At 39.0% G+C, this 72,089-nt stretch overlaps 1 protein-coding gene and 1 pseudogene across 3 annotated transcripts; one reads left to right on the top strand and one right to left on the bottom strand.

The window, feature by feature from the left end:
* Positions 1 to 10,654: 10,654 nt before the first annotated feature.
* On the bottom strand, positions 10,655 to 13,661 carry LOC136209209 (uncharacterized). 3 transcript variants are annotated; one of them, XM_066000618.1, is made up of 10 exons: positions 13,451 to 13,659; positions 12,334 to 12,394; positions 12,131 to 12,246; positions 12,014 to 12,062; positions 11,841 to 11,904; positions 11,580 to 11,752; positions 11,387 to 11,494; positions 11,248 to 11,320; positions 11,068 to 11,166; positions 10,655 to 10,969 (listed from the first exon to the last, which is right to left on the bottom strand). In XM_066000618.1, the coding sequence occupies exons 2-7, from the start codon at positions 12,365 to 12,367 to the stop codon at positions 11,391 to 11,393; spliced, it is 540 nt and encodes a 179-aa protein (XP_065856690.1). In that variant the 5' UTR covers positions 12,368 to 12,394; positions 13,451 to 13,659; the 3' UTR covers positions 10,655 to 10,969; positions 11,068 to 11,166; positions 11,248 to 11,320; positions 11,387 to 11,390. The 3 variants fall into 3 exon arrangements, with proteins under 3 accessions (XP_065856690.1, XP_065856689.1, XP_065856688.1); XM_066000617.1 differs by having other exon boundaries at positions 11,841 to 11,901; positions 12,131 to 12,394; positions 13,451 to 13,661; XM_066000616.1 differs by having other exon boundaries at positions 12,131 to 12,394; positions 13,451 to 13,660.
* Positions 13,662 to 36,144: 22,483 nt separating this feature from the next.
* Positions 36,145 to 47,903, top strand: LOC136208134 (heavy metal-associated isoprenylated plant protein 5-like; annotated as a pseudogene).
* Positions 47,904 to 72,089: the final 24,186 nt, after the last annotated feature.

Here is a 72,089-nt window from a genome sequence, read left to right as displayed (position 1 = left end):
ATTTTCAAATTCTAGTACAATTTTCCTTTCTCAAATCCAAGTAGTAGTACTAAAAACCAGTGAAACATAAATTCAAATTAGCAGTTCCGAAACTTCCCCAGCATCTAAAGATTAAGCAGAACTCAAAATAACATCTGATGAAAGTTATAAAATCAAATCACTAAAATATATAGAAACCTGAGGAAAATGAAATGATATATATATACCTGTTTAAGAACAAAGCTTCTTCAAGGGCACACCTGAGGTTGGATTCTTGGTGACCCAAACCCTCACAAGACTCGCAATGCTTGCCTGCCAGGACAGTCAATTCTGTTGCCCCAATACAAGTACTTGTCGTGGAGAAAGAAAACCCAATAGTGAGAAATGTAGACCTGAGTTTAAGCTTGGTGTAACAACTTGTTTGGATGCGGGTATTTTAAAGTAAGTGAGGGTAGCTAATCTTGTTTGTTTTGAGGTGTAATTGAATGTCATAGTAAATAAGGGTAGGTGAGGTGTAATTGAATGTAATAGTAAACTGAAGTTCAGAGATAATAATGTTAAAATGAATAAAATTCAGTGGTCATGAATGTAATTTATCGGGCTAAAATACATTGGTTTAATGTGTTGGTAAAACTACACTAGCTAATATATCTTTTGATAAATTATCAACATGTAATATGCAATTCTCTCTTTCGACATGGTATTAGAGAGCACATCAAATATGGAAAATTGAGCAATTTCACTAGCTTCCTTTTTCCCAATTTATCCTTCGGCGCCCATACCATTTGGAGATTCTTCGTCACCCGTAAACATCCGTGCAAGCGTTAAAAAATTCTTGAACTTTATTTGAAAATTTTCCAAAACCACCCTCAAAAATATTGAGGGCGATGCATCGATCACTGCCTTGCTCCGTTGCCACCCCTAATTTATACTAGTAATGGAGTCAGGGAAGAGGGTTTTCGGATACAATTGCAACATTTTTAAACTTTTCTTCAAGTGGAGGCTGAAACTGCAACCATTTTTCCAAGGTAGATTCAGTAGCTGAGGGTGCAACAAAACTTCCGTGCATCTCTCTTTTTCCGCCAGTGAAAAATCCAAGGGATGCTTAGTGGAGGGTGGGGGTGAGCTTACACACACCGTGGAAAGACTCAATGAAAATTATGTGTAGAGCACCCATATATTACAAGAGAATATCCAAACACCTCTTAATGTCAGTGGATCATGAATCAGTCACTATCTTTTGCTGTTATTTATACCTAATTTTTATTTTTCGCATCAATATATATATGAGATAAGGTACAAAAACATTCTATTATCGACTAAAAGCGATTTTATCTTCTAATACTCTAAATGGTACAATTAAGGACCTAACTTTGACAAATTGGACCAATTTCCAACTATATTAACGAAGTCTCTCCTCAATCACAAATCTTGTTATCTTTACTCTACTTGTGTACGTGTCATGTTATCACTATTAACATATCAATTATGGTAAAAGTCTAAAACAACTTAGTGCTTTCACGTTTTGTCAAACAGATACCTGTGAATTTTTTTTTTTTGTCCAAACGGGGACTGAGGTTTTTTTTTACGACCAAGAAATGACTAAGGTCTTCCGCTTTATTAAAAATAAAGACCTCAAAATTAAAATGAGCATTGATGACATCAAAACAAAGACTTGATGATATTACAAATAACTTTAATTCTTTAAATTTTTAATTTTGAGATTATTTAGGTGTTGTTTTGTGAGGAGAGAGAAATTGAACGTTTAGAGAGAGAAACCTGCGAAAATGATGATTTCGAAAAATAAAAAATTTGGTTCCATACTCAATTTGGTACTAACCAACTTTAATTCTTGAAAATTTCCATTTTAAGATCGCCAACGGACATTTTTTCGATATCAAACTTAAAGATCTTCGGTTTTAGCAAAACGAAAACTTCAGTCTTCGGTTGAATAAAAAAAACTCCGCAAATACAAATTTGACAAAACATGAAAACACAAATTTTTCTTTTACTATCAAAGATGCGTATATACATATGGTATTGTGTTTATCTATGTAGAAAACTTTTGAATTTTAATTATATCTTTTTTTTACCTTTTAAAAATAGTAGTTATTATGATTTCCTTTTATTTCTCCGAAAAAAATTATTTTTCAAAACAAAATTTTTTCGTATTCAATATTTTTTAACAAATAAACGGTATATTAGTATATATAACAAACTTTAACAAAAGTTGTATATATATATATATATAATTGATTTTGGTCCAAATTAGTATTATATCAAATTTACTCTTTACTAACAGTCTAGATTTTAAAAAAAAAAATTACGCACACCTAAATGCCAATTAAGATTTTTTTCTTTAAACAACCATTTTCTAAATAAATAACACTTAAATGATGTCTAAACTAAAAGTTCAAAAATTAAAATTGTTTAAAATATCATTTTCACCAAGTTTATAACGGAGGATTAACTATTATTATTGGAGTGCACATATTAATCAACGGTAAATGATATAATTATGTTAATATAGTGCAAAGTTGAAAGTTCAATAATCACAATGTTCATCTTTAAAGTTCAGATATCACAATGAAAACAAGTAAAAAGTTAAAAGATCATAGGTGTAAATTACCTAAAAATATCATTTTTGTAGAATTTTTATTCTTAGTATTAAAAACACAATTATTTGGAATATTGACAAAATTTACCTCAAGATTATGAAAAATATATATTTTATTCTTATTTTATAAAACATCTCAATTTTATTCAACTCATTTTTATGTTTATGTTAGAAAGTTTAGTTAAATTTGGTGCTTTTAAAAGTAAGTGACATTTCCTAAAAAGAATAGTATAATTGAGTTAGGATGCCTACTATTGACTTGAGACAAAATTGATTTGTTTGATATGATGGAAGTAAAATTAAACTTCTTTTAATAACCTTAAAACTAAATTAGCCTTTATTTTGTGCTTGTTTGTTTCCATTTTTCGGAACTGATTCTTACCTTTTAATACTAAATATGAAATAGAAAGTTTTGGTAAATTCTCTTGATTGTCATCAGAACTTAACAGTGTAATTTTAAATACTTTGTTTTGTAAAAAAAACATACCATATACCTTTATTTTACTATAAAATTGTGTTATTTCTGTTTTTTTATCCTCATTCAAAGTTTTCAATTTTATATTTTTGTGAATTATAGCAAGGCTAAAATATGATAAATTTCATACATTACTACTGAACTTTCTCCATTTTAACATTGTGGCTATTAAACTTTTATTCTTAACGGTATGATCACTGAACTTTACACCTTTTAACACCGGTGACCATTCAATTCTAATTAACTCCTTAAAATAACCGTTAACGATCTCGAAATAAAAATATTCAAGAATTAAAGTTGTTCAGAACGACATTTACCATGAAACCACATTCTTTATTTTCCAAAATCACATTTATTTGGAGCTTTCTCTCTCTAAAAATTCACTATCTCCTAACCAAACAACACCTAAATGACCTCAAAATGAAAATTTTCAAGAATTAAAGTTCCTTAGAATATCATTAACTTTTTGAATTTTTTATTTTGAGCCCATCAACGGTCATTTTGGGGCGTTGAGTAACCACCGGTGTTGAAAAATGTCAAGTTTAATGGCCATATTGTTAAAAACTAAAGTTTAGTGATAATAATGTTGAAATGGATAAAATTCAGTGACCATGGATGTAATTTATCGGGCTAAAATAAATTGGTTTAATGTGTTGGTAAAACTACCCTAATATATCTTTTGATAAATTATCAAACATATAATATGCAATTTTCTCTTTCGACATGGTATCAAATATGGAAAATTGAGCAATTTGAGTAGCTTTCTTTTCCCCAGTTTATCCTTCAGTGCCCATATCATTTAGGGATTCTTCGTCACGCGTAGACATCTCTGCAGGTGTTAAAAAATTCTTAAATTTTATTTTAAAATTTTCCAAAACCACCCTAAAAAATATTGAGGGCGATGCATCGATCTCTACCTGGCTCCGTTGCCACCCCTAATTTATACTAGTGGTGGAGTCAAAGAAGAGGATTTTCCGATACAATTGCAATATTTTAAACTTTTCTTCAAGTGGAGGGTGAAATTGCAACCATTTTTTCAAGGTAGATTCAGTAGCTGAGGGTACAACAAAACATCTGTGCATCTCTCTTCTTCCGCCAGTGAAAAATCCAAGTGATGCTTAGAGGGAGGGTGGGGGTGAGCTTACACAGAATGTCGAAAAACGAATTTAAAAAGACGTTTGTTCAATCTGTGAATAGATTTTTCGAGAAACACGCATCTCAAGGCTGATTCTGACCTTGAACAATTTTGAAAAATATGAATTCATTTTGAGTTTCAATCGTTTATAGAAGATCAAAAACATATTTTTGACAAAATTTTCTTAATCGGGTCAAAAACTTATTTTAGATTTGTCACACCCGACCCTAAACGGCATCGGATATGAATGGAAAATAGGATAACGAACGCCTATCGGTCTGAAACACGAATCTATTTTCTAATAGATAAAAATTTATTTAGACTACCTAAAGTTTTATTAATTATTTGGCTTGGACTTGATAGTTCTATCAAGCTTCCTACGTATCCCGAACATCTTTTAATCTTTTAAATCGGGAATCAAAGCCACGTAGTTCTACCTATTTAGGTAGTTCTCTTAATTAGGTAGTTCTCTGAACTTATGAACTCATTTTAACTTATTGACACGTTGATTGATTCGCTAATAACTTAATTGTATATTTCACTTTATTACTATATAATTTAATATATATAAATCACTTTATCAAAACGAATTAAATCGAATAAACCGCTTTAACAAATCAACTCATAATCAAATAAATTGCTTACAAACCAACTCGTAATCAAATAAATCGCTTTAATAAATCAACTCGTCATCAAACAAACGTAAAACATTATAATTCAAATCATCAAACATTATCAAAACGTAATACAAAATTTGCGTGTGTGTCCATCCTCGAATTCCACCCGTGTAGCTTATCATAACATCAATCATATCAATAATCGAGATATCTCATTCATATCTCGCCTTGCCTAACGTTAGGACTACCAGCCGTGCACTCTGGCCATACCGCCCTTAGGTATGGTCTTACAATTCATACAACTCCTACCTCGGGCAATCCTAGATGGACAAAACCATTTTACCTATCCTTCAAAATATCACAGCATAAAATCATATTGGATTTCAATCCAAATCTCATAAATATTAACAATAACCGAAATAGTTTCCTCAATCCAAAAACAATTCACATAAGATTGTCAAATTCATTTCTTTCAACCAAATTTCCGAAATACTACGATAATGAATAATTATTCTTTAAATAATGAAAATCAAAAGTGTACGAATATTTTAAACAATATATTTTAAACAATTTAATAAAACATATTCAAAACCACTTAAATAGTTTAAGACTAAAACTTATTTTTATTTGTCATATGAATAGTTACGTATAACATTAAACTAATATAATTAATTTAGACCGAGTACACCATTAGACTCGTTATATTGTCATAAGTTTATTTGAACTAGTTTTAAATTCAATTTCTTGTACTAATTTTATATTCGACTTTATACCGACTCTACTGGATAAATATTAGTATTAGTCCTTCTATTTTCAAGGTATTTTAATTCGATAAATTAACGTCACTTTTTTTTATTAGAATGCTGGGACGATACTATCTCAGCCTCGGACATCCCAACTAGGTCGGCACCCCTGGGAACTGAGATAGAAAACCCGAAAAAATTACAAATGAAAAAATTACAAAGGGGGGAGAGAGCTAAGAAAAACGTAAATGCGATCTGTTACATGGGTCATTGAAAATGAAAGGGTGATAAAAATTTGGTGCCGAAGGCCACCAAGTCAGCTCCGAGGAGTATACGGCGGAGCGAGCCAGAGCATCCGCGGTTCTGTTTCCTTCACGAAAAATGTGAGTGAAAATTGTCTGCATTTTAGAGCATCTGTATAGACAGCGAAGCCAGTCCTACCGACAAGTCCAAGGAACATTAGCAGATCGGGATTTGAGGAGTTGAACGACCCAGGTGGAGTCTGATTCAATCCAGAGTAGGCGCCAATTTTTCTCCCAAGCCATGTCTACTGCGAAGATCACCGCCCGTAGTTCTGCAATATGAGCAAAGGTGGACTGAATTGGCAAAGCAAAGCAGCCAGTTGGGAACCCCCTGTGATTTTTAAATATTCCTCCAGCTCCAGCGGCGCCTGGCGAACCATTACCCGATCCATTGGTGTTTACTTTGATCCAATTCGCTGGTGGGGGGAGCCACCGTACTCGAATGATATTAGGTGCAGGAGGAGGGCGGGCAGCCGAAATGCTATTGACCATGAAATTTGATTCACGCAGATAACCTCTGAGCCTGAAAATTGCCTTTTGGATTGAAGGGAGTTCGCCGTCGAAAATAACTTTGTTGCGGACAGACCAGATCAGCCATGTGCAGGTAATAACAGCCACACTCCAAAGCTTTTGCACCGATTTTGAAAATCTCGAGTTCTGCAGGTTAGCGAAAAAATAGCAAACGGAGCAACAGGCACAATATTCATATCAAATGCTTTCCCCAATTCAAACCAAAGGCTGTAAGCAAAGGGGCAGGGAGAGAATAGGTGATCAATGGATTCCGAAGCTTTCTTACATAATTCACATCGTGAAGCTAGGTGGAATCCCCGAATTTGCAGCGCGTCGTGCGTTGTGATCCGTTTGTGCAAAAGCTTCCAGCATAAAAATGATCTGCTAGGGGGAATATGCGGCTGCCATATAAAGCTTCCCCAGGTATTAACAGTGCTTAGAGGGGTCTAGCTCTCGTAGAAACGGCGGACCGTGAAACGCCCTGATTCCACCGGAGTTCAAGCACAAAAATCGTCTACCTCATAGCCTTTGTCAATCTGCAGAATCCGACTCTGGACCATGTCTGGGAGGCTGTCTAAATGTGCCCAAGAACCACGATCCCTGAATTCCTGCACACGATTAAATAAAGTAGCCTGTAGCTTTGACGGAATCTGAAGCTGATCAGCGATGGTGGGTGTAATCCATTGATCAGTCCAGAAGTTTAGGCTTGAGTTTTCCCCCAACCACCATCTTGTTTGGCTTCTGATAGCTGTGAAGCAAATTCTGCAGGAAACCCAAATTGAGGAGTTAATGATGTACCTCTTAGGCAGCCCGGAGATGTATAGGAATTGAGTCCTTAGCAAATCAATGATAAAATAATTGCCTTGGATGATTTCCCAAGTAGAGCAGTGTTCATGATTCTAAAATTTTTAATGCCAAGACCCCCTCTGTCAAAACCGGTGCAACAAACATCCCAAGAGACAGTAACTAGTTTTTTCGAGTCAATGCTTCCCGTCCAGATGAAGTTCCTCACTGCCTTGTTTAGCTTACATAGGAGGGCGGATGGCCATTTATATACCATAAACGAGTGGGACAGCGCCCCTGTCAGAGAGGATTTGACAAGAGTTACCCGTCCAGCTGCCGATAAAGTTTTACCCTTCTAAGAAGCGGTCCGCAAGAGGGCGCAAATGGCAACTTCGTGGAGCCCCTTGAAACAAAGGGATGCCGAGATACGTGAAAGGAAGGGAAGCCCTCCGGATACCCAGAGCTGAAGCTAGACGACACGAACGACGAGCTGAAATCCCCTTTCCGAAGCTGATTTATCCCAGCTAATAGATTGCCCAGAAATCCCCTCATATTGTTGGAAAAGCTCCCTGATTGTGGCAATATTGCGCTGAGTGGCTTTGACAAATAAGAGCATATCGTCCGCATACAGCAGATGGGACGGGAATGAGGCTGAGGATGTGTAAGCCATAGGAAGAAAATGGCCTTCTTGCTCCAGCTGAGCAAGCCTTCGGTTGAAAAAATCCTCCGCAATTCCAAAAAGGATTGGGGAGAGAGGGTCCCCTTGCCGGACGCCTCTAGAACAACCAAAATAGCCATGACTCGACCCCTCAATAATCACGGAGATGCAAGCAGATGCCAGTATGTTCAGAATCCAGTCTCTGAATTTTAGAGAGAAGCCGAAAGCTTCCATGACAGCCAGCAGAAAGTTCCAATCCAGAGAATCAAAGGCTTTGTGTATGTCTATTTTGAGCACCATGTTTCCTCCAAAACATCTCTTCCCAAGAATGTTTACCCCTTCCAAAGCAGTAGCAATACAATGGTGAAATTGCTCATCACAATAGGTCTAAACTGCGTGATACGATTTGCCCCTTCAATTTTAGGTAACAGTGCCATGAGATTGGAATTCATTCCTGGGAGAATGTAACCAGTTTCAAAGAAGTGAATTACCATCGAGCAGACGTCTGCGCCTACAATATCCCAAAAAAATTGGTAACATAATCCACTGAACCCAACCGGACCCGACGAACTGTCCCTGTTCAGACTAAAGACTGCATTTCTGATTTCGGATATCTCCGGCTTCCTTGTCAGAATCTCGTTTTCCTCATTTGAAACCATAAGAGGGATCACATTAGCAATGTTATTTGAGTGAGCCGATACCGATGTGCTGGAAAAGAGAGATGCATAGTAATCAATGACATGATTCGAGATCGCATTAATGTCCATGATAACATTCCCTTCAATCTGGAGGCCAGACAGGCCACTGTACAGTTTTCGTACCTGAGCCGACTTGTGGAAGAAGGAAGAATTCCTATCTCCTGCCGCAAGCCATTGAACACGGCTCCGCTCCCGGAGAAAGAGCTCTTGCCGATATAGCTCCATGTCAAGGGTTTCCTGTGCACTGAGCTCACTAGCATGCCTGTCTGGGTTTAACCCGTTTTTTGAAATTTCACGCTGAATAAGTTCTAGATTGATTTTAGCCGCGGCGATATTGCTCTCAATTCGACTAAAAGTGGTTCGGTTCCAGTCCCGCAGCACATGCCGTAAGGTTCTGAGCTTGTGATAAAGAAGCTGTGCCGGGGGCAATGACAGATGAGAGGACTCCCAGTGATTTTGGACAACAGTCTTTATCGAAGGGTGCGTAGTCCACATGGACATGAAGCGGAAACAAGCCTTCCTAGCATAACCATTTTCACAGCTCAGGAGAATCGGGCAATGGTCCGATCGATGCCTAGGGAGTGCCGAACACGTGATCCTATCCCATGAATCAAGAAAGTGTGTATTTAAAAGCGCCCGGTCAAGCCGGCATTCCACATGGTGGGGGGCCTATCGTCCATTAGACCAAGTGAAGAAGAAACCAGAAGATTCCACCTCCAACAGCTCTGCTCTCTCAATAAAGCCCCTGAACTCAGCACTAGCCCCAGCAGAAGGGCATCTCCCTGTTTTTTCATGGGCACCGGTAACACTGTTAAAATCCCCCAGAACAAGCCATCTAGAATCCCTGTTATCCCCCGGTAACACTGTTAAAATCCCCGATAAATTAACGTCACTTAATTATCATATAAAATTAAATTTTAAACCGAACGTTTCTATTAGACTATTTATGTTCGTCACTGAAATTGTAATCTATAATACTAAACTTGTACCGTTAATTCTGACCGAAGGTTCAGTTAGACTCGTAACACAGCTAGAAGTTTATCCGTATAGATTTTTATATTCGAAGTATTGTACTAACCTTTATATTACGACTCTATATTACGACTCTGATTGGCAAATATCAGTATGAGTCATTTTTAATTTATAACTCATTTGAACTCTAAAAATTAAAATGCTTAACATATTTATTATAGAATTTAAAATAATTAAAATATTCTTATTGGATTATTTTTTTATCGCTGAGATATTAATTCTAAACCGACTTAATTATTTTGGACCAATTATACTTTTAAACTCGTTACACGGCTAAAAGTCTTAATACGGAGTTTCACTTTGATAAATCTAAAGGACAACTAGCCTAAAATTTATATTCTATTAGTAATTTATAGACGCTAAATCATTAATCGTAAATCTATTAAAATTTACCAAAACTATCGAAATAATTTGGGTATAAAATTTCGTTACCGAAATGTCGTCGTTGGTCACCGAAAATTCGTCGATGTGATCCATTGATAGTCGTTGATTCACACCGATGTCAGAAGTTTGGTTCCGTATACTATTTCTTCATGGTTCGATTGAATCGAGAAAAACACAATTTATTTATCTCCTCTCCAAACTTTCTTTAAATATCAAGACCAATATAATGATTATGTATATATATATTTTTTTTGCTTTTAATAATTTACTCACCCCAACATTCACTAGTACAGAAATGCTCACTTGTGTCGCACTTTTTCAGGTTGTTGTGTCGCTCTTTTATGCGACACAACAAGGGTGCGACACAAGAACTTTGCATCGCTCTTGAGAGCGACACAAGCTACGTATCTGTTGTGTCGCACTTCTCACACGCGCGATACAATAGAGCGCTAACTCTTGTAACGCGCCTTTAGAGTGCGCGACACAACATATGATAATTCTTGTGACGCGTTCCAAAGATGCGCGACACAAGCTCTCTGTTTATTCTGATACATTTTGTGTCGCTCCTTCCTCACGCGCGACGCAAAATATTGATATTTTTAAAAAAAATTTAGAAAATTTTCCAGCATAGCATAAAATCTTTTAATTTATAGAACCTACACATAAAACTAGTACCACATTGCATAAATACATAAATATTCAAAATATAATCACAACTTAATTTCTTCAAGAAATAGTTGCATATATATCAATTAATTGAACTTGTCATATTCAAGTTTTAGCCAAAAAACCTAGGAAGCTATGAATAAACACTAACAACTTCCACAAAAAAACTTTAACAAATATCTACCTACTTGTCACATTCAAGTTTGTAGCCAAATAAACTAGGAAGATGAACAAACACTAACAACTTCCACAAAAAGACTAATGCAAATATCTAGAGACTTGTGATTTCGACTCCAAAATAATCGGCCCAAATATCTCGAACATCATTAATCTCCTCCTCAGAATATGCCATTGATTTTGTTGCAAAATCCTTCAAAGAAAGTAAACATAAAATATCAATGTATTATAGTAGCAAATTAACTTAGGGAAAACACGAAGGACTAGAATAAAAAAAATTGCAACTCTTACCCTTGTTAGATTCTCACTTTCAGAGTGATATTGCACTATTTCAAACATGTTGCGCATTACATAAAAGCCACACTCCGTTGCACCTATTTGTTGAGAGCACTACATGTAGTGAAATTTAAATATATTAATTCACATACGAGTAGATTACATATAACTTGAGGTTAAAAAACAATATCATACCTTTTCACTTCTCCATTCCAACGATTGATTGTTTCTATGAGCTCCTTTCCCTATTTGAATGTTCTTGAAAGCCCTATAAATTTGAAATGGATATTAGATCGTGTAACAATTAAAGAACTAATAACTTCTACTAGCTTACTTATTCATGATGAGTCTAATTGCAAATTGGTGAACTCCTGACTTGTTAGAATCAAATACATGTACAACGCGATTAGCCAAAGAAAGCACAAGAAGAATCCAATGGTTCCTACATGTAAACGGTTAAAGTTATAATCATAATCAACTTATACTTTCTTACTAGTGACATGAAAAATAAATAAAATAAAACATACTCTTCATGATATGGACAAAATATGAATCTTTTAGACTTTGTTCCATCACATGTCTCATGTATTTGAGAGAAGCATCCGGACTAGAACGCAATATGGTTGCTGAAACCTTACTTGGACACATGAATGTAATGGAGTTCAAATCAAACTTATAAGGATACCGATCTATCATAGCCCTGCATACATAGTGCGTATTACATTTAGATGAGCACCACAATTACCAAAAGAACAAAAAAGTATGGAAAAAAGGTTTGAATATCTTACAACATAAAAACTTGCAGAATTGAAACACTGAGACGATCTCCTATGAGAAGTTGAGTAACATCTTCTGACATGATATAGATAATGTCATCATGAGCATCAGAATAATTAAAAGATGTCTTACCACTCCTCATTTTGAAGGTGTTTCCCTTCAGAATAATTAAAAGATGTCTTACCACTCCTCAATCTGTTCTTGGTTCCACTCTGCTCTCTTGGAATGCTCACCTAATATTCAAATAAGAAATTAATTAACTATCCCAAATGATAATAAATTATAGTGAGAACTTAGTTACCTCATTATCATGACAAAGAAGAACCAAATCTTTTGGCCATTGCGTGAAACTACCTTCTGCTTCACCAAGTTTCTTAGCATATGAAGACGGCACGGGAATACGTTCATGTAAATAACCTATCTCAACAAAGTCAACTGACACTTTCACATGTCCAGGACGCAATGGCTCATGATGATTAAGGGTCAAGTCTCGATGTACCGTACCGTGAGCAACAACGACTTTCACAGAGCCGATCATTAATTGCAACCGACATTTATGATGCTCCTGTAGATTCATTTAGGAGCAAATAGGTAAGAGTATATTCACATAACTGCTCCTAGATAACATACATGCCACGGAAAAACTTCACTCGTGGCATAAAATTACTTATGCCACGGCTAATTTGTCCAATTAAGATTTTTATTAGAAATAAGTTGTGAACTTTTTAATTAGTTTTCGTTACTCTATGAGTTGTGTGTCTAATTAAGAATTTTTTTAGAAATCCAAATCTAAACTTCGATAGCTTCTTAATCTATTAGTTTATCTGTTAAATTTTGTGTTTGAATAAATTCCTTGAGCTTGATTTTTAAGTCTCGAATAGGTCATCAATTCACACAAGGCAATTAAAAATTAAGGTTTTCTTACTTGAATTTTGGAATGTTGTGAATAGGGGAAATTAAGTGATGGGAGAGAAATTGCAAGAAACTATCGCATAGCTCAAATCAAGGAAAGAAAGAGTTCATGAACGAGGCTAAGCAACAGAAAACATCAATAGGTTATTTGAGAAGCTAAAATTGTCACCCACAAAGCAGTGGCGGAACCAGAACCCCGGATAACCCGGGGCTGAAATATATCAGCAAAAAAAATTCACAACGTCAACAAAAAATTCAAAACGTCAGTAATGAAATCAAATATAGAAAAAATAGCTAATGAAATCAAAATTCATACTTTAACTTTGTCTTCCCCTTCCTAATTTCAAACTTTGTCAGCAGAAATTGGACACCTAATTATTTAGACTTTCCACTTTGTTATTTATATATTTAGACTACCATAACAATAACAATAACAATACTTCAATACACCTCATCTCCAATTAACACTATGGCTCAAATACTAATATAAATGACCTATGTAATGTTGCAGCAACAGAAAAATCCCAATTCAAGCAACAAAATAAAAATCCCAATTCAAGCAGCAATTCATAATCCAATCCAATTCAATCTAATCCCCAATTCAATATAAAATTCATCAAGCAGTAAAAGCAAAAGCAAAGAAAAATCAAGCAGCAAAAACGAAAACGAAAATGAAAAATCAAGCAGGAAAAATAAAACGAAAACTCACCTCCTTGCGATTCGCGTTAAACAAGCAGCGGCGAGTGACCGGTGGCTGGACTAGCAAGCAGCGACGGCGGTGGAGAGTGGCTGCTCCTCCCTCTTGTGCGGATTCCTTCCGTTTTTGCGCCGGCTGTGTGCGTGTGTGAGAGGAGGCTTTACGATGCTCGACCTAAATTCTAATTGAAGGATTGAGAAAGGTGATGTTGTGTTATATTCTGCGGTTTATTTTTTATATATTAAAACGTTTTATATATCTTATAATTAGTAAATGCTTGACAAGAAATACAATGGTTCAGATGGTTAAGACATTAGATAATGTTTTGATAGATTAGAGGTTCGAACCTCTGTATTTACATTTTAGTTCATTTTATTTTTAATTAATGTTTTGGATTAAGATTATGATCAGTGAGTGGTTGACAAGAAATACAATGGCTCAGATGGTTAAGTTATTAGCTAATGTTTCGACAGGTTAGAGGTTTGAACCTCCGTATTTACATTTTTAGTTCATTTTATTTTTAATTAAGTTCGATCCTCCATTTTTACACTTTAAGTATATATTTTTCAGTTCATTTTATTTTTAATTAATTTATATGGGATAAGTTTTTAAGTTTATATATATATATATATGTACAAGATATTTAATTTTGATCATTTTTGTAATTTTTTAGTTTTTTAAGAAATATGTAGAAACTAAGAAGAAAAAATATTTATATTCAAATAGTATTTCGTATTAGTTGTGTCGCACTTTAGAAAGGAGCGACACAAAGATAACACACTACTTGTATCGCTTTTATAAAAGCGTGTCACAAAGATAAAACACTCCTTGTATCGTTTTAGTAAAAGCGTGTCACAAGCTTACTCTTGTGTCGCACTGAAAGATAGGCGATACAAGAAGTAACTCATTTGTGACGCACGCTCTTCAAGCGTGACACAAGTGATGACACAGAATACTTAGTTGTGTCGCGTTTAAAGAACGCGCGATACTAGTTTCTCTGTTGTGTTGCCTTCTCTTCAGGCACGACACAAGAGGTGCGACACAAGTGAACATTTATGTACCAGTGATTCTCCTTAATCTAAACGATAGATCAAAGGATCTCTCTCCCAATTCATATGGAGCTTATATAGGAATTTTATAAAGAATAAAACTTTATTCATCAAATTATATATGCCATATGTCAATTTTTAACAATTTGATAAACCATGTGTCAATAAGAATATCCTGATGATGCTAGACACATGGTTTACATTTGTCATAAATTTATAACTTATTATATTAAGATTTTTAGTTATTTTTATACATGTGTCAAAAAAATGTTTATATAATATAGAATTTATAATATATTATAATTATATTAAGATTGCACTCATTCTTATAAACTATGGTGCATCACGAAATTAGTTTTTTTTTATTATTTTTAACTTAACCTATAATTTTTAATTTTTAACAAAAGGTCACTAATTAATTATAAACTTTTTCCCAATTCCTTAATTTGCACATAAAAATAATTTGAACAAACTCCAATCATATACTTGTAACATCCACTTGGTTGATTAATAAATCAAAAGATAATACGATATTGATAATGCGATAAAAATACCGTATAAAGATTAAATTTTGGACACGGATGTTACAAGATTGATAAGAAGATCATACTAATAAAAAAACATGTTTATACCAAAAAAACCAAGAACAAAATCAAGAATATATATAAACACATCAATACGATCATTTTTTGAATGATCTCACAAAATTCTTCATATCTATGGATACAAAAAAACACAGAGTACAAAATCTGTGGCTCTGATACTAATGAAGATATAAATGACAATTAATCCATTTGAGATATACGAGTTCGGGCATACTTTATTGAATCGCAGAACCTGTAGATCTGTCAGAGTAGCGGAAACGTATCTTAGCACCACGATCTTGTACCACCGGTAACAGGCAACCAGTGGGGAAATATTAGTCGGCACTAAAATTAATAGATTAGCGGGGAATATTTATTTCTCCACTGATCATGAGATTTCAGTGGGGAACTTATTTATTCCCCACATAAAATGATATATTAATGGAGATCCAATATATTCGACATAAAAACATAATTTATAGTGATGAATACTTAATTCGTCACAAAATTAGATATGTTTTATGTGGAATTTAAATTTTTCCCCACAAAATAATGACATGTTTTAGTGGCGAACATGTTAATTCCCCACATAAACTCTTCATAGTGGCGAAATAAATTATTCCCGATAATAGTGTATGCATTTGGTGAGGACTTTTTAACAGGACCACTAAACAATAGTGTATTTATGAGAAATTTATGATTTTCCCATTTAAAATCATTTTAAGTAATTATTCATAATATTTTAAAAAAAAGTAATTATTCATAAATTCATCTTTAGAATTTAAAATTTTATTATGTAAATTAAAAATTATAAAAATGACTCACTTATCAAATTATATAGGACTAGATCAATGAATTAAAAAAGAAAAAGATTTGCCAATGAGGGTTGGTCCGAGTGGTAAGGCGTTGAACCTCTGCTTGAAAGGTTTGAGGTTCGATTCCCCACTTCGTCAAAATTTAGCCCTCAATAACAAATGCAGAACGTTATAAGCATCAATTCTGAGTGGTTTGGTAGAGTTTGTTGTAAATTCATCTTGATGTGGGATTTTTACTGTAACATCCTACAATTTTTGTAATTATACCTTCCGAGAAACTATAGTTTATTCATCATGCTACACACTTGGAGTTTTCAGTAGATTTTGAAAAAGAAAAGTATAGTTCTTCTTTTCCTTTTTTAAATTATATTATCTAAATAAACTTTTTAGATGCCATAATTTACATTTTCAAGGACTCGGAATCTTCAAGGAGTCAGAATCTTCGTTAAACATAAGATGCCATAAAGTTAGGCAGACAAATTTAATATGCAAGTGACTAAAGTAATTTTCAGTATGAGATTCTTCTCTCTTGATCCTAACCGATTTCGTCTTTGTTCATCCTCAATCAATTAAGAGGGCATCAGACTTTGAGCAACCTACTTTGTTCTTTTGTAGTTTTTGGTATTGTTTCAATTTCAGATTTTGGTAATTCATATGCTTAAACCTATATCTACCATAGAACCTTCTCATATGTGTTCATTAACAATATGTTTCCTTCATTCAGTTCATAACCAGTCACTTTCCCAAGGAGGAATCCTAAAACTTCGATAACTTCCTCGCAAATGGCCGATTTTGAGTTGGTATATCTTATTTATTCCACCCAATTATGCTTCTTTTTTTTTTGGTTTTTACTATTTGGTGGCTTTGATATAGGTTGGAGACTGAATTGTTGATTTTAAAAGAATGTGTATCTAATTGACTTCTAATATATAGAATAGGGTGCAAATTGAACCTTAAGCCAATATAATATGTGAAGCTTACAAATTGAAGAATGTAAGCCCTGTTTTGCTGTTATATATCACAAGGCATAAATTGAAGAATGTAAGCCCTGTTTCATGACTAGTAACTGACAATCGGCTAAAACTTCTGCACATTTTCATATGTGAATTTCTAGATGCTGGAGTAGGATACTATAGTGACGCCTTAGTGTATTGCATTTCTAGCATCTATTAGACAAGTTGCTGTGAATTTATCATATTTTCTTGGGCAATTTGACATCCAATGTGAAACCAATTATTGGACTTATAGCTATCACGTGAACATTAGACTTCTGGCTATCACATGAACATTAGACTTTATCAGAAATTACTAGTTTATGTGTTTGACCTTGTTGACGAAGGCCAACTCATAAAAGGTAAATTTTGGTCTTAATATATTTGATAAAGTCAATGTTATATTATTGTGTGTTATGCTCTTTTTAATTAATGATCTCTTTGTGCTTGAAAATTTTGTCAAGAGGGTGATGAGATCTTGTTACTAATAAAATTGATATATACTTTAGACATCATTAAAGAAAGTGTATAAGCATTGTATGGATGTGTCGTTTTTCAATAGGCACATCATATACTGATACACAAGGCTTAACAATATAAGTAAAATATCTTTTATGTAATTCTATGAATTGGCTTTTGAATCATGATTGCATTTCATTGGAAAACTTGAATAGTTTTCTTTGCAAAAGAATAGTTAATAATACTGCATGAAAAAACAAGACTCTAGTAAGTGTTTCTCTTATTTGATTTGCTGTTTTTTTTTACAGGTTTTCGGTTCAAAGTAAATATTTATGGATACATTGGTATTTTGTAATTATCTTAACATATTAAGATGAATTTGATGTAATTTTTTTGACACACCGTGGCTATAACTAGCTAGTGCATTTTGTAAGTTGTTAAATGCTTTTTAGGATTGGTTGTACAATTTCAAACTTTATGCTAATTAATGATGAATTTTGTTTTATTATTATTGTTTAATTTATAAACTTTTATTATTATAATTTTGTTAAGATATCATATTTTTTTAGAAATATCAAATTAAATTAATCAAAATCAATTAATGAATTTGAGATTAAATTCTCATTAATATATATATTTTTATATTTTATGGGAATTTTATTTTTATAAAAATGACTAATATGTTTTATGGCGATTTTTACACAGTTATACATTTTTATTGTGGCGAATTTATAATATTCCCTATAAAATATAAATAAATTATGGAGAACTTTTCGACACACAATGTAACTCACCAGTGGCGAAATATATATTCCACATAAGATATATATCAATTGTGATGAATATTTCGTCACACAATGTCACTTATTAGTGGCGAAATAGGTATTTCACATAATATATATATCAATTATGTCAAATGTTTCGTCACACATTGTCACTTATTAGTGGCGATAACTATGATTTTTTTAGTGGCGAATTTGTTTCCCACAAAACTAAATATTAAACCCAATGAAATATTTATCAGTGGGGAAATAAATGAGATGGGTGAGGATATATATTTCGCCATAATATGATATCCAATTGTGGCGAAAGTGCAATTCGCCATAAGTACCTACTGTGGCGCCTATAGGATGGCGAACCGAGGACGAACTCTAAGTTCGCCACGAAAGCCTTTAGTGGCGAAAAGATAGTATTTAGTGGCGAAATATTTCCCCACAAAATAAACGATTTCTTGTAGTGGCACACAACGTTAGCCAAGAAAGACTGAATAATCCACATACTAAAGTGAAGAGAGAGAGAGAGAGAGAGAAGGCACATGAAGCAAGGGGAGGCAACCTTTTTCTTTTATGTTTCAACCTTGTGTTGTGATTAGGGTTAAGCCTTTTTATAGGAAGCTAAAACCCTAATTCTTCATCTCTTAAGATACGCTTGGTCTATTCCATTTCGGACGGGTCAGATTAATTAGATCCATACCAAATTAATCCTAACAATATATATATATATATATATATATATATATATATAAATTGATATATTAAATAAGTAAATATGTATGTAGATATTTTTTTTATTATAAGTAATTATTAAAAGATTAAAAATTTGTTTTTTATTTTAATAAATTAATATGAACAATGATTAAATATATATTTAGTCCTTGCCTTTTTACGTCTCACTTTATTTTAAAAAACATATTATAAGGTCTTTTTTTGTCACTGTTAACATTTAGTCTTTCGTCTTTTTTTTTAGATTTTTAACCTAATATGTTTTAGCTTTCAGGACAATCATGGTGTGGTACAAAATGACCATATTACTCTGGTATTTTCTGGTTATCTATTTATGCCGAATATAACGGTTAAAAAAGATAAAAGGACCAAAAATTTAACAGTAACAAAAGAAGTCACATTATAATGTCTTTTTTAAAATAGGGGGACTAAACATTGTGTAAATTTATCCTTAACGTTTTCAAATAAGATCAATTTAAGTCCTCAATATCGAAAATTTGAAAAGATTAGTTTGATTATTATTTAGCCGTTACATTGGACCTTCCAAACAAGTTTGTCGATAAATTGAAGCAGTTTCGTACATTTTTTTGCTGGTTTTTTTGTAACTATATTAACTTATAGGCAGCATATTTAATTTTAGCATTTTAAAAGAATTTGTATCAGTAATACACTAAATATCTTAGACATAATTAATATTTAGAAGGGTTAAAGTAACAGTTAATAATAATTTTGACATGTCATAATCTTACATATTTAATCCTCATTTTATAATAATTTATTAAAAACTAATATTTTTAAAACTAATTTTTAATTCATAATCTATTAAAAATCCATATTTTTTAAGATTATGATAACTCTCGAGCAAACCTCTTCTTCCAAATATGATTTGGAATGAAGTATTTTAACCTCTTCAACTGGGCACAACCTCTGTTGTTTGACCTTGGAGTTAATCTTTTATTTTTATTTGTCTTGTGATGTATATTAAATTATTAATTATTTATTTGTTTCTTTGCTTATAACAACTCTTTGATTTCTGATGCATGAATTCAATATTATAAACATTAGATTTTACTTTCTGTATAGTTCAATTTCTTTTTTAATTTCATAATAAGAAGTTTAGGTTTTTGTTTCTTTAATGTGATACAGCTTCGTGGGGTTTTGCATTTTTAGAGAGAGAAAGAAGAAAAAAAGTAAAAAATTAGAGACGTGGAGAAGAAGGTGTATTTGATTTTTATTTTTCTTTTTGGGGTTTGTTTGTGCTAATTAGTTAATAAGAGGGTTAATTTATAAAATAAATAAATATCAGGACCAAATTAACTCTTTTTCCTTTGACTTTTAACACCATTAGTCAATTTGGTATGTGTTTGTTAATGGAATGAACCTCAAGGTATCATTTTGTAAATTTTTAAACCATAAGGCTGCAATCGAAAACAAGTATAACCACAAGGTTCATTCAGTTAGACTCGTTACGGGTCGTAAGTCTACTTGTACTAATTTATATTCAAACTCTTGTAGAAATTTTATATTCTACTATATACCGACTCTAACTGGTAAATATCAGTATTAATCCTTCTATTTTAACTCCATAAATTAAGGTTGCTCAAACTATTTTATTGATAGAATTTAAAATAATCGAAATATTCTTATTGGATTATTTTCGGTCGCTGAGATATTAATTTTAAACCGACTTAGTTGTGTTTTGACTCATTATACATTTAAAGTCGTGCAATGCTAAGAGTCTATTAATACCGAATTTCACATTATTAAATCCAAAGGACAACTAGTATAAAATTTTATATACTTTCAATTTATACTTTAAATCTTAATTAATGACCTAATTAATTCCACATGGTTAATTGAGTACAATCAAAACTTTGGAAGGATCAATTTTTTAATTAAAACAACTCATTAAAAACTCTAAGCAATCAAATATATACCTTAATTAAGCAAATCTAGTATGCTTGAATCTTAAGTTAAATTAAAAGAAAGGAAATGTGAGGAATTAATTACCATTAATTTGAGAAGCCTTAAAGTTCCTTTTCTCCATAATTATATTTCCTTTCCCCCCTCAATTAGTATAATACCAAGGCATAAACTTATACATATATTGGGCAACACCCAAAATCTCCCTCTTTCATATATATATATATATATATATATATATATAAATGGATTGACACCTTATTGTATTATTGTAACTTTCGTTTTTGGCTTAATACATCAAAAGCCCCCTGAACTTGTCCAAAAAGATTGATTGGCTCCCTGAACTTACATAGCGTCTCGTTAGCCCCCTCAACTTGCTTAAAATAACCTATTGACCATCTGAATTTGTTTAAACTGACCTATTGGCTCCCTAAACTTGCTTATAGTAATCCATTTGCCCCCTGAACTTGTTTAAAGTGACCTACATTGCAATTTGTTTAAATCCGTAAAAAAATTCAAAACTTAAAAAGTCAAGGCTTAATTCGTGATTATATGCCTTTAAAACAACTTAACTTGTTATTTTGTACATTTTTATGGCGTTTTTATAGATTTAGGGACCTAATCATGACACTTTAAGAAAGTTTAGGGAGTTAATGGAACACCATGTAAGTTTAGGGTGCCAATCAACTCTTTTGGACAAGTTTAGGGAACAACTGATGTATTAAGCCTTCGATTTTTATCTAATTGATACATGTACATGTAAAAACCATGCTTTATAAATAGTTGATACATACACCTATATAAAAGTCATGTGTATATATCTAATTGACACATATATATTTACATGCATGTATGAATTTATGAATACAAAACTACTCCACTTACTTTAATATAATTAATTAATTATTCTTAATTATTCTTTACCTTTTCTTTTTAATAAGTATTTTTTCAACTACAACTTATTGTACTAATAATTGAAAAATATTAATTTTAGCCCCTTTAATTTATAACGTTTTTATAAAATTAACTCAAAACTTTTTATTTACAACTAAACCATTAAATTAAACCCAATTAATTAACACTCTCAAACGATATATTATAATTTATGTTGAATAATAAAAGATTAAAAATTATTATATTTTTTTTAAACCTGGACGTGACAACCATTAATTGACTTAGCTTATCTTCCATTTGCCTTTGTCATGACCTTCCTCTTGAAACCGCCACTTTCAACCTTTTTCCTCTTTTTTTTTTTTACCTGAGTTTCACTCATCTCAAAGACACTCAGATATGATTGTATGAACTTCAATTCAATTGGGTTTTGGATTAAAACTTTTTAAAAAATTAAAATTCAGATCCAAAAACATTTTAAAATATGTATAAATCCAATTAAAACTCATCAGTGGTGGTTGTATGAACTTCAATTCAATTTGGTTTTGAACTAAAACTTTTAAAAAAGATTAAAATTCAGATCCAAAAACTTCAAATCTTTTATGGGTTTACTAAAAAACATCTTTCTTTTTCTAGACTTAAAATAAAAATTCAGATCCAAAAAACTTGAATGATTTTTTAGTAGAGTTATTGTCACGGCGACCAAAAAAAAGACAAAGAAAAACGATCAAAGGTGGTGGAAGAAGAAAATGGATAGAGAAGTGGTGATTGTCGGAAAAGAACGATCAGAAAAATATTAGCAGCACCGTCTAGAGTTGTAATCTTGCCGGAGTTGAATCTTCAGAAGAGAGATAAAAGTTATTTGGTTTTGTTAGATAAATTATACTTATCCAACGAAAAAACTCAATTTAGATTTTTTTTATTGGTGTCATGTTTCTATTTGCCATGACACACCACATCAGATTTTGAGGTGATGTGGAGGCACACAGTATAAGAGAAATTTCTAAGTTTTTATATATAGACCTGGGCATGGGTCAACGAGCTCGGCCGTCCGGCCCGCCCAGGCCAATGCCCATTTAACCGGGTTTGGACACATAAAAATGCTGTCAGACCCAGGTTGGCCCAAGCTCGTATAAGCCCGCCAAAAATTGGGCGAGCTTGAGCTTTACCAATTTTACATCGGCCTGATCACCACATCAGATTATGCAAGCACTGATGAAATCTTGTGAGTTTTTACGGATAAGGCATTTGCCATTTTTGTGAAAAAAATGCAGTGAACAATTATTAAGACAATTCCTCACCTACAATTTTATTTTATATACACTACAAAAAAAAAGGTCTACTACGATACTTTTTTCGCGACGTTTTTGAGGATATGTCTCTATATTTTAAAATTTAGCGACACTTTTGTATCTATGCCGGTCTTTACCGTCTCTTAAAGACACTTTTTTTATAAGTTGGTCTTTTTAAAAAACTAACTACGCTTTTGAAAAAAGCATTAACACTTTTTTAAAATTAAAAACAGTTTAGAATTTGCGCCGTGAATAAGTGTCTCCGTATTTTTTATTTGAATATTTTTTTAATTTTTATCCCCGTATTTAAAAATCAACCACGTTTTTTAATTGGTGTCCCCTTTTATAATCATTTAATGGCGCTATTTTGGAAAAAGCATCGGCATTTTTAAAAGTTAAAGCATGTGAAATTTTATATCCCTAAAAAGTGTTAAGGTAATTTTTTTAATTTGAAAACACATTTTCTTTTGTCCTTATATTAAAAATTCCACTGTAAACCCTCATCGAGGTCTGTGGTTTGCCATGACCTTGGAAGTGGGTAGACCTACCCTTACCTAAACTTTTTTCTACCAAAAAAAAATTCAATTACGTTTGTCTCGTGTTTTATAATCACTTAATAACATTTTAAAAAAATTGAAACTTCGTTACTTTAGATTAAAAAAACATGGACAATTTTCCAATATTTTTAAAGTTGAAAATACTTTTTTTTGTCCCTATAATTAAAAATTCTACCATAAGTTTTTTATCTATTTATGTGACTTTTTTATAATTCACATTTGTAATTTATTGTTGGCATTTCTAAAAATTTAATTACATATTTAAGAAATAGCATTTTTTTTGTTAAAATTAAAAACGATTTAAATATTGCATTGACAAAAAAAATATGCTAGTACTTTTTAATTTAAAAACACTTTTATTTTATCTCATCTTAAGAAATTCAACATCATTTTATTCATTTATGCCTTTTATAATCTAGTAATTTACAAGTTGTACTTTTTTTTAACTAGACACTAAAAATTATTTTTATGGTTCAAAAATAATTATTTTCAAATATGATTCAATAATGTTGGCTTAATTAAATAACAAGCAAACATAAAATTTGAATTTTAAAAAAACAAAACATAAACTTTGAAGATTTATTGTAAAATTAGTCCTCCTAAATTTTAAGTATCAACATATATGATTAAAAAAAATCAAAGAAAGTATCAACATATATGACTACAAAAATAACAAGCATTAAAAAAAACTTTTAATAAAGATAGTAAAATACTCTAATTAAGTGTATGATTTTAGTAGTTTTAATAAATGTCACATTCCTTACTAATGATCAAAATTAAAATTTTGTGCGTACAAAAAAAATTACAATTTTACGCTACTATATATTACTAATTGGAAAAAAAGCGGGATCTTTCCATAAAACAAAAATGCTTTCCCCCTAATAATTTCATTTTACAGCCCTAATATTCTCCTGGCTCTCCTTTGTACGCACCCTCAACTCTGACTTTCCATCTCTATGTGGGATGAGTTCATCGACGATCGATCCAAATGTTTCGAACCAAGGTGAAAAGATGGAGCTACTCGGATTGGGAAGAGGGATGAGATGTAATATAGGGCTAAAGAAAAGCGGGATTAGGACCGATGGAGAACGCATTTTGAAGAAGTAGAAGAGCAAGAGTGAATCGTCTCCATTTTAAAGGTTTACAATCGTCTTTCAATTGTATTGTTGAAACTATTTGAACTATGGCTCTTAATCTTACATCTCAATTTTCTGATATTAGTTTATGGATTGATTTGGCTTTGGGTGGGTTGCTGATATAGGTGCTGCAGGTGGTTCCATGGTCTTTCCCACGAATTAGTGTATTGCCGATGTTGTGTCTGCTGATTTAGACAACTATATGGTTGGGTTTGATGATCCTAAAGTCGTTCAGAAAGAGGATATTGAACATATTGCCCAAAGGTTTGTCTTTTCATTTGTTCATAATGTGGTCTCATCCTTATGCAATTTAATTGTATGTATTGAGGAAAAAATTAACATCTTCTTAGTTGTGACACAAATTCTAAAACCAAATCCCATTGTAGGTATAATTTGAACAAATTCTACTCTTTACTTTCTTTTCTTGTTCCCATTTTGTGTTTATTAATCAACATGAGTATTATATTATTTTTTTTCGAGATAGCCTGGACGACTTACATTTTGTAAAGTTATGGTATAATACATCAATTGCTTTCTGAATTTGTTCAAAAACCTTTATTATCTCCGACACTTACATAGTGTCTCATTAGGCTAATGAACTTACTTATATTGTAATGATTAAGTCTCAAAATCTTACAAAAACACCATAAAGGTGTAAAAAATAGAAAGTTAATTTGTTTTAAAGATATAGAATTACGAATCAGACCTTTATTTTTTAAGTTTTGACTTTATTTTTATATATTTAAACAAATTGAAATGAATATCACTTTAAACAAGTTCATAGGCTAATTAATCACTATAGGCGAGTTTAGAAGACCAATATTTCATTTTAAACAAATCTAGGTGGCCAATAGGTTAATTTAAGCAAGTGGAGGGAGTTAACAAAACATTTTATAAGTTTAGGGGGCCAATCAACATTTTGAGATAAGTTCAGAAGCTATTAATGTATTTTAACCATTATAAAACAATTAATTGAATATTAATAGGTTAGAATACAATTTTAAAACTGAAAAATTTGGACAGTTATAATGTAATAAATTTTGGAATGCATTTTTCTTAAAAATGGTAAGATGTATATTTGATAACATTGAGATATTATCCAGAGGACCAAAAGGGATATTCACCTAAAGAACGCCGCGTATTGATCCTCCAAAGAGATCCGACTGGCGGATCACCAAGGTCCCATCAAAGGAGACCCGCCAGCGAACCTATGAGGCGAATCTCCTTGAACACTCATCCTCCATTAGAACGGCTGGGCCGACCCGACCATAAAGACCATTAATGAGCTATCAATTAACTAACCGCCGGCTTAAAGGTAACTTGTAACCGCCATTAATGGAACATTAATGGAGACTTTCTAGTTACTGGAAGTTACAACTTTCTAGCTATATATAGCCTACGTCTCAGGCTATCAAGGAACACATTCATTCTTACCCTTTGTCAATTCAGTTTGCCCTCTTATTCTTCCTTACTGACTTTGGCATCGAAGCTTCCCCCCGTCGAACCCAACAACGCCCCCACAGGGACGGAAGTTAATCAGAATTTCTCCGCATGTCATCAATTGGTACGGTGAACGTGGAATCCTTAAATCAAATAAAGGGTTTCCATTCACGTTAGAAAGAATATGACAAACGAAGAGCAGAACCCCTCCTCAAGGGTTGAAACACCATTAATAACATCATCGAGTCAACCAGTAACTAGTGCTGGGCGCGCTGATTCAAATGCTCCCACAACGCAAGCTGAAAGTAGTATGCCCCCGGATGTTTTCATCAACATGTGTGCAGAAGCAATAGGAGAGAAGTTTGGCTCTGAGACAGGTAATCGCCTACGGTCATTCATGACCATTCCTCCGTTTTAGAGCATGGCGCCCACATCTACGATATCTTCTTGGCCCCAGATGACTCTAGGACCAAACGCCCTCAATTCTTCATTTCTCCAAGCTCACAATACAGAATCCATAGTAACTACCACGACGGCGTTTGGAGAACGACCGATCAATCGGGAATTATTCCTTGCTGGCGTAGGAGGAAGTCAAAGGAGCGATCAGCCTCTTCTTGGCAGATCTGTAAGCCATGGGATCAATCTAGGCGGATTAGATATCCCAAGGCGACCACGGTCGAATCTCTCATTGGGCGGATCGCAAGGGCGAAAACACAAAAAGCGTAGAAAAGAGAAAAGTAGGCGGTCCGAATCATTTTCGCCCCGAAGACCGAGATCCTCCCGCAAAGGCAGATCACCCCCGTCTACTGGATATAGACAGAGCAAAAGGCCCGTGGAGACACCACGTCCAAATGGGCCACTGCCACCACCACACCAAGGGAGTGATGGGCACATTCCTTCAGGAGGCTCTGGAGGGGGTAGCGGTCAAGCTCCCCCGGGCGGACAGGGTGGAGGAGGTGGAGGTGGAGGAGGAGGTGGACGTGGAAATGGAGGCGGACGTGGAAGCAGGGGCGGACGATCACCCTCGGATCCATCTTCAGGATCCAGCTCTTCATCTTCTCCAAGAAGATCTCCACGGAGGGGCCGCCCAAGAGCGGGTCCAGAGAATTTTGACGACAGAGTTCGAGCTGCGGTGCTCCGCATGAATGAGGAGAATGCCAGGCATAACCCATTCGCCAATAGAGATTCTCCCTTCACGGCTTGGATCGAGGCAGAGGAAACGGATCGGCATTTTAAAATACCTAATCTCCCTATATACACAGGTGTTGACAACACAGAAGCCCACATCAGAAAGTACCGAATACTGCTTCACCTCAACCGTGCAACTAAACCAGTGCTATGCAAAATGTTTGTCACCACGTTAGGAGGTCCCGCTTATGGCTGGTTCCAATCTCTACCTCCTGGCTCGATAGACAGTTGGGACCAACTAAGCAGAGAATTTTGTGCTAAATTCGCCGGCTGTATCCCTCCAGTGGTCAAGTCAATGAAGCTTTTTGAATTAAAGTAGAAGGCAAACGAATCCCTTCAAGAGTATGTAAACTCTTTCAACAAATTGTGTATACGAATTGTTGATGTGGATATCTCCATGGCAGTGGAATCTCTGGTAAAAAACACCACTTGTAAGAGTTTACAGGAGGATCTAATTTGAAAGAAGCCCAGCAGCATGGCAGAATTGATGGAGCGCTGCAAAGACTTTATGGAGGTAGATGACATTCGCCGTGAATCATCATCTCCGCCTAGAAGAGACAAAAGTGAATCTCGCCATCGGGATAGAGAAAAGGACAAGCACCAGAATTCCTCCTCTAGAAGCCGGCGAAGGGGTTCTAAGAACAAATCGGCATTTGTCACTTCCTTCACACCTCTCAATGCTTCTAAAAGTGAAGTGCTTATGTGGATCGAGAACAGTCAACACAAATGGAGCATTTCATACCCCGAACCAAAAGGGGGGAGTACACCAATACTGGTAAAAATCCTAAAAATTATTGTAAATATCACAGGAAAAATGGTCACGACACAGATGCATACTGGGAGTTAGCTCGGGAAATAGAGCGTCTCATTGAGAGGGGCAAATTGGATCGGTTCATCCAAAATGATGGAAAGAAGGGAGATGGTGATAGACCCAGAGATGACCCAAAGAAGAAAGGAAAGGGGACCATCAATGTCATAGCAGGCGGACCTGGGTATCAACCAGTACTGAAAAAGACAAAGACCACTGCTCTTGACAAGGCATCGTTGAATCGCTCCTTTGCAGACGTAGGTCCAGAGATCTCTCCTCATGCAGATGCTTTGGTCATTACTATGATGGTGGAAGGCTGGGAGATGAAAAGAGTGATGATCGATACTAGGAGCTCGTGTAATGTCATCACAAGAGGAGCTTTCGCTAAACTCATGGTTGATCCAATCCAAGTGGAACCAACCGTAGTGGATATCCTGGGAGTGACAGGATATACCGTCCAGACAAAAGGCCAGGTAACATTGGATTGTGAGTTAGCAGATGAGGATCAAGTCTGGAAAGGCGATCTGGAATTTTCTATTTTGGATGGTCAGTTGGCCTACAATATTATCCTCGGACGGCCCTTTATCTTCGAAGCAGCAGCCCTTATCTCTATACGCCACTTAACTCTTTACATCCCCACGGCCAAGGGAGGTGTAATGATCAGAGGGAGCCAAAAGGTGGCTCAGGAGATGTATTCCGCATCACTAATGATTCGCCCCCAATCTAAAGACGAAGATGAAGAGGAGCTCGTCACAATGGCCTTGGGCGAGATAGAAATGTACCTCATGGCGGATGAGAAGCAGGTGCGAATGGCTAAAGGGCTCAAAGGTGAAGTTAAAGAAGCAATCACCAAGGTTCTCCATGAAGCGGAAGACGTCTTTGCATGGAAAGATGAGATCCTCCCAGGGATCCGTCCAGACGTGATCACTCACAAACTTAACATTGACAAAGATGCAGTGCCCGTAGCTCAGAAACGGAGAAACCATGGCCTTGAAAGGCAGAAGGTGATAGAGGAAGATATCACCAAGCTCCAACGGGCGGACGCCATTGAAGAGGTACTTTATACACAATGGTTGGCGAATGTTGTTCTAGTGAAAAAGGCAGGCGGATCCTACCGCATGTGTATTGACTTTACGGATCTCAACAAGGCTTGTCCCAAAGACAACTATCCTTTGCCCTATATTAACATACTCGTAGATGGAACCGCCGGACATGCTATGTACTCCTTTACAGACGTAAAGTCGAGTTACCATCAAATCCCCATGGAGCCTTCAGATAGAATCAAGACCTCGTTCGTGACTCACCAAGACACTTATTGCTTCAAGGTCATGCCCTTTGGGCTTAAGAACGCAGGTGCCACCTATCAACGGATGATGAACAAAATATTCGCGGAAAGCAAAGGTGATAACTATTCTGTCTATGTGGATGATATGATCATCAAAAGCACCACTGTGGAAAAACATGCAGATGATGTAAGGGAGGTATTGGTCGTACTTCGACGCCATAATATTAAGCTGAATCCGAAAAAATGTACCTTTGGTGCGACATATGGAAAGTTCTTAGGATTCATGATTAGCGAGAAATGAGTGAGCCCGAATCCTGACAAGGTTAAGGTTGTTCTGGAAATGCAAGCACCGCGGAACATCAGGGAAGTGCAACGCCTTAACGGGCGGATCGTGGCCTTGGGCAGGTTTATCTTCTGTTCAGCTCGTAGGTGTCAGCCCTTTTATGAAGTCATCAAGAAGCAAAAGGCATTCGAGTGGAATGAGGATTGTGAAAAGGCTTTCGAAGGAATTAAACGGTTTCTCTCAGAACCGCCCATGATGAGCAGACCCCTAAAAGGTGAGAATCTCTACATGTATGTCTCGGTCACAGATAAAGCTGTATGCACAGTCATGATAAGAGAAGAAGATGGCCAGCAGTATCCAATCTATTACGTGAGCAAAGTACTGAAGGATGCTGAAACCAGATATTCTAAACTTGATAAAATGGCTCTGGCCGTTGTCACCACGGCAATCCGTCTTAGGCCATACTTCCAGGCCCACACTGTCATAGTTCGCACGAATATACCTATGAGAAAAGTATTGCAAAAGCCGGACACTTCGGGGAGATTGATGGAATGGGCAATTCGCCTGGGAGAGTTTGATGTGCGATATGAGAGCAGGTCCGCCTTGAAGAGTCAGGTCTTGGAAGACTTTGTGAATGAATTCACCGAAGAAGGGGTGAATCTCCTTAAATCTCCAGTAGAGGAGTGGACGATGTACACGGATGGAGCTTCCTCAGCAGATGGAGCTGGTATAGGTATCGTGATCAATGGCCCCCAATACATAAAACTACGGTACGCAGCAAAGTTGGATTTCCATGCAACCAACAATGCCGCAGAATATGAGGCTCTAATATTAGGGTTGCGTCTGCTAAAAGAAATCACTCCCGAGCGAATCGTGATCTATAGTGACTCCAAGTTGATGGTCAATCAAGTGATCAAAAATTACGAAGTAAAGGATGATGTTTTGGCCAAATACGTGGCCGAGGTTAAAAAATTACTGGATCACCTCGAAGCTAAAGAAACTAAATGGGAATTGATCCATGTGCCCCGAGGATCAAACACCGAAGCAGATCACCTAGCAAAAATGGCTTCCAGCGAAGAGAACTGGACAGATCCGCAATGTCCATTTGAGGTTAAAGCTGCTTCGGCCTTCGCCTCCGAAGAAGTATCCCTACTCACAACAGTAGAGGATGATTGGCGGACAGTCATTCGCCAGTATTTGTCAGATGGAGCTCTACCCATCGATAAGGAGGAGGCTCGGCGGATCGTCAGGAAAGCGGCCTATTTCTTCATAATCAACGATTGCCTCTACAGAAAGTCTTTTAGCCATCCTTAGTTAAAATGTATTCTACCAGAAGAGGGACAACAAGTCCTCAAAGAGCTGCACGAGGGATCATGTGGGGCCCATGAGGCATCCGCCTCCATCTTAAAGAAATCCAGGTTAGCAGGATTTTATTGGCCCACTGCCGAGCTTGATGCACAAAAATTGGTGGAATCTTGCCATAGTTGTCAGATTCATGCGAATGAATCACACACTACCAAACATCTCTAGAGGCCCATCATTGAAGGGCGACCCTTTGCCCTCTGGGGAATTGACATCGTTGGACCATTTCCTCCTACTTGTAGACAAAGAAGGTATGTGGTAGTGGCAGTAGATCACTTCACCAAGTGGGTAGAAGCCGAAGCTGTCTCCTCCATCACTGCTGAACGAATGGTGGAATTTGTTAAAGTCAATATCGTGGGAAGATATGGCATACCTCACACAATCATCACTGATAATGGAACGCAGTTCAACTGCGGCGAGTTCAAAACTTTTTGTGAAAAATTGGGCATTTTGAACAGATTCGCCTCCGTTTATTATCCTCAATCCAACGGTATGACTGAAGTTACGAATCGGACGATCGTAAAAGGAATAAAGAAGAGATTGGGGGAGCATGATAAGAAGTGGGCGGATCAGTTGACGAGCGTCTTATGGGCGTATCGCACCACTCCTAGAACGGCCACAGGAGAAACACCATTCGCCCTCTCTCATGGTGTAGAAGCTGTAATCCCAGTTGAAATACTGGTCCCAAGTGATAGAGTTGCATTCTATTGCGAGGAAGACAACAGCCGCAGATTAAAAGAAAGTCTTGATCAAGTGGAAGATCGAAGAGACAAGGCTTATGTACGTATGGCGGCATACAAGTAGCGGATCGCCGCTTATCATGACAAAAACGCCAAACTTGTAGAATTGAATTTGGGAGATCTCGTGCTCCGCAAAGCCGTCAAAATCCAGTCTCGAGAAGGGAAGGGCAAGCTAGGGCTCACCTGGACGGGTCCATACCAAATAGTGGACAAGATTGGGTTCGCCACATTTAAGATTCAAGACATGGAGGGGAACACATTGCCACGCACGTGGAACATCCAAAATCTCCGCAAATATTTTGTCAGAAAATAAAGTGTACATACGGTCTTGAGTACTCTTTTTCCTTTAGTAAGCTTTTTTTCCATGTGGTTTTTCTTATTAAAGGTTTTAACGAGGCTCACATGTAAGACCTGCTTGCTGTAATAAAGCATTTCTCCTATCAATAAACATCAATTGTTCTATTATCTATGTTCTTTTTAAAGTTTTTATTGCAGCAATATCAATATTCCAGTCTTAAAAAGAAGGGGGGCATCCAACGCTCTCCACATTAAAAAAAAAGTACTGCTATCTCATAGCTACTTTTTCTCCTCAAAGATAGGAGAACAAATCTCATGGGCGGATCCATCTCTAGAGGATCCCCATTCGAGATAGAGTTAAAACGATCCTTGGACGCAAGGTCTTTACACTCTCTTACTCCCTTCCCGAAGAAGGGTCCACAAAGTCCTCTAGGTGAATCACTTCACCTCAAAGATAGGTCGCAAGATGATCCCTGAAGGCAGCTTTACTTCCTCTAAGGGAATAAAACAGCTTCAAACCTTCACAAAGGTTCGCACAATAGAGTACGGCTGGCCACCTACTCCAAAATAAATCCTAGACGCTTATATATCTACTTACGCAAACGTAAAGGTAAAATAAATAGCTACCATAAAGATTAAACAAATTGTACTTAAAAAAGTTTTACAAACAAAATAAAACATCAAGTAACCACAGGAGCATCCTCCTTAACATTCTTCTCACCAGAAGCACCTGCTTGAGAAGCTTCCTTCTCGACAGCCTCGGATACGCCCGCCAAGGAGACTTCCTTTTCCACGGAAGGTGTTTCCCCAGGAAGAAAGGTGCCATCGGTTATCAGCTCCTCACCAGATTTCGGAGGAACTTCCTCGAGATTCACTAGCTGGACGTTGGTGGCACGTTTTCTTTCTTCAACAGGTCCCTTCATCCATTCCCGAACGCGATCCCGAATGTAGTCCTTGACATTTGGAGTTTCGCAATATTTAACAACTACATTCGGATCGGGAACAGCGAATTCCGGATCCGTAAAATCGATCTCAGGATATTCCAATTGGAAGTACGCCATAAGCCATTCACCATAGAAGAAGGCTTGCTCTCCAGCCATAAATTCGGCATCCACTAAGGCTTCTTCATGCTCCTTAGCATCCGCTTCAATCTTCTCCCTCAACTATCGAATCTCAGCATCCTTACGGGCGGATTCAGCATCTTTAAGAGCAAGAGCTGATTCGGCATTCACCTTCACCTCCACAGCTTCTTTTTCCAACCTTTCTATGGTGGCCTTATCCGCCACCCCTTGAAGAAGCTCAGCCTCTACAACTCGTAAGCGAGTATACGCCTACGAAAGCAAACAAAAGCTTAGTCGATATTTATCCCCAAAAGAAATTGCCTAAAAATCAAACGTATGGTTAAGAAAGCACTTACGGACAAAAGCTCCTTTTTCCCAAATTGGATGTTGGCAGCTCCTGAGATTAGAGTTTGACTCTCTCGAACCCTGCCTAATTGCCCAAGAGCTTCATCCAGATCGTTGATTACCGACTCATTCTCCAGGGATCCCTCATCTCCATATTTAGCGGCCCAATAACCGCCCAAATCAGGTCTCGCCATCTACACCATAATCACCAGGTCAAAACCTAAAATTAAAATGTAGAAAGGAAAAACAAGTAGTGCAATTTACCTGTTCCTTGTTCGACGAAGGTATGGCGGATCTCAATGCATCGGCCATCAACTTTTTCCCGGCCGGAGCAGTGTATCTCTTCTTCTTCTGTGTCGGATCAATTGCTGGATCCGCAACACGTTTTCCTACATTCTTTTGAGGCTCCATCGCCTGCGTCTTCCTATGGGCCTCCTCCTTCATCTTCTTACGCATCTCTACAAGAGCGTGATTGGCCTTAGATACACCCCTGTCCAAGAAGAACAATCAAATAATCAAGGTTTAAAGAAAATTAAAGTTACCTTGATCAAATTGAGCAATCTTGGAGTAAGTGAACTTGTCTCCATCCCGGCGGATCAAGGGAATGTCGTTCATCATAAAGTCTAAAGCATCGGCGTATGTCCAAGCATTCGCCTTAACGCTCTTCATGAGATCCGCCACAGCCTCATCGCTATCCGTCATTATTCGCATGTCACCCGCCATGTGTAGAGGTCTGGCATTCCAATATGATGGAAAGCCTAACGGCTCATTCTCCTTGATCTTCACATAAAAGAACCTCTCGTCCTAGGAATGGACATTCGACATCTTGCCACTAAATGGCGAATAAACTCCAAATTTGGCAAAGGTAAGAAACGACTCAGACTTTCGTTGAGAGGGTTTATGAAAGGTTCGGAAGACGCGAGGTGTACACACTATACCTAGATTTGAAGCTAAGTAGCAATCTAGAGCCAGATCTAACCAGCCATTAGGGTGCAACTGACAGGCGGTGATATCAAAATAAGCAAGGATATCTGCCATCATCTTTGGGAGAGGTAGACGAAATCCCCTCTCTACATGACTACAATACACGGATAGATATCTGCGTGGCGGACAGGCTGGTCACTGATGGGCATCCGCCAGTTGAGTTTCATAATTTTTAATCCACGGAAAGCGATTCGCCAGGCTCGCTAGATCCGCAGAGCTCATACGAGATGAGGTGGACTCGGCACGAGGTCTCTTTTTCCTAGGAGGAACTGACGAAGAAGCCTCCATCCCTAAGTATGACCTAAAACCGGTGGCCGGAATACAGCGGGTAATGACGACGGGAGGGTTTTGAACCTCGCCGGAACGAGTTCGACGTTTATTACACGCCGAGTCACGCAACTCAGCTAAATTACAACTAACAGAATCCTCAGAAGAAGAGGAATTCTCTACGAAAGAAGAAGTCCAGCTAAAAATGGGTTCGGAAGATGAGGTTAAATCAAATAGCTCGGACGTAGATTCAGAAGAGGAAGAAGAACTCCTAAACATTCAGAAAAAATAGAATGGGAAAAGATGAACTTACATGTAAGCGAAAGCTTTGAAGGAACTCTGAAACTCCCAGAAAAAGCTTCGAGCAACGAAAAAGTAAATGAAGACGAAATGGGGAAGAGAGAGAAAGAGAAGGAAGAAGAAGGCATATTCTCTTTCCTTGGACAGTGCGCTCGTTACACGTGTCACTCTGCGATTGGCATCGAACAGAGTGCTCATTAATGCAGGTAGTCGTGACGGCGCGCAGAAGCTCAAAAGCCCTAAAGGACTTTAAGGGAACTTTGGGGGGGCTTCTGATAACATTGAGATATTATCCCGAGGACCAAAAGGGATATTCACCTAAAGAACGCCGCGTATTGATCCTCCAAAGAGATCCGACTGGCGGATCACCAAGGTCCCATTAAAGGAGACCCGCCAACGAACCTATGAGGCGAATCTCCTTGAACACTCATCCTCCATTAGAACGGTTGGACCGACCCGACCATAACGACCATTAATGAGCTATCAATTAGCTAACCGCCGGCTTAAAGGTAACTTGTAATCGCCATTAATGGAACATTAATGGAGACTTTCTAGTTACTGGAAGTTACAACTTTCTAGCTATATATAGCCTACGTCTCAGGCTATCAAGGTACACATTCATTCTTACCCTTTGTCAATTCAGTTTGCCCTCTTGTTCTTCCTTACTGACTTTGGCATCGGAGCTTTCCCCCGTCGAACCCAACGACGCCCCCACAGGGACGGAAGTTAATCAGAATTTCTCCACGTGTCATCAATATTTGACTATATTTAATCAATTTTGAAAATTCAATGAAATTAAATTTAATCGATTATAAGGTAAATAAATTTGAAACTGAAAATTCAATGGAATTGACTGTTACGATTAAAAAGATTGATTTTTCAGCTATAAAAGACAAACAAAGGATTCTAACCCAACCCATAAAAGTCTCTCTTTTAAAGTAAAAAAGCAAACCTAAAGAGAAAAGTAGGTAATCAAACATCCCTTATTTGAAAGTTAATTTTGTTCAATTAGTTGAATTTTCAGTCATTACAAACCATTTTATATTAAATCTTTAGGCCATCGATCTCACCCATTTGAAGTGCTTGACAAACACCGAACGAAGATCAACCTAAATGTGGAAACATTTTAAAAGTGCGGCCATAGTGATGGAGGACCTCCAAGATTATCTAATGATTAAAGCTATGTATGCAAAGAGCAAACTAGCTTTTCGAAAGTGTTCCGGCGACATAGATATAGCGATGGAGTTTGTTACTCAACCACATCAAGTGAGTTGTCTGAGTTAATTTCAAATAAATGTTACGTGATTTCATATTTTTTTAGATCGGTATATGTAGTTGGTAAAATTTTTATTTTTTCAAATTGACCAATATCGATCTCAAAATAAAAATTTTAAAAAATTAAATAATCATATTTTTTATTTTTCAAAATTATCATTTTTGAAGTTTTGTTTCTCTAAACATTAACTTTCTCCCTCATTAAAAAAACTTCAAATAAAAAAAAATTGAAAAATTAAAATTGATTAAAACATTATTTTTTTAGGTGGATAAATTTGGAAAAATTAAAAGTTTGGCTGAACTAAGTGTAATTGAAATTAAAATTAAAATTACTCTACCAATATTTTTAACACCGTATATCTTTAATCCATGGGTTTGGCTTTGAATCACACTTTACTGATTCGAATATTCATTAAGAGTTTCTCTCTAATCTAATTTTGTTTTTCTTATGAGCAGACAGAAGGTGAAGGAGATAAAGCGGCTGCCGCCACTGCCGACGGCGGCGAAAAGAAGGATGAACCGAAGCTTGTTTCTGTTTACAAAGTCGACATGCATTGTGAAGGCTGTGGTAAGAAAATTAGAAGAGTCATGAAGCATTTAGAAGGTGAGAATTGAATAGGATTGATTGATTTGGTTTGATTGATTTGTGATAACTTGTCGGATTTAATTCGATGGTCCTCGTCGTAGTTACCTGCAAAACAAAACCGGAGACAGGATCTCCGAGAAAACTCTCCGACGATCAAGTCAGTTTTATGTGGAAGGCTAGTAGATTGATAATAGTATTGAGGGAAAAAATGTGAACTTACCTCCCCATTTGCTTTCATGTCTCTTTTATAAGTATCTCTAGGTAACCGCCGAGGGCGGTTACTCTTTCTATGCCACGTCCCTTACGTGGCCACCAACGTGGTTTCGTTTGTTTGAGTGGGAGGTTTAATGCCCTGTTAGGATTTCGGGGCGGTTATTCGCTTTACCCGCTTCCTTTATTAGGAGCCCATTTGATCTTGAACCATGGGCCTAAGTATAGGTTGGGCCCGTGTTTGTGATTCGGCCCGGTTTGGCTTCACGGATCATCACATGCCTCCCCCTTAGTTTGGCAAGAGCCCTTTAGGGTCTTTTCATATGTTATAGGCAACTCTTCGTCTTTGTCTGGATATTCAAAATTCGAAAGTGGTTCCTTCGTTCTCCGTCATTTCCTCTCCGGCGTCAACATCTTTGCGTTCGTTCTTCTCTGTATTCTTTCTCACATGTAAGTTTTCCCCTTCTATAACTTGCATCTCGTTCAACTATTTCTTATTTCTGTTCGTTCCCCTCCCTGATATGTCGAACCCTGAACTTGATTTCGCACTTTTCGATGAAAATTACGATCGCGAGGTGTCTCACGAGGTCGAGGAGATGGTTGATGAAGTTTCAACTAGCTCTCCTAGGTCGGACTCTCATCCCGCCGATTTTCTCCATTTGGCGAATACAACTGATGAGGCCCTAGGTTTCGACCCCTAGAAGTTGATTCCACCACTTGTCCCAACTCCCCGTTTATTACCGAAAAAGGATAGGTCCGGAAGCTTAGTTTGCCGCGAGACGATTGACGACTTACGGGAGCAGTATCCTTGGCTTCAAGGCCTCGAGACAAGCAATCCCGGGGAAAATAGAGGGCCTGGCGACTACCCAAAGGGGTACTTTACCATTTTTGTCGCCCAGATTATCTGCGGTTTCACATATCCGCTGGCGGATGAGATTGCTTCCATCCTTGGTGGTTATGGAATCGCACCTGGACAACTGCATCCCAATGGATGGGCCGACTTAACCCTAGATAAGTTTCTGGCGGATTGTCTGGAGGTTCCCCTCTCGCTCAAGATTTTCTCTAAGCTTCATCATTTCAAGAGTTCGGGGGAGTACTTTACTTTCATCCGACAGAGCGGTTACTACGGCTTTGATGAGAAGTCGAACAAAATCCGTGAGTGGGATAAGTCCTATTTCTTCATTAAGTTCCATGAAGGGAATCCAAACTTTCTTCGCTGCTGGGGCCGACCCAATGTAAAGAGTTTGAACTTTGGTTACCCCAGCAAGGAAGAATCCGCTATTATAAAGTTCTTGAAGAGTACTCCTCCTTTTGTATGGACATATGATCAGGCATTCCATATGCTAAGAAGCCGAGTAGCGATTGCCTACCGCGAGGGAGATCGCGTTGTCTATATCCCTTATCACGTTTTTGTACAAGGTACTATTAACTTATTTCCAAGTTGATGATTTCTTTTAACCCTTTGCAGGGGTGATCCTTTATCTCAACTCGCTGCAGATCGGGAAGCGAAAGCCCTGGCGAGAAGGAAGAAGCGGATGGCGGGAACAACTTCTGTTGCAGGGGCGAATTCTCCTGTGGGGGCGACTTCTGTTGAGGCGGCTTCCCCCACAATTGCTTCCGTTTCACAGGGCCCTGCTTCTGTTTCTGAGGAGCTTCCCTTAAATAGGAAGCGGAAGAGTAATGTGGATGTGGAGTCTTCTCGCCCTAGGAAGAAGAATACCTCTGTATCCTTGCCTGTCGGTGGTACATCTACATCCACTCCATCCAAAGCCAAGGGCGGTACCCCATTTCATGAGGTATCATAATTTATTCGCTCTTCTTGCGTTATTTATTTTCTCTTATCAGTTTTCGCTGTTCTCCTGACCCTTCTCCTTGTGTATCCATAGCCGATTCCTGATATCAGCGGATGGTGGACCAGAACCTTTGGTAAAGCCGTGAGCTTTTCCTGTAGGGACATTGTTTCTTCCATATGCAATGTCCTTGGGCGACTTCCCTCCGCTTCTCGTGTGCACAAACAGGTGCCGCTTCCGACTGCCATGGAGGGGATTGAGAAGCGTGCTATAGAGGTATATTGCTTTCTACTCATGTTCCATCCCTCAAATGCATGTCTCCATTCGCTCTTTTTATTCACGTATCGTCCTATATGCAGATTATCAATTTCGCGGAGGGTGCTCTCTGCAGGGATGCTGAACGAGCTAGAGAGCTGGAAAGCCTTGGCACTGAATTGGCGACTCAGAAGTCGCTTTTTGATGATGTCCAAGGCAAAGTAAAGGCCCTTGAAGGTGCTTGTCAGAAGGCCATCAGCGAGAAGGAGGAAGCTCTCAAATCCCTCCAGGCTAAGTCCGATGAGCTTCAGAAGGTTATTGATGATCTGAATTCGTCCAAGGAAGCTTTGGAGATGCAAAAGAGGAGGGCCGAGGAGATCACCGCTGAAGATGGTGCTCGCATCTATTGGTATGGAGAGCGGATTCATGCGGCTTATGAGCATGGACATCCAGATCATGTACTTAATCGCCCCAAGGTTCCCATTCCTGAAAAGGATTTAGCTGAAAAATGGGACAAGTTGGAGGCCGAGGATGCCGATATGGATGAGGTACTTCTCCTAGATTGGCAGAGTTTTCATGACTCTCCAATTAGCTATGAGATCCCAAATCAGAACGTAGAAGGAGGGGTACCACAAGATGTTTCTCACGTTGAACAAGAGGTACCTCGCTCTGATGCGGTTACTGATTTGACTGTTGGGGATTCGCTTGAAGCAGATCACCCCACAGGAGAAGATGAAGGAGCCGCTGAAGGCGAAGGGGGCAATAGAGGCGAAGGAGAAGAAATTGTAGTATAATTTTATTTATATCCGAACTGTTGTATGTAACAAACTGCCAGTATATATATCAACCGAGCGACTTTGCCGCCGCTTTACATATATGTGCAATTATTGTTTTATTCTTCTTCGCTTTAATGCCGGTTATTTTCGTATGCGACCCTTGCCTCTTGCCGACTTCATACTTGTAATTTTTCGTAGTTAGTTTTGTTTTCATTAGGGTGGCCAGACCCTTTTTGCAATTTTTTGAGTACTCATTTATTCGCTTAATTTTATGCCTTATAATTTTTCAAATAATCATAAGGTTAACCATAAGGTTTTGCGAATGATGCGTAATCATGCATCCGCCTTTCTTTTGTAGGCAACACATTTATGTGTTTAAGGTTAACCATGAGGTTTTGCGAATGATGCGTAATCATGCATCCGCCTTTCTTTTGTAGGCAACACATTTATGTGTTTGTATTAGCAGTTTGAAAATGACCTGCATTCAGCCGTAGCATACTGAATAATTGTAACCAATGAACCTCTTTATTGATAAAGAAAAAAGACTTCTTGTTACATGGGTACCTAAACTGTGTGGGATCAAAGCCTCATTAAAACCTTTTATCAGAAAACCCAGTGGGAAAAAACTCATACAAGGAAAAAGAGTACTCGTCATTTCCCTGAACTACTCGGCCTGTTTATATAGGCGTAGATTCTCTAGATTCCAGGTGCGCGGGAGCTTTTTGCCGCTCATTTCTTCTATTTCAAAAGTTGATGGTCCCAACTTCTTGGATACCCTGTAAGGCCCGATCCAGTTGACGCCTAATTTTCCTTTGCCTTCTCTGGACTGTATTTTATCTGCTTTTTTCAAGACCAAGTCGCTCTCATTGATTATCACCTTTCGCACCCTTCTGTCATGATACTTCTTGATTCTATTGCGATATACTGCCATTCGCATGTAAGCTTTTTCCCTTCGTTCTTCAACAGAATCCAATGCATCTCTAATGTTGATAGGATTTTGGGTGTCGCAGTAATAAATTACCCGATCTGTAGGCGACTTGATTTCAACAGGTAGGACTGCTTCGGCTCCATAAACCAGCGAGAAAGGTGTTTCGCCTGTTGCTGCTTTTACAGAGGTTCTGTATGCCCATAACATATGAGGTATCTCATCCGCCCAACCTGTTTTCTTATCACCTAGTCGCTTCTTGATTCCCTGAATCATGGCCCTGTCGGTAACCTCTGTCATACCATTCGACTGGGGATGATTTACGGAAGAAAAATGATTCTTGATCCCCATGCTTTCGCAATATGCTTTGAACTTGACACAGTTGAACTGGGTGCCATTGTCGGTTATAAGCGTTTGTGGGATTCCAAACCGCATGATAATGTTCTCTCGTAAGAACTCGATCATTCGCTCAGGTGTTTGAGCGGTTACTGCCTCCGCTTCTACCCATTTGCTGAAGTGGTCAACTGCGACTATCAAGTACTTCCTTTTCTTTGTTGTTTCTGGGAACAGACCCACTATATCGATTCCCCATGTCGCGAATGGCCACGCCGTCATTATAGTGACTTGTTCGGCTCCGGGAACGTGCTTTTCATTTGCATGGATTTGACAGCTGTGACATTCCGCTACCATCTTCTGGGAATCCTCCACCACCTTTGGCCAATAATAACCCATCAACTTGACTTTTCTTGCCAACGCCGCGGATGCTTCATGTGCGCCACAAATTCCTTCATGGAGTTCTCGCAGCACGTAGTCTCCTTCATTGCGGCTAATACATTTCAACCATGGACATGTATATGATTTTCGGTATAAAGTTCCATCCCGAATTGAGTATCTTGCTGACTGCCCGAGTAGCTTTCTAGCTAAACTTTTATCAACCGGCAAGTTTCCATGTTCTAGATAGTGGCGGATGGGCATCCGCCAATCTTCATCGTCTTCTAGCTCTTCGATGACCATAATCTGATCGGCTTCGAATGCTGGTGACGACCTTATTTCCAAATTACATGCCTTTTGACTCCATGGGTCTCTACTCGCTGCTGCCTTTGCCAACTCATCAGCCTTTGTGTTCTGGCCTCTTGGAACATGCACCATCTCCCAGACGACTCCTTTATGTGTTAACTCATGCATCAATCTGCCGACAACCTGATGGTACTTGACCAGATCCTCCTGTTTCACCAGATAATTTTTTGTGATCTGATTTATCATAAGTTTAGAGTCGCTGTAGATTACCACTCTTTCTGGCATAAGTTCATTAAGCAACTTCAATCCGCATATCATTGCTTCATACTCCGCGGCATTGTTGGTAGTTTTGAATGTTAACCGTGCCGCATAGTACAGGCGAATAACATCCGGACCCTTGATGGCGACTCCTAGTCCAGCTCCATCTGTGGATAATACCCCATCTGTGAACATACTCCACTCTTCTTTTTGTGCCTTTGGACATTCGTCTTCATCCCATGTGAACTCATTCACGAAATCGGCAAGTACTTGACTTTTTAGAGCTGGTCTTCCTTCGTAGCGAATATCGAACTCTCCCAAGCGAATTGACCACTCCATTAATCGGCCGGATGCGTCAGGTTTCTGTAGTACCTTTCGCATTGGAATTCCAGTTCTCACAATGATAGTATGCGCCTGAAAGTATGGCTTTAACCTAGCCGCCGTGGTTATCACCGCGAGGGCCATTTTGTCTAACCTCGAATATCGAAGTTCTGCGTCCTTCAAGACTTTACTCACGTAGTACACCGGATATTGTTGCCCTTCTTCTTCACGTACCATTACGGTGCATATCGCCGTGCTGGTGACGGATACATAAAGAAATAAATCTTCTCCATCCTCTGGCCTGCTCATTAAGGGCGGATAACATAGTAGTCGTTTTATCCCCTCGAATGCTTCTTGACAATCTGGTGTCCATTCAAAGGACTTAGATTTTTTGATGGCATTGTAGAAAGGTAGACATCTTCTAGCCGAGCATGATATGAACCGCCCTAATGCCACCAACCGCCCATTGAGTCGCTGTACTTCTCTTATATTCCTCGGTGTCTTCATCTCCATCACTGCTTTAACCTTCTCAGGATTCGCCTCAACTCCATTGCCACTAACAATGAAACCCAGGAACTTCCCTGCTCTTGCTCCAAACGTGCATTTCTCTGGGTTCAATTTGAGGCCATATTTGATCAGCACTTCCAGGATTTCTTTAATATCCTGCGGGTGGTCTTGCATCTTCTTGCTTTTAATGATCATGTCATCTACATAGATCGAGAAGTTCTCGCCTGATTTGTCTGAAAATATTTTGTTCATCATCCGTTGATAGGTTGCTCCAGCATTTTTCAGTCCAAAGGGCATCACCTTGAAGCAATAAGTTTCCTGATGAGTTATGAATGACATCTTGATCTCATCCGCCTTCTCCATTGTTATCTGGTGGTAACTGGATTTCACATCGGTGAACGATAAAGCTTCAAATCCCACAGTCCCATCTACCAATATATCAATGTTAGGTAGCGGATACATATCCTTCGGACAAGCTTTATTCAGATCTTTGAAGTCTACGCACATTCTGTACGTTCCATTTGGCTTTTTGACTAGCACCACATTGGCTAGCCACTCCGGATAGGTGACTTCTCGAATTGCATCTGATTTTAGCAAATCCGCCACTGCTTTTTCAATCGCCTTCTACCTCTCTAGAGCATGTCCTCTCTTTTTCTGTCGCACTGGGGTTGCACTTTTGTCCACATTCAAACGATGTGTCGCTATTTCTGGGCTTATCCCCTTCAGCACTTCATTTGGAGCGGCGAATGCCGACTCGCACTGGATCAACACATCGGTAATGGCTTTCCTCGTTTCCTCTGGAAGTCCTGCCGCTATCCGTACATTCTTGTCATTTGAGATGGCGAATAGTTCTGTTTCTCCTAACGCTTCAACCGGCAACTTCTCATCAACTTTATCCTCTTCATCTGGCTTTGGTTCAAGTGACAATGTATAAGCTTGTTGAGATATAAGTTGATCTCCCTCAACAACGACTCGCCCTTGGTGTGTTGGCAAATGCAATGTCAAATGCTTCATTGAAATGAGCGACTCCGTTTCTGATAGGAACGGACGCCCCAGGATTATATTATAAGCCAATGGGAGATCAACAATTGCAAACTCTAGATCACCTCGCCATTTTAGATTTTTATCGCCCATTTCTGTCTCCAACACCACTTGTCCACTTGTTTGAGATGATTGACCTCCAAAACCAGTTACATCCATGAACGTATGTTCTACTCGCTCGTCGTTAATTCCCAATTTGTTGAATGCAGTTCGAGTAATAACATTGCAAGAACTGCCTGTATCGATAAGGACCCGCTTAATGTCCCATCCTTCAATGGCCACCGTAATCACCAACGCATCTGCATACGGCTCCGTGATTCGCGCAAATGAGTAATTGAGGGCATCCTCCCTACTCGTGTTGCTTTTTCGCTGTTCACGACGAGCCCTTTTTGTTGGAGGCTCATAGACCCCGCCTGCTATCACGTTAATCACTCCTTTTTTTTGCTTCTTTTCTGGTCTTACTTCTACCTCACGCGGAAGTGTTACCTTGTCATCCATCGTTTCTTTTCTAACGAATTGACTCAGTTTGCCTCTCTCAATCAGCTTTTCAATCTCCTTCTTCAGTTCATAGCAATCGTTCGTGTCATGGCCGTTCAATCTGTGGAACCTGCAATATTTGTTAGGATATCGCCCCAAACTAGTTCGACCTTTCGTCTCAGGAAACTGCACATCCTTCTTCAAGGGGTTCTTTTCAATCCAAAGTAACACCTCATGGCGAGTCGTATTCAATGGCGTTTGATATCCCCCTCCCTGGAAGGAGCGATCGCCCTTCTGAACAAAATTACCCTTGGACTGGGTTTGATTTTGATGGCGCCGATTGTCCGAAGCGGATCTAGTGGCATCTCTTTCTCGCCGGGTTTGAGCTCTATGTTCCCTCTTGACATCATCCACTTCCATGAACTCCTTTGCTATCTTCATGAGTTCGGCCACTGTGCGTGGCTTGTTGCGGATGATTTCCTCCCGCATGCTCCAATCTGTGGTTCCATCCGCCATTATGTTGCGGATGCTTACGATATCCGGGTTCTGTAGCCGCACCAGAATATCATTGAAGGCTACAACAAATTCCCTTAGGGAATTGTAATTTCTCTGTTTGATCTCTTTCAGCTGTCTATCCGTCACATCTGCTGCTTTACAGCCCACGAACTTTGCACAGAAATCACGACTGTATTGAGTCCAGTTGTGAATAGATTCAGTAGGTAGAGACTGAAACCAATCGGATGCTGCACCGCCCAAAGTGGTCGAGAACAATCGGCAAATTATGGTTTCGCTTGCTCCTGCAACATCCATCAACTCCCTATAGTTTCTGACATGTGCCTCAGGGTCAGAATTTGGATCCCCATAGTATTTAGGTATCGCCGGCGCTTTTATTCTGTGATCTGGAATAAACTCCCGCAACGATGGGGCAAAAGGCGAATCACTCTGCACCACTGCTCTCGCCCTAGGTGTGTACCTCATTTGCTCCATCATGCTTCGCAGTTGATCTTCCAATTCAGTATTGGGTTCCCGCCGAACTTCTTCCATCCGCTGCTGGTGAATTCTGGGTGACATCCACCCGCCATACTGTGTCGATATTTGTTCTCGATGTGGGTCTAACCGCTGTCCAGTTATAGGATCAAAGTTCCAAGTGTGCTCCTGCCCAGACATATTCATTCCAGACGTCATCAACTCTGAATGTCTGTGGACAAAGGGCTCCGTTTGTTGTAGCGGAAGAATTCCTTGCATTCCTGACATCGGCTGGGATGTTTGCCAGGTCGGATGGATCGTCATAATAGGATCTTGGTGCGAGTAGTTTCCTGGATGGCTGTGTGGGTTCATGCGACTACTCTGACCCATCCGATTTGTCTCTCGAGATGGCTGCGGAAGCGCAGATATGGCAGGAATAGTCGGTGATTGTATCGAGATGACAACGGGTTCTTGAGGAGCAGCCGCTACGACGGTATTGTGATCAACGATTGCAGTTAACAAACTAATCATTCGATCTCCAGCCGCTTGGCTCATATTCGAAGCCAAGACTTGTCCTGCCATCTGTACGAATCGCTATTGGACATCTCCCTCTCAGTTTGCACTTGGACCTCCAATAATGGACTCAACTGTCCCGAAGGACTCGACGAGCTGGGTACCACAGGCTGTGTACTCGCAGGCTGCGAATTCACAGTCCGTGGACCTCTTGAGTTCATACTAGTTGATCTGGTTGTAACTCCGGTCGTTCGTGATGGTTTTGACATGTTCTTTGTGTACCTTTACCGAGATGTTGGTAAAAAAGGTCCACCTTCACCGCACCAATGATAACTTGTCGGATTTAATTCGATGGTCCTCGTCGTAGTTACCTGCAAAACAAAACCGGAGACAGGATCTCCGGGAAAACTCTCCGACGATCAAGTCAGTTTTATGGGGAAGGCTAGTAGATTGATAATAGTATTGAGGGGAAAAATGTGAACTTACCTCCCCATTTTCTTTCATGTCTCTTTTATAAGTATCTCTAGGTAACCGCCGAGGGCGGTTACTCTTTCTATGCCACGTCCCTTACGTGGCCACCAACGTGGTTTCGTTTGTTTGAGTGGGAGGTTTAATGCCCTGTTAGGATTTCGGGGCGGTTATCTGCTTTACCCGCTTCCTTTATTAGGAGACCATTTGATCTTGAACCATGGGCCTAAGTATAGGTTAGGCCCGTATTTATGATTCGGCCCGGTTTGGCTTCGCGGATCATCAATTTGGATTGCCAATTGAAATTTGTGATTTGTTGTTGAAGGTGTGGAGTCGGTGAAGAAGGATCGTCAATCGAACAAATTGACGGTGACCGGGGAGGTTGACCCTGAGAAAGTGAAAGCGAGTCTGGAAAAGAAAATGAAGAAGGAAGTACAGATTGTATCTCCGCAGCCGAAGAAAGACGCCGACGGTGGTGGTGAGAAGAAAGCGGATGAGAAAGCCGCTGAGAAGAAACCCGAGGTGAAGAAACCACCACCTGAAGAGGTATAAGAATAAAATAATTAATTTAAATTCGTTTTTTATTACAGTGATTAACTCGTTTGGATTTAATTAATCGACGCAGATTATGGTGGTTTTGAAAATCAGAACTCATTGTGATGATTGCATTACCAAAATGAAGAAGATCATCAGAAAAATCAAAGGTAGATAAATTTTCAGAATATTTTAATCTCTGCGATTATACAAATATTTTTTCAACTTATAACTGACGTTACCGATTAACAGGAGTTGAGAGCGTGGCAGTCGACGACAGAAAGGATCTCGTGCCTTGCCTGTCGGAGAAGTTCCGGACGTCTGTTGAGGTCGTTCAGCCGAAGACAGACGAGGCAAAGAAAGAAGTCAGTGGCGGCAGCGACGGAGGAGGAGGCGAGAAAAATACCGATGCTGAGAAAGTAGACGGAGAAGGCGAGAAAAAGAATGATGCTTAGAAAGTGTATGGAGGAGGCGAGGAAAAGAAGGATGACAATAAAGAAGGCTTTGGCTCCAAAGCCGGCGAGAAAAAGAGCCATGGTAAGAAAGATGAAGCCGGAGCTGGAGAAAAAAAGAATGATGATAAGAAAGATGAAGCCGGAGCAGGAGAGAAAAAGAATGATGATAAGAAAGGTGATGAAAGAGGAGAAGAAGCAAAGGTGAAGAACAAAGAAGCTCCTGCTCCTGCTCCTGCTCCAGCGACTGCGACCGCGACGGCAGCTAGTGGTGACGTTGGTGCTATGCCGGAGGTAATAAATAAAATGGACTATTATCCGGCATATTTTCCGACTCATTGGATGGACGGGATATTTGCTCAGAGCTACATTATTTACCCGTAACATCCACAATACGGTTATGCATATAACCCGGTAAATCAAGGTTACCAGATTCCGATATACAATAATATTGAACCAGTGTACAACCATCCACCAGTGGATCCAGCACAAATGTTCAGCGACGACAATCCTCATGCTTGTTCCATCATGTAAAACGACGACGGAGAATGATATAGCCGGCGATCACGCCTATTGTATATAATATTGCAATATAATATTGCATACGACCTTGTACTTGATATAGCCGGATCGCCTATTGTGTATAATATTGCATACAACCTTGTACAGATTTTCCCAATGCAGTACATTGGCTTTCTTTTAGCAGTAAACAAGAAGAAAATTTTAAGTTTGGTAAATATACAGCTACTTGTAGTTAAGTTAGTCTTAGAGATCTCCACGAGTTTGAATCTAGGCATGAATATTTCATCCTAAACTAAAACTTCTTAAATTGAGCAATAATGTTAAAATGGATAAAATTCAGCGGCCATGGATGTAATTTATCAGGTTAAATACATTGGTTTAATGTGTTGATAAAACTACCCTAATATATTTTTGATAAATTATCAACATATAATATGCAATTCTCTCTTTCGACATGGTATTAGAGAACACATCAAATATGGAAAATTGAGCAATTTCAGTAGCTTCCTTTTCCCCAATTTATCCTTCGGCGCCCATACCATTTGGGGATTCTCCGTCACTCGTAGACATCCGTGTAGGCGTTAAAAAATTCTTGAACTTTATTTTAAAATTTTCCAAAACCACCTTCAAAAATATTGAGGGCAATGCATCGATTCCTGTCTCGCTCCGTTGCCACCCCTAATTTATACTAGTGGGGGACTCAGAGAAGAGGGTTTTCGGATACAATTGAATCATTTTTAAACTTTTCTTCAAGTGAAGGGTGAAACTGCAACCATTTTTTCAAGGTACATTCAGTAGCTGAGGGTGCAACAAAACTTCCGTGTATCTCTCCTTTTTCACCAGTGACAGACTGTCGAAAAACTCAATGAAAATTATGTGTAGAGTGATAGGGGTATTTTTACCCCTATCTTTTAGCATGATTTACGGGTTAATTTTAGAAGAAACAAATAAGTTTAATTACAAAAATAGAGTGTTTTAATAAAATAACGGAATAAAGATAAATTCCGTGCTTTCAGTTAATTTTCCTTATTTTTGAGTAATTTAGGAAATAAAAACATCAAGCTAACTCGGCCCCGAGATTTGTATTTCAGGTACGAGCAAGGAATGAAAATCCACTCAAATACGCGAGGCGCATCATACCATACGTGGGGCGTGAAACATAAAGTCATAAATAATTGCCCTATCCACAAACACCACGCGGAATCTAGTCAGCATACACGAGGCGTACGCCAACTTACGCGAGGCGTATAAACACATGTCAGAAATAATTGCCTAATCCTGAAAAGTCAGACTGCATGGTCTCCCTGAGTCAACGATCCATACGCGGGGCGTACCACCTTACACGCAGGGCGTGTAAGGGAATTCTTCAATGCAAAAAGATCAGAAACTCATTTACGCAGGGCGTGCCTCAAGCTACGCATGGCGTAAAAGGACCAAATCAAGCAATAAAAAGTCAAAGACTCAAACACGCAAGGCGCAGTCCATCCTACGCGGGGCGTGTTTGAGACATCAAGATCCAGAATTGGCCCACATGCAGGAGATTTCCGACGGAATGGGCATACACGCGGGGCGTATTATGGGATTTCTGCACAAATAATGTTGCTCCATACTTGTACCTTGCAAAGTTACAATTTTGCCCTAGCTTGATATGTATAAATAGGCAGCTCTTGATACACACAAACACACACCATTAGAAAGAGCAAAAACTATACTTGTTTTGATTGTTGTAATTTAGATTTGTTTTTAGGCTTTGTGTAACTAAACTCTTCCATCTCGAGAGCTTGTCCGTTGCTCCCGGCATTTCATCAAAAATCAATTTATGCCACGACCATTATTTTTCCGTGGCAACTACCTAGCCACGCTCACTTGCGCCACGGGCGTACCCATCTTGAATTTCCATGGCTAAATAGCATAGCCACGGAAATAGTACACTTGTGCCACGATTTTAACCGTGGCGTAAATGATGATTTGTTGTAGTGCTTGGTGAGGTATTATCGGGTTCTCAAAAGATAATCAACCCCCATTATTATTGCCTATTAATTTTAATTATGGAGGTTTCAAACAAGTTTTGGTGGCTCGATTGTTTGCGTAGGTACTCGTCGAAAACTTTGCATAAAACTTTAACTTTGAAATCACGCAATTGGTAAAACCAACCGTCGGTTTGTTTCTTAATAATCTCAATCCCTTGTCTTTTGATTTCTTTTACTTGAGGACAAGTAAAACTTTAAAGTCCGAGGAGGTTTGATAGGGGTATTTTTACCCCTATCTTTTAGCGTGATTTACGGGTTAATTTTAGAAGAAACAAATAAGTTTAATTACAAAAATAGAGTGTTTTAATAAAATAACGGAATAAAGATAAATTCCGTGCTTTCAGTTAATTTCCCTTATTTTTGAGTAATTTAGGAAATAAAAACATTAAGCTAACTCGGTCCCGAGATTTGTATTTCAGGTACGAGCAAGGAGTGAAAATCCACTCAAATACGCGAGGCGCATCATCCCATACGCGGGGCGTGAAACATAAAGTCAGAAATAATTGCCATATCCACAAACACCACGTGGAATCTAGTCAGCATACGCGAGGCGTACGCCAACTTACGCGAGGCGTATAAACACATGTCAGAAATAATTGCCTAATCCTGAAAAGTCAGACTGCATGGTATCCCTGAGTCAACGATCCATACGCGAGGCGTACCAGCTTACACGCAGGACGTGTAAGGGAATTCTTCAATGCAAAAAGATCAGAAACTCATTTACGCAGGGCGTAAAAGGACCAAATCAAGCAATAAAAAGTCAGAGACTCAAACACGCAAGGAGCAGTCCATCCTACGCGGGGCGTGTTTGAGACATCAAGATCCGGAATTGGTCCACATGCAGGAGATTTCCGACGGAATGGGCATACACGCGAGACGTACTCCACCATACACGGGGCGTATTATGGGATTTCTGCACAAATAATGTTGCTCCATACTTGTACCTTGCAAAGTTACAATTTTGCCCTAGCTTGATATGTATAAATAGGCAGCTCTTGATACACACAAACACACACCATTAGAAAGAGCAAAAACTATACTTGTTTTGATTGTTGTAGTTTAGATTTGTTTTTAGGCTTTGTGTAACTAAACTCTTCCATCTCGAGAGCTTGTCCGTTGCTCCCGGCATTTCATCAAAGTCCCGCTCCATCTCCGCACACCAAGGTCGAGAGCTCCACCATTCAAGTCCTTAGAGACGGCTTTTGAGTCCGGTTAGCTAGTTCCGAGGGTGGATTCTTCCCTTTACACTTGCTAATTAGCTTGATCTCATCCTATGTACTAGGCTTGTTTGTAATCCATATTTACACTTTCCATATTTATAATTTATGATTCATAATCTTCTTTTCTATATATGTGTTGATGTTTGTTACTTGTTTTGATATTTATAATTGATTGTTGTGTAGGAGAACGCGACTTTCGACGCCATTCGAGCTATTTTTAGGGATTCATATAGGTGTTGCCTTACCGGAAGTGACAAACCGGAAACCGTAGGAATTGACAAACCACGGAACTTACAAGCCGTAATTTCTGGTCCCAAGCATTAGACACGCCTTGACTAGGAACCACGTAGTCTAAGTACTTCACGGGTCGGTTTCTCTACACGTAGTCGTCTTTGCACGAGCAAACCATCAACCGTATAAACATTAGAAGTCATTATTTGTCATAGTTATAACTTATCGCATTCATATCACTCCATAGAGTTTCGTTATATAAATTCGCCTCACACATAGTTAGGAGTAGTTTGTAGTTGTGTCTCACACCAACCTCAAAGTATTCACCGCTTAAATAACGTATAAAACCGAGTCGTTTAATACTTGTAGTTATAAATCCCGTGGATTCGATACCCGGTCTTAACCGGATTATTACTTGATACGACGGGGTACACTTGCCCCTACGTAGTGACGTCTAGTAGATACAAAGCACTTAGAAAGACCATATCCATAGTCATAGCGCAATCATCGTGATATACATTTTGTCGTAGAAAACACCACTAGACGACACGCATCAAGTTTTTGGCGCCGTTGCCGGGGATTTATAACATCTTGCAATATTAGACAAAAACGTTTTATTGTTAGTTTAAGCATTCTTTTTGTATAAATTGTTTATATATACTTTTACTAACAACATTCTTTTCTTGTTGATATTATATTTTATTTTACTTATTTTATGCATACCCGATCTCGGAGTGATTCTCTTATTCCTATTGATCTCGAAATTGAACGTACTCTTTGTAGGATTCGAAAAGAGAAGATGGCCAACCCCAACGCTGAGGTCAACCAACCCGAAGGAAACCAAAGGCCACATGTGAACAACATTCGCGGGGGCAACGACACACGTTCGATGATGGAGATCCTTGCTCCGCACCGTCCCCAAAACCGTAACGGAATTGTCGCCCCCATAATACCGGCCAACACGTACGAGATAAAGACCGACATGATCCATCTGATACAACAATGCGGTCAATTCGGAGGGGAACTCCACGAGAACCCTAACGAACATCTCGATAAATTCCTTATGTGTGCCGACACCTCTCGGCAAAATGGTGTTCCCGTTGAGGCTGTTAGACTAAAGCTGTTTCCTTTTTCTTTGACAGGGCAAGCTTTGGAGTGGCTACACTCTTTGGAGGCGGGATCCATCACGTCATGGGAGGAGCTCGAGAAGGAGTTCCTTTCCTATTATTTTCCACCGTCCAAAACAGTCAAGTTACGGACCGATATCACATCCTTTAGGCAGTTGGAATGCGAGGCCCTTCATGCAGCCTGGGCTAGTTTCCGGAAGTTGCTCCGAAACTGCCCCCACCATGACATCCCGAAGCACAACTTGGTAAGCACTTTTTACCACGGGCTAACCCCCACTAACCGTGCGACTGTTGATTCCGCTGCAGGTGGGGATCTATTTCGGAAGTCAGCTAGTGAGGCCTATGAGCTCATTCATGAGCTCGCGAGGAAAAGCGTGCAATGGTAAGAGGATCGGCTTGCCGACCCGTCGCGACACCAAATGTTTGCTGTGGAGAAAGAGGCTCCGAAAAGCTCCTTAGCAGAAATTCATAAGACACTTGACTCGTTAATTGCCCAGTTAAGCCTCAACAAAAGTGCACAGGTCCTGATGTGCAATCACTATGGCGGAGGCCACGACGGACTCAATTGCCAAGCCGGCAGCCCTTTCACCGGCGACATCGAGAGTGTAAGTTACGTAGGAGGAAATCCAAGGTATAATCCTAATCAGAACTCCCATCACCACCACAGTAATAATAACAACGGTTGGCGGCCTCGGTACCAACACCCGAACTTGTCATATGGCAATAATAATAATGTGTTGAGGCCCCCACCCGGCTTTGAGCAAGAATATCAGGAAAACGGGATCGGGCAATCACAAGCCGTGCCCGGTAATCGGAATGCTCTATCTCCCAACAATGTACACGACCAATCGGTCACGTCTTTGTTGAAGGATATATTAACCCATCTTTCCGATAGCGAGGTGTTTTACAGGGATCTTAGCCGCCAAGTAGCCCATCTGAACCGTCAACAACAAGAAAGGCCACTAGGAACCCTACCGGCGAACACCGAACAAAATCCGCGGGGCAAAAATCAGGAATCCGGACAGGCGATAACGCTCATGAATAATGGAGGTTCGGACCCGTCAAGTTCCAACTCGGGCAACTTACATTGAGCCGCCACACGAGAAAGTCGAGCTACTTCGACTCAAAACATAGCATCGGTTTAAATTTCTCGAACCATTTGTTTATATGTACTATAAATGTTTTTCAACTCCACACTCCACCTCCCCTTCCATCCAATCAACCTCCATCTTTTCAAATTCAAAATTTTCAACTTCCCTCCACACTAAATTTTGTATTAACTACCCCCTTAATTACAATTTAATAACACATAAATATTAAAAAGAGTTAATAACATCAATTAAAAACTCATTAAAAACTCATAAATCAAAAAAAAAATAATTAAAAATCAGAAAACTGATCAAAAACTGAAAAAATCCTTCAACTTCCCCTTCTTGCGCGGGGCGTATCCCCATTTACGCCCCGCGTCCTCGCCCTTTTTTCCATCAAAAAGGGGCAGGAGGTGCGATACGCGAGGCGTGCCCCCTTTCACGCCCCGCGTAACGCACCATTTTTTGCGGAAAATAAGTTCAGGGGGAGGGATACGCGTGGCGTGGCCCCTTCACGCCCAGCGTACCCCTCTGGGAATCCGAGTTTTACTTGGATTCCCCACTTCTCCCCTATATAAACCACTCCTTTTCTCCTACTTCTTCCTCACAACCATCATATACTATCCTCCTCCTCCTCTACTCTTCCTCTATCCTCCATTATCACCATGGTTAGGCGAAAGCAAACCGCCGATATGCGACCCCCACGGTCCACTCGGGCCCGTACCACCCGCACCCAAAACCAACAACAACCACCACCACCCGAACGGGAGGAGACACCACCACTCAACCGATAATACCGGGCTCCTTTCCATCTCCTCACCGAAGAGGAGGCCCAAAACTACCAAACACTTTCCGCCGCCCACTTTATGGAGCTCCCTTACATCGAGCGGAGCACTCTTGACCGCTTCGACCTTGGCGGGGCGTTCGTGGATTGCCTCCATGCCCTCTCTTGGCTTGATCACTTTCGTGCCCGGCCACACGTCTACCCCTCCTTGGTCTTTGAGTTCTACACCACCCTCACCTCTAACAACGTCCCCGGTGTCGCCCTCTTCAACTTCCGCCTTCATAATCACCCCTTCACCATTGACACCCAATGGCTCCGCAATAACTTCACCAAACAAGCAGAGGGTGGCATCTCCCATTGGCCCGAGGGTGTTTCCGCTCGTGAGTTTTGGACCTCCATCACCGGGTCCGAGGATTACGATGTCTCCAACCTCCGCCCCTCTCTCATCCGTGATCCCATCCTCCAACTTCTCCACCGCTTCATCTCCTTCTACTTTTTGGGGAAGTCGGAATCCACTAAGGTCAACAAGGATGAACTATTGGCGCTCTATTGTTGTGCCAACAACCGCGCCTACGACCTTTCCTATCTTGTGGCAGTCCAACTCCACCACATTTCCACCCGGAAACGTGGCAAGATGGGGTTAGGACATCTCGTCACTCTCTTCGCCACCTCCGCTCTTGGCGAGGATGCCCTTGATCGCCTCCCAAGTCTTGAACCTCGGCCCTTGGAGAAGAATGCTTTCAAATCTCTTAGGCGCTCCACTTCGGGCCCGGGTGAAACCTCGGGGGCGGCCCACTCACACGAGGAGGAGGGTTCGGATTCGGATATGGACCTCAATTTTAGTCCTCCACCCCTCCACGACTTCAACGCTCTTTATACCCGGTTGGATATCTTGGAGGATAACCAACGTCATGATCGGGCTCACTTCGACTCCCGCTTCGATGCCCTTGACGCTCGCTTCGACGCCTCCGAGGCTCAAAGGCAAGCGGATAGGGCCAACTTCGACGCCTTCACCAATGCCTTCTACACCCACTTCAACATCCATGGAAATCCCCCTCCGCCTCAACCATAGTTTCTTTTTTCTTATGTTTTCCTTTGTTTTGTGTTTTCGTGTTTATTTCAATTCATTTCAGTTCGTTTTGTTTTAGTTCGTTTTGTTTTCTTGTAATGTACTTTGCTTTCTGTTTTAATATCTAATGTATTTTTATGGTTTTCGTTCATGTTTCGTGTTTATTTTTCACCGTTTCTCTGCCATAAATAACATTCACGCAGGGCGTACTCGCTTTTACGCCCCGCGTGATCACCATTTTTCGTATATAAAATGCCCAAAAACTCAAACACGCGGGGCGCCCCACTTCCTGCGCCCCGTGTATTTGGGTCTCTGCCCAAAATGAGCTCAAAATGCAATGCCTACGTGGGGCGCCCCCTAGGGCACGCCTCGCGTAGGACCCAAACTTTGAAGAGCCTAATTTTTAAATTCGATGTCTCATTTTTGTTTTTGTTTCTTTCTTCTTTTGCGACGCCCTTGGAATAGGCGTCATTTTAATAACGCGGAGGGTCGTGCAACCCCGCACTTTCAGTTTGTTTTGCACTAACAAAAACAAAAATAAAAATAGAAAAAGATAAAAAAAAATAATTAAACTAATTTGTTGATTCTTAAAATTTTTCCCGACACAATAACCTTCCTCGGAATTAATTAAATGTTCCGTTATTTGTCCTTAAATGTAAATATTATCGGACCACAAAGGATCGGTTCTATTAAGAAATTTTAGTTTTAATTTTGAAGTTATAGAATTTGTGAAAAGACTAGGTGATACTAAACAAAAGCATCGAGTCCTAACCCATAAGTCATCTCCATAACGAAACTTAAAAAGGCAATAAAAACGGGATGTTTGAAAGTTTAGCGAAGACTCGATAATACACAATTTAAACCCGAAATTTTGTGAGGTAATTTTGAGCCTAAAGGAGTTCGTACGAGAACTCTATTTCTTTCACAATTTTCGAGAGCTTTGACTTCACTCGACTCATAGAGTTTGCACCTAATGCCGGGATTAGTACACTTATTTTGGTTAAAATGGCAATAGATGATGAAACGAACTCACTTAGTCTAATTCTTTTCTTAATTTATTTTTCTCATTTTCATTAACCTCTAGGAAACCCCCTTTGAGCCTATTAACCAACGTCTTTGTTTTTAATACCCTTTTTAACATTTAACCCTTTTTCTCTTGATTAAATACCAACAAAAATCAAGTCACACCCGAAATGAGCCAAAGCCTTGATAAGTAAACACCTTAAACCCTCGAAATCGTTTTTGTGCCGCTCTCAAAATAAAAAGAAAAGAAAAATACAATAAAGAGCAAAAGGCATTCTCAAGCTCCACCCGAGCAATTTCGAGTATATCTTATGAACTCGCTAAGGCCAAAATAAAAATACGGTACGATCACCAAAATGGTATTTAAACTCGAGTTTCCAAAAATTAACCACTAAAAAGCCACCCACATTACGACCCCCTCCGGGTTCATTTTTAATATTGCCGGGACCATAACATAGGAGGAAAAACTCGGATGAAAATGCAAACTCAAAGTGACTTCGAGTAAGTGCAAAGAAGAGTGCTAAAACACCGACCCACCAAAGTTTGAGCGTAAGAGTGAAATCCCTTCACTACAACAAATCATCACTTACGCCACAAATCATGCCACGAGAATTCAAAATTCGTGGCATATTTCTATTTAGCCACGGGAAAAAGAGATTCCAGCAGAAACTTTAGATTACTTGATAAATTTATGCCACGGGTATTTGTTTTTCGTGGAAAAAATATACTTATACCACGAATTTTGCCACAATAAGTTTTTTTTTCCGTGGCTAAATCTATTTATGCCACATAAATTTTTTACTCGTGGCATAAAATTACTTATACCACGACTAATTTATTTCATGGCAAGAAAATTAATTAGTTTTAGGATAAATAGTTTATTATTCATAAAACCATATATATATATAAAAGTTATGTGTTTTAACATATTATACTAGTTAGTCCACATGAATATTTTAAGGCACTTATATTTTATTTTAATCAACTCTTTAGTCCTTTCATATATATAAATTTTGCATATTAGAGTAAAAAATTTCCATTATTTATATAAATAAAAACTTATCTTTTTAGTTTTTAAATTTAATTAATATATTTATAATGAAAATTTTATGTAGTATATTTAATTAATCGTTGCTGAGTTGTAACCTCACGAGTCGAACGGTTGATAATAAAATCTCCCAGTGAAATAACCGGCGGATAGTTTTACATAAAATGACATTTTGTAAGTAAAATAATAATAATAAACATAACTTTTTTATAGGCATGACACCCAGTTTGCTTATCAAACTAAAGCTTCAAAGTTAATTAAACTATCAAAATCATCAATCAAGTCCCTACATTAAGTAAAAATTATCAATTGAGTCCCCATCCTAACCAAAAATCATTAATTGCGTCCTCATCGAAAATCATTCCGTTGAACAATTTCAGACCCTATTCCCCAAACAAATCTGGAGCCAATACAGAGATCATTACGGTTCATGTAATAGAGTCACGGTTTCTGATTTTAAGATAAGATGAGGACTCAATTAATAAATTTTTCTTAGTTCAGAGACCCAATTAACGATTTTAATAGTTTAAATTTCTATTTTTTTTTTACTAAGAACAAGAAAAACACAGCAACAAAAAGAGCCAAAGACAGCAGAAAAAACAGCATCAGAGTTTAAACTTCTAATTAACTTTGAAGTTTTAGTTTAACCGCTCATTTGAATATTATATATTTTTTTATAAGGGAGAGGCGGGAAATACATATCATTCTCCCTCCCATTTTTTCCCTAACAAATGTTCTCTAGGTGTATGCATCTCTCTCTCTCTCGATCGATCGATCTTGATTTTTCCCTCACCCCTGTCTCTCCACTCCCGTCCTCTCTCATCAGTTCAATTTACTCATCAGGTTAACTGTATGGAACAACGCCATCGCATCACCGATTGAACCACCCTGATCGATAGCTGTTAGATTCTGACTATTTGTTTCGTTTTTTGGACAGCGCAGCAGCAAGCTCCAAATGTTTCTCCAATTGAGGTGTGTTAATTCTCAATTTTAAATGGATTTAAGGATTTTGAATGAGTTTGCTTGAATATGATAGTATTTTATACAGGATGAGTCTTTGCTTGTGATTAGGGATTTTGAATGGGTTTAGGGAAATCCCCAACATCTAAGGAAAGTTTGATGGGTTAAGGGAAATCTTAAGGTTTTACATACTATGTGGTCTACTGTTTTTAGTTTATATAGGTGAAAGAAGGTATTAACTAATGGCAATTTGCATCGAAAAAAAGTACCGCAAAGAGGAGGATTGTGTTACATATATAAATTATTTTATGTTTTTACAACTAGCTAAAGAGATACTTGAACACTATACAAGACTGAATATCTATGAATGTCCAAACATGGGGTAGTTCAATGATGGACTAGGTGGCTCTGTTTAAAAAACTTGAGCCTAATTCCATCTATGCTTTTTAACTAGCCAATGTGGAATACTTTAGCGTCCAACAATGTCATGAATATACCTGAAACGTTCATTATATGTTACCTTGACTATATGCAAACCAGTGCTACCAGGAACAGTTGTTGATAAGGTAATTGCAGAACTCGAGTTGAGCGGATTCCAATGTCTAATCGTTGGAATCGGTGGAAATGGTGTTGATATTTGCTTTGGTGGTTCATCCTAATTATATGGAAGCTGCAATAAGTTAAAAGAGTATGATCTTATCTATCTCCCATTTATCTATCATCCATCTTGAAATAATAGCAAAGAAGTGCTTGCTTTTGCTGCTAAAGCTTCAATTGTATCCTCTTATTTCATTTGTACAATGTTGTGCTAAGTTGTGTGATAAACTTCAATCATTCTTTTCTGCAAATCTATGATTTTTTTTATAGAATTTGTGATATGGTTTGCTTGTTTTTAGTGATGCGGACATCCTAACTGATAGCACTGATCACGCGTGCTCTGGCGGATCCTCAGACATCAAACCCACGGAGGTTATACTTCCTTCCGAAGTAATTCTCTAGGAGTACACAAAGAGGCGTATCAACATCTACCCTGGGCGGATCTCTAGGTTTACTTCCTTCCGAAGTAATTCTCCAACAACCCGACAATCTGTACCTGTACCATTGTACTGATTGTCGGGGCATATCACCTATTTTACCCTTTTATGGATAGCCTTATTGAAACCCTAGTAGGGGTAGTCCTTGTCTTTTATTATCATTAGGAGGATGTATTTAAACCCTCATTTTGTAAGGATGAACCAACTTTTTATCAATCAAAAATCATTCTCTTTGAGAACCTAAGGTTTATACCTTGTTATTGGGATTCACTCCTTCTAGTTTAGCTAGAGAAGAACCTCTTTGTTGGTTTACGATTAAAACCTTCATTTATCGCTTTCAATCTGTATCAGTTGGTATCAGAGCCGATCGTTTCCTGACCCGAAACTTCTTTTGGCAATGGTTCAACCCCGACAACCGCAAGATTCCATGGAAACCAGTGACCGGAGATATGAGGAGCTGGGGGAGCACCTCGCGGAGCAGATCCAAGCCAGCCATGAGCGGCAGAGGCAAACCGACCAACGGTTCCTGGAGCTAGACACCTCCCTAGAAAACTTCAAACTGGAGGTTCTGGCTCTAATCCGACCAACCGCGGGAGGATCAACCCAGAGAAAGGAAGGAGTCCCTGAACAACAGCTTCCACAAATGGGTCCTAGGGATCATGAGGTAAGAAGACCCAACTTTGTCCTTGTGCATAACGCTGATAGTGATAGTGATGACTTTGAGGGTATCGAGAATGATGATACCGTTAGGACTATGAGGGATGTTGGGCCTGTTGACAACTGACGTGTGGAGGTTGCTAGAGTATACCCAAGTCTAGGAAACTTTGATAGAGATGATGCCTTTAAGCTAAAAATAGACTTACCGTCTTTTGGAGGCGAACTGGATATAGAGGGATTCTTAGACTGGTTATCGGAAGTGGAACGTTTCTTTGAGTATGCTGGGATTCCTGATGAGAGGAAAGTAAGGCTGGTGGCGTATCGCTTGAAGGCTGGCGTATCAGTTTGGTGGAATCAGATGAGGGAAGAGAGAAGAAGAGGGGGAAGAGATCCGATTCGATCTTGGCTACGGATGAAGGCGATGTTGAGGGAGCGGTTCCTACCACCGGATTATGAGCAGTATATTTACAGCTCCTACAGGGGATGCTCTCAAGGGACCCGAAGTGTCCATGAGTATACCTCCGAGTTCTTGAGGCTTTCGGCAAGGGCCAACTTGTCCGAAACTGAAAGCCAAAAGACCTCTAGGTATCTAGAAGGGTTGAGATACAACATCCAGGATCGTATTGGCACACAGATGGTGGTTCGGGTACAAGATTCCAGGAATTTAGCCCTCAAGGCTGAGTCTCAACTAACCGAGAGATCCAGGAGATCCGCCACTACTGAGTATACGCCTGGAGGAAGAGATAACATGAAGTCTTATGACAAAGGCAAGCAGGTGGCGAGTGCCAGTGGGGCCAAGGTCAACAGTGTGGGAAGGGGATCTGTCGGAGATACTAGGCCGTACAAGGAAGCACCTATACCACCTAAGAGCAACAACCCGTATGCGAGGCCAACGCCTTTTAAATGTTTTTGGTGCAATGAGCCAGGCCATAAATCCAACGAATGTCCTAGGAGGAAGAGCACCAACATGGTGGAGAGGTATGAAGATGACTATGACGAAGGGGATGAAGTATTTTGTGAACCCTTGGGAGAAGATGATGATGAGGCGGATGAAAAGAGATACGCCATTCATGTGGTACGGCGTTTGTTAGTCTCCAGCCGGATAGAGGGAGATCAGAGGTGTTGGTCCCTAGTAATTAGTTCCAATGGGGGGGGGTTAGGAACTAATGTAACTTTTTTGCTTTTAATTATGCTGACTTAATGTTACTTTAAGAGTTTGATAACTCAGCATGTTGGTCAGCACAGCCGATTGATTAGTCAGACAGCTTTAGTTCTATGCTGACTAAGACTGCTTGACCTGAGAGTTGGGAATTGACACTTGAAAGGTCAGCTTCCAACTCAGCACTCAGATTTACTCAGTTTCAGTTTTAACAATTTATAAGCTGAGTAAATTTCACAAGCAACACATGCACACACACACACACACACATATATATATATATATATATATATATATATATATATATATATATATATTGAGAGAAAGAGTTTAGAAGTTACTCAGCACGACTTATCCTGGTTCGGCCTCTCTGCCTACGTCCAGTCCCCAGTTCCTCCTGGGATTTTCAATCCAATACTGAGCTCTTTCAAGGTAGAGCACAAACCCTTTACAAGGCAGTGAGTATGCAAGAGTACGTCCTCTATTCGTCTACTCAGCTCCTACTAAGTACTACAACCCAACACTTAGATTTTTCTACCACTGAATACTTACAACCAAGTACTCAGCTCAACACTCTCAATATTCCTATTGATTACACACTTGTTCTTTTTCAAGTAAAGAACACCTTAGATGATTACAAAACAATCAATCTAGCATTTACACAGAGAATAGAAATGTTGGTGTAAGATCTTTTTGTATTTGAGTGCTTTGAAGATTTTCTCTCTTGTGTTTTTCTTTTGATACTTCGGCAAATGTCCAAGTGAAATCCTTGTCCATTTTATAGATGAATTCTGGAGATTAGACCGTTTGAATTTGGTGTGTCCGTTGATGCCAAAACGGCTCTTTTAGCAGATAGCTTCTGGTCAGCTTCAGACTGTTCCGCCATTCCCTTCCTCTGTTTTCTTCAGGCGTCAGGTTTTTGTATTCTTGCATCAAACTTGTCTTTTTGTGCTAGTTGTCTTTTACCAATAATCCATTGTCCCATGTTTCTTGGAATTAGTCTTCTGTGTATTTTCGAGACTTCAATTATTGGTGCAGAAGATTGGCAGACTTTGTCCTTTAGTGAACGGATCCTTCATGTTGTCCTGACTGTCACTCAGCTTCATTCGTTATCTTCGAATGTTCAACTTCCATGTTGAGTTCCTTCTTAGTCAGCTCCGTTCTGTTTATTCAATTCTGAAGGAGTCTTCTAATTTAGTCAGCTTCGTTCTGGCAACTTTGAAGAAGACTTCTAAGACTGAGTTCTACTCCACTCAGCTTCAATTCTTTTATGCTGAGTTCCGTTCCACTCAGCTTGTATTCTTTCATGCTAACTTTTGTCCTGTTTAACTTTATATATATTTTTGCACTCAATATTGAACAAACACATTAGTACAATTAAATCAAAGCATTTAAATTTAATTGCCTCTTAATCATGGATGATTTTGTCAAATCAAAATCTTGTGGAAAGGTGTTTCAACAAACTCCCCCATTTTGATGTTGGCAAAATACATAATTATGGAACTCAATTATAAGTTACCCCATGATTGATTTATTTTTGAAATGACTCCCCCTTAAGGGTTGCACATATTGTCTTAACTTAATTCTAAACCTTCCAAGATTTAATTGAATTATCCTTAAGACATTTGTGTATACTGACTTAATTTAATGTTAGATTTTTCAAGATCTGAGCTAATTTGATTTAAGCCAGTTTTCAAAAATATTAGAAGTATGTTGCTACTCAGTTTATTACATAAGTATTTTAGTGTTAATGTATACTGAGTATATTTTACTTCTTAATTTGTTTGTTCAATTTTATCGATCAGATTGAGGAAATATTACTTGTCACAGATTAAGCAAGAAAAAACATATGAGCATATGAGGAAGGAAGGATTCTATGCTAAGTTCTAAACATAGACTAGACTATATCTAGTTCTAAACATCTCGAGCTACTCCTTTGCCCTTATTTTTACTTCCTGAGGCATCACCCACAAGCTGAGTTCCTTCTTGGCTTGTCTCCCCCGTTTTGTCATCATCGGGTTTATAAAGGAAGGTATCGTTGCGAGCATGAGTGGAGAGGTGATTTGAGTAACGCTGGAGCCTCTTAGTACTTTCTGGCAAGCCATCAATTATGGGAACACTGTCATCTTGGACATGGCGAGGAACCCGGAGAGAGTTGCTAATCATGCTGAGTAGGCATTCATGGGATTTGCTAAGCCAGGTGAGCAAGCTGGTGAGCTGACCAAAAGATTGATGGTACATCTTTAGCAAGGCAGAGTCATAAAACATGCGCTGAGCATTGTTGATGCGCATTGCTTTCATAATTGCTTGGGAAAAGCTCAAGAGTTGACTGTTTGAGACTGGATCAACATCCATTTGTGCTTTGTTGATGTTGAGTAAACTTACTGCTTCACTCAGTTGGTCAATTGTGCACTGGGAGGAGGAGGAGACTAATTCACGCGCACTGGTCAGTTCGGCAGTTAGCTTGGCAAAGCAGTCTTGTAGCTCAGCAGAGGTAGCATACTCAGGATTGCTAGTTGCGCTTGTTTTGGACAGTTCTGCAGTTAACTTAGCAAAATGGCCTTGAAGCTCAGTAGAAGTTGCATACCCTGGATTAACTTCTGATGGTTGTTGGATTTTGCCTTCAAACGATTTCAGATGGTTCACCATTGTGAGTACCAATTCAGTCAGCTTTGCTATTTGGTCTTGGCTTGGTTGCTGAGTTTGAACAGTGGTTATAATACCTACCAGATCCTTGAGTCCTCTTAGTTCATTGAGAAGCTGAGTGATGCCAGATAGGTGGGAGGACTCAGCATGAGACGATCTAGTAGCATCAGCTTGAGAAGGGTTCAAATCTTGAAGCAAGGACTGAGCTGAGGCAATGATTCGTCGTCCTGACTCAGTAGCATTCAAGTATTGGAATTGGGCAGCATTTGTCTCAGAGGCTGGAATTGAGCTTGATGGTGGAGGAGTTGGCTGTTTGCCAGATTGATCACCTTGATTGGTGACTGGACTTTGATGCAGATTAGCTTCAGGAGCTGAGTTGTCAACATGCTGAGTTGGAGGTGGAGTTTGGTTAGTCATGTTGACCTGCTTATCCTGAGTGGGTGAAGTTGAAGCAGGATTTGTTCCATCTTGAGCATTTTTTGGATTCTCCGGAGTCTTGGCTTGTTCCTCAATATGAGTAACAGAGGCTTGGTTTTGCACAAGATCCGTTGGAGGAGACTCAGGCTCAGCATCATGAGAGAAATATTTGAACTGAATTTTGGACATTTCAGCATCAATATCTTAAGGAGGAGAGTCTGCAAGGAGATCAATAACTTGAGTTTTATGGGCTTTCTTCTTGAGCCGCTTGAACTTTGTTTCTTTAGCAGGAGATGGGTCAGCATGAATGTTCTCCTCATCAGTATCAATTGTCTCTTCTACCATAGTTGGATGCTCATGTTGCTCAACATGATCCTCAACAGCAACATTTTCTTCTTCCTCAACTCTTTGCTCAACATCACCCTGAGATTGCTCAACATCAGCAGGTTCTTCCTGCTCAGTATGGATGTCTTCCTCAATATGAGTTTCTTTCTCAGCTTCCCTTTCTTTTTCAACATTTGCTTTCTCAACTTTTTGCTCAGTTTCTTTCTCAGTTTCCTTTTCTAGGTCAGTTCCATGACCTTTGGAAGATACAACCCAATCTAGGGGACCGGCTTCAACTGTCTTTAAGGTATTAACCTTCTTCCTTTTCATCAAAGGGGATTCCGGAGTTCCCTCTTCTTCATCCTCAGGCTCTTCTGGCCTCTTTCTCTTTTCTGCCGACTCATCTTTCTCCTTAGCCTTGTCAGCTTTAACTTTTTCTTGAGACACTAGTCTCACTTTCTTTGGGACAACATTGATGTCTTTGGAGCATGTTTCAATGGCCTTTCTCTTCTTCTTCTTCTTTTCCTTAGGGGACTCAGCATGAGCCTCCACTTCTTTCTCAGACTCATTTTCAGGTTCAACTGCTAGCTCAGCTTCATCATTTTCCTTAGCATCTTCAACTTCTTCATATCCTTTCAATGGTTGATTGTATAATAATCCAACCAGCAGAGCTGCAGTGATTTCGCTTCCCAAACTGTCTGTTTCATTCACGGTCTCAATCTGCTTGTCCTCCAGAATTTTTGTGATGAGAGAGCCCAATCGAAGTTTCTTACCTCCTCGTTGAAGAGCTCCAACTAGAAAGACTGGAAGGTTGAGAGGAGTGTAGGTCAGCATGTGGCATATGAAGCACTGCTCAAAGTTGGAAGCGGATGAGGCTGACTTGAGTTTGGGGAATATGAAGTTGGTCAGTATGTAGTGTGCCATCTTCTGGTCTTGCCCCATACACGTGCTGGGTATTTCACCTTTATGATTCTTGGGTTTACAGAACCCCTTGATCTTGTCAAGCTTTTCCTTTGGTACCTTCTCTTTTGTTGTCCTAAATTCTATTCCTTCGTCTGGTAAATTTAGCAACGTAGCTAGATAGGCAGGGGTTATGGTGATTTTCTGACCTTTGACTGTAGTCTCCAAATAGTCAGCATCCTCTTCATCAACAAACATGTTGGAATAAAATTCTCTGACCAGTCTAGGGTAATGTTTTTCCGGCGAGTGAGAAGAGATCGGTCCATTTGTTCTTCTCGATCCAGTCACAAAACGGTTTCTCAGAAGTGACGAATCCTAGAGAGAACCATCTGCACTTCAGAACCTCCAAGTTGTTGACCTTTTTGTGGACCTTGATCATATTCCTTTCTATTTTCTTCGAAGAACCAGCGGGGTCAGCTTGAGTAGGTTTGCCAGAGGTTTGGCCAAGTTGAGTGGTGAGGTTAGGGATTTCGGTTTTGCCAGAAGCCATTGTTACAAATGAAGGTTTTGAGGTTTAGGGAGAGAGAGGGGTTCGATTACAGAAGATCGTAAGCGTAAAGAGTAATGAGTGGGGATCCTTCCACTACTTATAGAGTTTTGAGTCATTAATGAACTAGCCGTTTTCATCTTGGGACTTTAATCGACAAAGATTCTGCCATTTATGACAGGTTCGGTGCATGGGTATTCATTATTACTTGCGTTTTCCTAGGTATGATTTGTTACACGTGTCATTGTTTATCGGTGCAAGTGGGCTTTTACTCAGTTTTGCCAGAATATGAGTCGTTTATGATACTGAGTATTTAATTCTACGTAGAAGGATTTCCTATCTCTTATTAACTCAACATACGTTAATCACACATCATATACATCTACTCAGCATAAGGTGATTACTCAATATGTCTATCTACTCAGCACAGAATATTTACTCAACATTTGTATCTACTCAGCATAGACTATTAAGCTCAATGTGCAGTAGTTACTAGATTGATATCAGTCAGCATGACAATCACTCAACATTTATTCAAATACTTAGAATTATTGAAGAGGATTAGACATACCGATAGCTTCCCTTAGTATGTTAAATTGCTCACGAGCCAAAGGCTTGGTGAAGATATCTGCAAGCTGTTCATTTGTTGGCACATAGATCAGCTTGATCTCACCCTTTAGTACGTGATCTCTGATGAAGTGATGCCTTATGCTGACATGCTTCATCCTGCTGTGTTGGATATGATTCTTGGATAGATCAATGGCACTCTTGTTGTCGCATTTGATCTCTATTGTCTCAGTTCTTACTCCATAATCCTCAAGTTGTTGCTTTATCCATAGGACTTGGGCTACACAGCTTCTAGTAGCAACGTACTCAGCTTCAGTTGTAGATAGAGCAACTGATGACTGCTTCTTGCTGAACCAAGATACTAGACAGCTTCCAAGGAAATGGCATCCTCCTGAAGTACTCTTACGTTCTAGCTTATCCCGTCCATAGTCAGCATCAGTGTATCCTATGAGTGTGAAGTCATTTGAGGCTGGATACCACAAACCTGCATCAACTGAGCTCTGCAAATATCTAAAAATTCTTTTTACAGCAATTAAGTGAGATTCCCTTGGGTCAGCTTGATATCTTGCACAATAACATACTGAGTACTGTATATCAGGTCTACTAGCAGTGAGATAAAGTAAGGAGCCTATCATACCTCGATAGAGTTTACTATCTACTGACTTACTTTTCTCATCTTTGCATAGGACAGTATCAGTACCGATAGGGGTTGATATGGGCTTGCAATCTTCCATATCAAATTTCTTTAACATCTCCTTGGTGTACTTGGACTGACTAATGAAGATGTCGTTCTTACCTTGCTTGATCTGAAGTCCAAGGAAGAAGCTGAGTTCTCCCATCATAGACATTTCGAACTCAGTCTGCATCTGTTTGCTAAACTCTTGACACAAGGATTCGTCAGTAGCACCAAATATTATGTCATCTACATAGATTTGTGCAGGTAGGGTATGTTTACCCTTTTTCTTAATGAACAAGGTTGTGTCAGCTTTTCCTCTGACATAATTCCTGGTCAGCAGGAAGTTGGTCAACCTTTCATACCAAGCTCTTGGAGCTTGCTTCAGGCCATATAAGGCCTTCTTGAGTTTATAAACGTGGTTTGGAAATTTTGGATCTTCAAAACCCGGAGGTTGATTAACATATATCTCTTCGTTTATAAAGCCATTAAGAAATGCACTTTTAACATCCATTTGATACAATTTAAAGTTCATGAAACTAGCATATGCACACAATATACGTATAGCTTCTAACCTAGCAACTGGTGCAAAAGTTTCACCATAATCAATGCCCTCTTGCTGACTATAGCCTTGGGCTACAAGTCGGGCTTTGTTCCTTACTACATTTCCATGCTCATCTAGTTTGTTTCTAAAAACCCACTTAGTTCCTATGGATTTTTGATTCCTAGGTTTAGGTACTAAATCCCATACCTCATTTCTCGTGAATTGGTCAAGCTCTTCTTGCATAGCATTGATCCAATACTCATCATGCTCAGCATCAGCAAAGTTCTTTGGTTCATGAATTGATACGAAAGCAACGTTGCAAAGGAATTTCCTAAGCTGGTCTCTAGTCATTACTTTGTTGTTGGCATCATCAAGGATGGACTCTTCTGAATGTCCTCTTGGAATTTTTATCTCCTTAGGTAATGTTGAGTTGTTTGGAACAAGTGTTTCTACAATCTCTGCAGGGACAGATTTGTCAGCAAAGGTAATTTCAGTTTCAATTTTACCTTTGGTCAGCTCTTGTGCTGATGGCTCAGCACCTCCAATTAGGTCAGTATGAGCTGAGTTCGGCTCATCCTCCATGGGTTGAGTTGTCTTACCTGCAGGGTCAGTTTCATCGAAATCTACATGGACTGACTCTTCTACAACTTGAGTTCTTTTATTATAAATTCTATATGCTTTGCTGTTTGTTGAGTACCCTAAAAAGATTGCTTCGTCAGCTTTGGCATCAAATTTTGCCAAATTGTCTTTTGTATTGAGTATGAAACATTTACACCCAAAGGCACGAAAGTAGCCAATGTTGGGCTTTCGTCCTTTCCAAAGTTCATAGGGAGTTTTCTTTAATATGGGTCTAACTAAAGCCCTATTCAATATATAACATGCTGTGTTGACAGCTTCTCCCCAGAAATACTTCGGAAGCCTATTTTAACTCAGCATTGTCCTGGCAATTTCTACTATTGTCCTATTTTTCCTTTCAACAACTCCATTCTGTTGAGGAGTTCTAGGGGCAGAGAAATTGTGGTCAATACCATTAGTTTCACATAATTCATCAAACATTTGGTTTTTGAATTCTCCACCATTATCACTTCTAATATGAGCTACTCTTAGGTCTTTGTCATTTTCAAGCTTTTTGATTAATGTAGTAAACATCTCAAATGTTTCATCTTTTCTACTCAGCAAGATGATCCAAGTATACCTAGAGAAATCATCTACAATAACTAAGGAAAATTTCTTACCTCCCATGCTGAGTGGCTGGATAGGTCCGAAAAGATCCAAATGTAGTAATTCCAATGGTCTTTTGGTTGAGACAACATTTTTGCTATGAAAGGACTTTTTGGTTTGTTTACCTTGCTGACAAGCATTACAAAGTTGATCTTTTTCATACTTTAATTTGGGTAATCCCTCAACTAATTGCTTTCTAGCTAGTTTGGCAAGGAGGTCCATGCTGACATGCCCAAGTCTCCTATGCCATAGCCAGGAGTTGTCCTCTTTAGATACCAAGCATATACTTTTTGAAAATTGTTTTTCCAAACTCAACATGTAAACATTTTCTACACGAGGGGCTGTTAAAATCAAATCATTTGTTTTTCCCTCGACTATTTGACACTTAGTATCATCAAATATAACCTTTCTTCCACTCTTGCAAAGCTGAGCTACGCTTAGAAGATTATATTTGAGACCTTTAACTAAAGAGACTGACTCAATTTTAGGGTTACCTCCGATAGTTCCTGAGCCAACTATCTTGCCCTTCTTGTTGTCTCCAAAGCTTACACTACCTCCTCGTTTAAGCTCTAGTGTGATGAACTGCGTTTCATCACCTGTCATGTGTATTGAGCATGCGCTGTCTATATACCAAAGTTTTGATTTCTCCACGCATGTCAAGCTGACCTGCATTTTAAACTATTCATCTTTAGGTACCCAATTCCTTTTGGGTCCTTTCTTGTTAGTATAAACAGATGCAGAGTCATATTTCAACTTGTGACGACATACTTTTATAGTGTGGCCAGGCTTACTATAGAAGTCACAAAAAGGTACCCTTTGAGGGTTGTACTGAGTATGGTCAGTATTGTTGTGTTGGGCATGCCAGCATACTTTTGTGGAATGCCCTTTTCTTCCGCAGAAGTCACATTGGACAATCCGCTTGTTATGCCAACACACATCTTTTGTGTGCCCCCTTTTTCCACAACACTCACATTGAGTGAATTGCTTATGCTGACTAGTACTTGCGTACTCACCATGGGGTTTATTTCTACTTGAGCCTTTCACTTGACTCTGCAAGGTTGTGACATCCTTTCTAAGTTTCTTTGACTCAGATTGAACCTCCGTGACAAACAACACACATCTTTTGTGTACCCCCTTTTTCCACAACACTCACATTGAGTGAATTGCTTATGCTGACTAGTACTTGCGTACTCACCATGGGGTTTATTTCTACTTGAGCCTTTCACTTGACTCTGCAAGGTTGTGACATCCTTTCTAAGTTTCTTTGACTCAGATTGAACCTCCGTGACAAACTTATGCAAGATTTGCATATTGGTATGTAAATCTGAGTTGTCCTGGAGGAGATATCGGAGGTCACTCAGCTTGACCTCTTCAATCTCGTCACATCGCCTGCTGAGTGATTTTATTTTATTATTGCATTTTTTAGTTAGCTTATATAAATCACCCAGGGCATTTACCATCTCATTTCTAAACAAAAGTAAGGGTGTTACCTCATTAGTGTGTACTTCCTGGTCAGTTTCATCAGAGAGGTCATTATGCTCAGATTGAGAATGGTCAGCATCGTCAGCCATGAAGCATATGTTGGCTGTTTCATTTATATCAGCTTCAGATGAGGTTGACTCATCACTATCGCTCCATGTTGCTACCATAGCTTTTTTGCTTCCCTTCTTCTCCTTCTTAAGGTTGGGACAGCTTGACTTGATGTGCCTAGTTTGATGGCACTCAAAACATGTGACAGACTTAGAGCTGTCCTTCTTGTATTTGTCACTCGACTCAGCTTTGTATTTGTCACTTCTTCTGAATGACCTTTTGCCGTTTCTGTCATTTCTTCTGAACAACTTCTTCATTTTTCTAGTAAACATGGCCATTTCTTCATCATCAGTTGACTCAGCTTCAGTGGAGTCAGCTTTCATCACTAACGATTTCTGCTTCTTGTCTTCAATTTTCTCCTTAGCTTCAAAATTTTTCATGGAGATTTCATGGGTCAGCAAGGAACCGATCAGCTCATCATATTTGTATGTGGTCAGGTCCTGAGCTTCCTCTACAGCTGTCTTCTTAGCTTGCCAGCTTTTGGGAAGACTTTGTAAGATCTTCTTCACTTGTTCTTCTTCAGTGAAATTCTTACCGAGTCTTTTAAGCTCATTTATTATGTTGGTGAACCTGGCATTCATTGCTGAGATGTCCTCATTGCCAGTCATCTCGAACAGCTCATACAATCGCATGTGTTGGTTCACTTTGGATTCCTTGACCTTGCTGGTGCCTTTATATGTCACTTCCAGCTTTTTCCAGATCTCCTGTGCTAACTCACAACCTGAAATCTTATTGTATTCTGCAGCATCTAGAGCACAGTGAAGCATATTAATAGCCGAAGCATTATTTTGTAATTTTCTGAGGTCATCCTCTGTCCACTCAGTTTCACTCTTGATAACTTTCTCATTATCAACAGTTTTGTAAGGTATATGTGGACCTTGAACTATTGCAAGCCATGCACTCATGTTTGTGGCTTGAATAAAGTTCTTCATCCTATTCTTCCAGAATGTATAATTAGATCCAAAGAATAGGGGAGGCCGACTAATTGATAATCCCTCAGGGAGTATCTGTGTTGTTTGGTTCCCTAGAAGGAAACAAGTGCTGTTTTCAGCCATTTATCGGGATCAGCTCAAGATTGTTAGATCTTTGAGTAGTGAGCTTCCAACTCAGCACTCAGATTTACTCAGTTTCAGTTTTAACAATTTATAAGCTGAGTAAATTTCACAAGCAACACATGCACACACACACACACACATATATATATATATATATATATATATTGAGAGAAAGAGTTCAGAAGTTACTCAACACGACTTATCCTGGTTCGGCCTCTCTACCTACGTCCAGTCCCCAGTTCCTCCTGGGATTTTCAATCCAATACTGAGCTCCTTCAAGGTAG

The sequence above is a fragment of the Euphorbia lathyris genome, chromosome 10, assembly GCF_963576675.1.
Source record: "Euphorbia lathyris chromosome 10, ddEupLath1.1, whole genome shotgun sequence".
In the NCBI taxonomy this organism is placed as follows: Eukaryota; Viridiplantae; Streptophyta; class Magnoliopsida; order Malpighiales; family Euphorbiaceae; genus Euphorbia; species Euphorbia lathyris.
This window is presented reverse-complemented; position numbering and strand designations above follow the sequence as displayed.

Bases quoted from the DNA above. Each gene is read 5' to 3' on its own strand.
- LOC136209209 (XM_066000616.1), bottom strand. From the start codon at position 12,367: ATGATCGGCTCTGTGAAAGTCGTTGTTGCTCACGGTACGGTACATCGA. The intron at 12,063-12,130 runs GTAACTAAGTTC...TTTGAATATTAG, and splicing joins TTCTTTGTCATGATAATGAG to GTGAGCATTCCAAGAGAGCA. The intron at 11,495-11,579 runs GTATGTTTTATT...GTTTACATGTAG, and splicing joins TTTTGTCCATATCATGAAGA to GAACCATTGGATTCTTCTTG.